The sequence below is a fragment of the Petromyzon marinus genome, chromosome 58, assembly GCF_048934315.1.
Source record: "Petromyzon marinus isolate PM22_M1 ecotype Great Lakes invasive population chromosome 58, UKy_Petmar_22M1.pri1.0, whole genome shotgun sequence".
Taxonomy (NCBI): domain Eukaryota; kingdom Metazoa; phylum Chordata; class Hyperoartia; order Petromyzontiformes; family Petromyzontidae; genus Petromyzon; species Petromyzon marinus.
Window position 1 is genome coordinate 7820311 of NC_133724.1, and position 61868 is coordinate 7882178.

At 46.2% G+C, this 61868-nt stretch overlaps 3 long non-coding RNA genes across 4 annotated transcripts in view; 1 reads left to right on the forward strand and 2 right to left on the reverse strand.

Annotated features, from left to right (window-relative positions):
• Nucleotides 1-3741, reverse strand: part of LOC142905744 (uncharacterized) — a 5349-nt gene extending 1608 nt beyond the window's left edge. Inside the window, exons 1-2 of the long non-coding RNA XR_012929772.1 lie at nucleotides 3463-3741; nucleotides 2819-2923 (exon numbers count right to left, since the gene is read on the reverse strand). This is a non-coding gene — a long non-coding RNA (uncharacterized LOC142905744). The remainder of the gene's footprint in view (nucleotides 1-2818; nucleotides 2924-3462) is intronic.
• Nucleotides 3742-3864: 123 nt separating this feature from the next.
• Nucleotides 3865-6008, forward strand: LOC142905745 (uncharacterized). The gene is made up of 3 exons (XR_012929773.1): nucleotides 3865-3930; nucleotides 5208-5271; nucleotides 5931-6008. It is a non-coding gene; the product is annotated as an uncharacterized LOC142905745 (long non-coding RNA).
• Nucleotides 6009-42660: 36652 nt separating this feature from the next.
• On the reverse strand, nucleotides 42661-54151 carry LOC142905746 (uncharacterized). Of its 2 annotated transcripts, none has more exons than XR_012929774.1 (5): nucleotides 53862-54151; nucleotides 53218-53335; nucleotides 49503-49610; nucleotides 47054-47185; nucleotides 42661-43244 (listed from the first exon to the last, which is right to left on the reverse strand). It is a non-coding gene; the product is annotated as an uncharacterized LOC142905746 (long non-coding RNA). The 2 variants fall into 2 exon arrangements; XR_012929775.1 differs by having other exon boundaries at nucleotides 49503-49629.
• Between the last annotated feature and the right edge of the window lie 7717 nt (nucleotides 54152-61868).

Sequence of the window (61868 nt, forward strand, 5' to 3'; positions counted from 1 at the left end):
TTTAGTTTTATGATTTGCGAAGTGGTGCTTTTGTTTTTGTATCGTCTGCGTAAAGGATCGCCTAATTTGATGTTGCAGCGTTGGGGGATGGCAATTGCGTAAAATGAAAATATTATTTGCTAAAGGATCCGGTAGAGGAAGTTCTAATACAATAGTGATGTGGAGAAGTTGACGCGTGCACATTCATTGCTAGCACATTCGGGATACTAACAATGCTGTAGGAGTGACCCCATCATGACCTCACCAACTCTTCCCCACGACATCAGTCTCTGTACGTAGCCTATTCCATTTCACAACAGTAGTCGAGAACTGAACTCTGATGTCTCAGCACTGCCAGACTCTGCCAAAATAGGTTAAGTTCAATTTGCAAGTACTGTATTGTTTTCCTGCATATTTTTTACGTTGAATCTATAGCAAAAATTGATGTGTATTTGAATGTGTGCATTCTCAGTGCCAGCAGCACGAAGAACCTGGGTTCTAGCCCTGGGTCTGGCAGTATCTATTCTAGATTTGAAGCTTTCGTGACTGCAAGGATCCATACTCTTTGGTTCTATTCGGTAAAGTCACGTAGGTAATATAAGGTCTGAGGGTGGAAGTCTGGATGGCGTCCGATTCAAATTTCTCCATGAAAACATTGGCTATCACTGATACCAAGGTTCTTTGCAAACCCACGGGTTTTTATCACAGATTTGTTCACGAGGCAATTCAGATCTACAAACACAGACACAATTTCACCCGAGAAGATGGTTTCAAATTAAGCAACCATTGGAAAGATGTTCTAAATCGAACCAAACATTAAACTAATTTTCAATGGTATAGTATATTTTTTCAAGTAGTGGTACCCCAAACTTTCGCAGCACATGCGGGTGCATATGCACCCACATGTTCACCCCCTCTACACTTTTCATCATTTCTAGATTTAAAGCTTTCGTGACTGCAAGGATCCATACTGTTTAGTTCTATTTGGTAAAGTCACGTAAAAAACAACAAAAAATAAAAAATTCATGACGTTTCGGCCACAACACAAGTGGCCTTCATCAGGTGAAGGGACCAGACTGTCTAGAGGACAGCTGGAGTGAACACACTCCAGCTTGGCTGTGTTCACTCCAGCGCTATCCTCTAGACAGTCTAGTCCCTTCACCTGATGAAGGCCACTTGTGTTGTGGCCGAAACGTCGTGAATTTTTTATTTTTGTTTTTTACGTGACTTTACCGAATAGAACCAAACAGTATACCTTTCATCATGCTAAGTCCGCCAATTAAAATTTTTCAAGTAGTGGTACCCCAAACTTTCGCAGCACATGCAGGTGCATGTGTACCCGCATGTTCACCCCCTCTACACCTTTCATCATGCTAAGTCCGCCAATTAAATGCTAATTTTTATGCTAATTCCTTTGTCAAGGCACCTTAATCCCTCTCACACAGCTTAAAAGCCGTGGTCTGAGCTTGGCTCTGTTTCACTCCAGCGCAGTCTTCGAGACAGTCTGGTCCCCTTCACCTGATGAAGGCCGCTTGTGCTGTGGCCGAAACGTCGTGATTTTGTTGTTTTATTTTTTACCTATGTGACTTTACCGAATAGAACCAAAGTGTCTGGGTGTCTCTCTCAGGTTCATAATGGCTGAGTCAGAGACACTGAGCCAACACTGCTGAGATCCTGGGTTCAAGCTCTGGGTCTGGGTGTCTCTCTCAGGTTCATAATGGCTGGGTCAGAGACACAGAAGCAACACTGCTGAGATTTTGGGTTCAAGCCCTGGGTCTGGCTGTGTCTCTCAGGTTCATAATGTATGGGTCAGAAACACTGAGCCAACACTGCTGAGATCCTGGGTTCAATCTCTGGGTCTGGGTGTCTCCCTCAGGTTCATAATGGCTGGTTCAGAGACACTGAGCCAACACTGCTGACATCCTGGGTTCAAGCCCTGGGTCTGGATGTCTATCTCATGTTCATAATGGCTGGGTCAGAGAAACTGAGGCAACACTTCTGAGATCCTAGATTCAAACCCTAGGTGTGGGTGTCTCTTTCAGGTTCATAATGGCTTGGTCAGAGACACTGAGCCAACACTTCTGAGATCCTAGATTCAAACCCTGGGTCTGGTTGTCTCTTTCAGGTTCATAATGGCTTGGTCAGAGACACTGAGCCAACACTGCTGAGATCATGGGTTCAAGTCCTGGGTCTGGGTGTCTCTCTCAGGTTCATAATGGCTAGGTCAGACACTAAGCCAACACTGCTGAGAGCCTGGGTTCAAGCCCTGGGTCTGGATGTCTCTCTCAGGTTCGTAATGGCTGGGTCAGAGACATTGAGCCAACACTGCTGAGATCCTGGCTTCAAGTCCTGGGTCTGGGTGTCTCTCTCAGGTTCATAATGGCAGGTTAGAGGCCATAATGGCCTTTGAGAGGTATGTCTGAGAACAAAGCTGTAGAGCTCAATGGGCTTTACACGAGTTATACACTTACGGCTTGTATAGCAATAGGTTCAAAGTATTCTTGTTATCCAACGCAAGGAACGGACAAGATCACAGCTGACGACCTTCAAAACAAAATCTATTACTGGTGTTACACGCTGAGAACAACCTTAATATGGCAGTGGGATGAAGGGGCCTCCAAGAATAAACACCTGGATCGAGACCAACAGCATCGCACCTCGTGGCTCAAACATTCCTCCTCGCAGACACTGGCGGTGCGATCATCAGCCGAGTCAGAACATCGCCAGGAGGCCGTTGCGTCCATCTCCCTCGCCAATGTAAAGTTAAAAACGCGAGCCACAGCAGTGCGACTGTGGCCAATGCAACCCAGACTATGTACAGTGAGTGCAGTGTACTCACTGTAAGTCTGCGCTCCGTCAACGGAGGAACAGCAAAACGACACGAACTCTGTCTGCTGAAAGTCTCCCGTCGCGAGGAGCAGACGTTGACGTCGGCATTTAGTTCCTGAACATATTGCCAGACACAAGAATGGAACGGACTGCGTGAGGCTATTGGTCTAAATGCGTCTCCGTGCAAGTGTAGGGCTGTCCACACAAGTCGATGGGTCTCTAGGCGAGTCTGGGGATATCTCTGTGAGTCTGAGCATCCAGTAAATAATCTGGGTCAGCATGTGGGTCTCTATGAGTCTATGGGTTTCTAAATAGGTACAGTAATTGGTATCAGCGCAGAGACCATCAAATTGCCACACGTGAGAACCCGGATTAATCACGGTTGCGCAGTTTGATTCCCGCATTGGAACCTGGGATCTAAGCGAAGTTAAACACAACACAGGCCTGCAAAGTGAGGGACATTAAGTCGATCAGTTGGGGACTGCGGGTCTCTATGCGAGTCGAGGAGTCTCTACGTAGGTCAAAGAACTTGTGGCCGAGTGAACGCAGTGGGTGAATGAGAAAGGCAATTGAAGGGCCGACTCAGGCACTGCATTGCAAGTCCACTCTGCCAACACGCGTTGTGCGGTGGGTAAAGTGTCGGGACTCTCTCACCTTTACCCAAGGATGTACTTGCCGACGTGGAAGAGTAGGCCAAAAGCAATAAATACACCTCCAGAAGCGCTTCTCCAGAGCTTGCTCTCGTCGTACCCGTCCTCCAGCAGCGGCGAGAGCGAGCACTTGCAGGGCTGCACCTTCACCCCTCTAGTGACGAAGTATTTTGTACACATCCCGTCAGCCACGCGGCCTGAGTCGACCCAGAGCTAGGGGCCCAGGACAGTCACCAATGACGGCCACGACACCCGGAAGAGGAACGTGGGCTGCCATGACGTCACTCACCCACGTGGCCGCGCGGCGCCGGAAGTTGTAAAAGGGGGCGGGGATCTCCGTCTGACGTCACCGTGACGTAATATCCAACGACTTCCGGTCTCGGACCACGTGCCCTCAATGTTTGAGAGACACGTGGAGGAGACGGACGCAGAAGACAGCAGCTGAAGCCACTCCGAGCGAATACTCGAACAGGTGAGAGTGGAAGAGGTGTGGGGAAAGAGCAGCAGAGTGGGAACGAATCAGAGTGAGACTTGGTTACACTCGGCAGCTTCATGTGTTAAGGATGTGATTTTGTGTTCATGATGCAAGTCCGTGTTGATGATGTGAGTCCGTTTTGTTGATATGATTTTTTGTTGATGATGTGGGTTTGATGATTTGGGTCCATGTTAATGTGTGTATATAAATAACGGAACAGTTAGACTTCTTCACAAATATGTATGTCGCCTGATGAAACTTGTGGTAATTATGGGCCTTCCATAAATGAGGTCACGCACCTTGGGGAGGGGGGGGGGTCAGACATTTGTGACGATGTGTAACGAGGCGGGAGGGGGTTTCAGAAATGTGACGCCACATTAAAATGCGAAACTTTTAATATAGGCAACACATTCTACTTAATTAAATAGACTTTTTAATACATGTTTTCTCCTACAACATCAGTGCACTACAATGACAGTTTAAAGCGATTTGAAGCATGTTTATATATTTTTTGGGGGGGGGGGGCAGAGCTTTGTGACGTCATATTTGAGGGGGGGTCTGACTTTTTGTGATGCCGTTTGACGAGGGGGGGGGGGGTCAAAAATCGTCCAAAATCGCATGACGTCATTTATGGACGGCCCCTTAGTGGCTAAACGTCGTGCTCAAATTGTAAATGTTGTGGCTTGGCTCTGCAACGCACCGGTGTTCTGTACTAGTGACGAATTGGCATGTTCTGTTTAAGTGACAACCCTTACTAGTTGTCTGTGTCGGGTGGTGGCGGGTTTTAACGACACATTTATATATTTAACCCAAAAAACCCTCTATTATGGATGATATTAGTCGTAAAAGCCTACGTGTTAAACTGTGTTTGTGTTGATGATGTTGGTCCGTGTTGATGATGTGAGTCCGTGTCGATGATGTGGGTTCGTGTTGATGATGGATGTCCGTTTTGACGATGTGGGTTTGTGTTGGAGCTGTGGTTAAATCATGGGATGGGGGAGCATAGAAGTGCAGTACAATGATGGATTTTGCTGCTCTGTCTCACCCCATACTCACCCCTCTCAACCTCTCGTGATAGCTATCCCTGTGGGTCACAAGGTGGCTCAGAACTTGGTCTACAAGTGGCCATTAGTCTGCCAGCAGAGGGCGATGTGCAATCCCAAATGAGTAATTATATAAATGTTCAGGATTTCACGATATAGAGATGTGAATCTTATTGAGAAATGATCGTAGACTGTGTACGACCCTAGACTCATCTCCCGCTTTCCTCACAGAAACCCAGAAGGTGTGAGACACAAACACTCTACGAAACTTGCTCTGCACGTCGCCAACATGGAGGTACGGCTCCTCAACTCGCGTGGTGATGTATGGGCGAATATGTGATTCACGTGCCTGTGTTCTCTACTCTCTCTCACAAATTCTGCCTGGCTGTGTGTCTACCTGCCTGTGTCTAGGTATCAAACAGTGTCTGACTGAGATCCTGTCTGTGTACCTGAATGTCTATTTTAACCAGAACATCTACAGCATTTTTATCTCTCCACTGCTGAATGAAAGCCTCCCCAAGCCGATGACACCTCTAAATATCCTGTGATATAATATTCCGTTCAGCTCCTGCTAGCTGAGATGATTTTTATCGCTCCTTCTCCAGTTGGACGATCTCTCGGAAGTGCTCCATTACTTGGCTGTCACTGTTATTTTCCTTGACCATTGGTCAACATCGCTTATTGCCACAATGTGTCCTTTTTATTAAGAGTTTGACTGTTGTCATTCACCTGCGTATATTCTCTATTCCATGTGTTCCTCTTCCAAAAACAATCTGCAAATTAATACATTGGGATTACACCCAGTAACATTACGCACTGCTAAAAAAACATGCCAGGACCCTCCTGAATTTGGAAGCGAAGATTTCAGAAATGCTGGCTCAGTGTTCAATAACTGCACTTGCTCCAACAGTTTGTTAAATGCTATATTGTGGACATTTGTTTTTGTGTGTGTAGTCAAGCCAATCGAGAAAGATACAGAGGAAAGACGTGAGATGGAGTGCACTCTCAGACTCACAAGACGGAGCCACCATCCAGTGCAAAACCCCGCATGGTAATAACAATTATGGGGAACATCATATCAGCCATGTTGCATTGGTGATGTCACATCGGCCATGCTACATCGTGGAGTGCGGATGTGACGGCGGCAATGTTTCATGGAAGATGTCCTGGTTGCCATATTCTAGAGGTGACTTTAAGTGAGCCATATGGCATGGGTGACATCGTGCTGGTTTTCTTGTACGGGTGATGTCAAGTTGTCCATTTTTTACATGGAGGACATTGCGTCAGCCATGTTGGTTGGGGGATGTGAAGGTAGCCATATTGCATGGGTGCTTAATTTTGCTTTCAGCTGATTGGCAGCTGATTGGCCTGTGTAGTGGAAGTGTTGCTGTAATACCTAGCAACCGTGCTTATAAAAGTGAGAGTTACCATTTAAATACAACTCACATATTTACGTAAGTCTGTTTTCTCCTTCGTTGTCAACCAGACTTATGACAAAATGATTCATTTATTTCCTATGTCCCAATGTGCTTTCACACGGCATCTAAAGTTTGGACAGCAAGGTGTTACAGTGGTAACACAGCAAGAAGGCGTGGGTTTGATTCCTGACTCGGATGTCACTGCATGTTGAGTTTATGTTCTCGACCTGTTCCGCACGAGATTCCTTCAGGGACTCCAGTTTCCTCACGTAAAAAAACAAACTGTTACTGTCATTGGCCAAACTTTAAAGACTTAACAATTACCAGCAGCTATTCAGTTCTGATTACACCATCAGCCCCTATTGTAATAACTCGGCAAGAACAAGGCTGTCCGTGGAAAACCTACTTCCGTTCCTCCCTTAAATAAAAGCCATCTCTTCTCCCTTGCCCATCCTACTGCTACTCTCTGACTCTGTCCCTCAGCTGCGATCAAGCCTACCTCAACCCATATCACTACCTCGACCCCTATCATCACTTCTATCACTACCTCTACTGCTGCTCCCTAACCCCCGACCCTCATTCAAGACCAGGCCTACCCTCACCCCTCCTTAACCTCTCATGCCTGTTCTGCTGTCACCATACCTACACCACCACTTTTAATAACCCTGCTTTTTGTCTCAACTATTATCATCTTATGCACAATGTTGTAATTGGTGTAATGCACATTGGAATAAGGCGCGATATGAATCTAAGATAAGAAACAAGCATAGTAATAATAATGTATTAATTATTGTTTTTGTTGCCATTTCTGCAGAAATTTTGCAGCTCTACGGCAGCTACCTGAAAGAAAGTGAGCGAACAGAGCTCTTAGCCATGCAGGAGATATGGTACTTTGGGCTCCAAAATCAAGCTCGGGGCTTCTACAATAATGGTTACGATGATGAAGACGACAATTATATTCCGGTAAGGCACTCCACAAAATACCCGCCTTGGAGGCGATGCCATGGCTCGGTGGTAGTGGGCTTGCTGCTCGTTGCAAAAGTCTGTGGAATAAATACGGCAGGCCACCCTGGTTATTACTTCGGGTGTCATCATCATCATAAACATCGTCATCACATTCAGCATAATCAACTGCACACGGTATCATTATCGCGTTATCAGGTACACCATCATCAACGACAATGTCCTCACACCACGGTGTTGTCACACACTCGTTGTAACTGGTATTGGCCAAATATATCAATGCTGAAAAATTACCTGCATATATGCAGTTGGTATTTGATGTCAATGTATTTACTCTAGAAATACACTTTGATTCTGATAGCAACATTGCCATTAAATTTTCAGGACGGTTCTGACAATTTATTGCAGTATTTAGCGAGGTTGCTGTGTGTAAAACCAATTGATCAATTTGCAGGTACGTTTTCAGCATGGTTGGTCATCACCGGTTACATTGTGAGTGTTTATTACCAATGGGCAGATTTCAAAGAACCAGCATGTAAGCCATGCAGAACAAGGGGAAAGCATACAAACTCTACACACTCACAATTTTCTAAAGAGGGGTAGAAAATAACTCCACGCAAAAAGAGACTGAGCTGCACATTTAACCCAGGCCCTTCGTGCTGTGTGCCAAAAGTGTGTTGAAAATGGTTATCTAGCATGGCAAATGAGCACATCAAGTCTTGTCTTCACCCTTCACTAGAATTGACAAAGCTCGGCTACTTCAGTAACTCGTGCTCCTTGTCACTGCATGGATTAAGTCTCTCTATGCGTTGTCTAACGAGCACTGATTGAATGAGCCTAAATTGAATCGGCACTTAACCACTGTGTGATTGTTGCGCAGGTTAAACACGAGCACCTCAACTTTCGGTATGAGGTGCTGAAGATCATTGGGATGGGCGGTCAAGGCATAGTGATCAAGTGTCTTGACCACAAGACAAACACCCTGGTGGCGGTGAAAATCCTGAGCATTCCACTGAGGTAAGACTCCACACTGGCCCATGCCATAATCAGGCTGATGTTATTAACGTGACTAAAAGGGAAGGCAGGGTGGCACAGTGGTAACATTTGTGCCACACAGCATGAATGGCCCGAGTGCCTTTCTGAGTTTATATCTCCATGTTTCGCATCGGTTTACTCCAGATTTTCTAGTTTCCTCTCGAAGATAAAAAAACCCATGCAATTTAAGCAGGCTTACCTAAACATCCCAATGCTGAAAATTACAACCGAATTTAAAGTAACATAGGCCCCTACCCTGAAACTACTGCAGGCTGTGTCTGTGAATCATAACAGCTCTCTTTGCGATAGCCTTGAATTTTGAGAGCCATATTCATAGTCGCGACCCAATCTTTTATCATGAATATTAATTGGCGGATTCATCTTAACATACAAAGGATCTCAGAGCTTGGGAAATTGTAAGCGCCAGCTTACTGTTTGGCTGCCTTCCCACTTGTATGTGGATGCTTACGCATCTGAATAGGTCTCTGTCTTTGAGAGTGTACATGGTATATAAGTCTACATTATTATCAATAATATTTAATTGTGGACTATGTATTTGCAGCGCCAATGATGACAATCTCCAGAGGAGGGAGATACACATTGGGATCCAAGTTCAGGCGGGGGACACCGACGACTGCAACATCATCAAGATGTTAGATTGGTTTCAGTTCAGAAAACACTACACCATCGTCTTGGAGCTATTGAGGTACGTACCACGTGTCAGCTAGCATCGTTGCGTTGACGTGCTCTTGCGACAATGTGCCGTTTTAAGACTAAACTGGGACACATGTCGAGCTGGAAGCCATTTTCGTTTCTCTGCTAGCCCTGCTCACTTTTACATAGCCATATCCTCTCAATCAGTTGGTAAAATAAAACGTGTATCGTTTCTAATAAATACCCAACGTGACTGTCCTTGGCTAATCACCCCAATGGCTGAATTTTACCGACACGTTACTAAATTGGGATAATGCATAGCAGCAACATCGCCCCCTCTACTGTCAAAACTTGGCAGGACCCTCCTGAAAAAGAGGCGTGAGGATGTCCTGTTTAAAGCATAATAATCTATTGTTATTATATGAATCAGAACATCACCGAATGACACCGACTTTGTATTGTTGCCTCTTTCACAGCGGAACCCTGGATGACCTGATTCGTCGCCAGAATGCCGAGCCCCTTCAGATGGAGGAGGTGAAAATATTTACAAAGGGGATCCTCAAGTGCCTGTCTCACCTCCACGCGAAGAAAATTATTCACGGTGACCTCAAGCCTGTGAGTGGACACAGTGTTTGGCGGAACCTCACTGTAAACCTGGAGAAAGCCCCAGCCACATTGATCAAAGAGTTTTAATGTATTAGCTATGTTCATCTGTCTGGGATGGGCGGTGGGGGAGTCATGGTAACTCTGATAAAGATGATCGAATGTGAAGCAGACGTTGGCCAAAGTTGTGTGTTGCTATTACTGACTTGGCTGAGAAAGAAACAATTGGCGGACACACACCAGGAGAAGAAATAACTCCAGTAATTCTCTGATTTATGTCTTCCCCTTTTACATTGATTGGATATTCGTCATTACACCTTTTTGGAACGCATCCCCGAAGGAACCTGGGGTATTACTCAATTTGCAAATATACAAATTAATTTTAGAATCAGAAGTTTATTTTCCAAATTAAGCCCATTGAGCTATTAAGCTCCTTTTTAGGGCGACTCATCAGCCTCCATCCTACTAAATACATTATTTCCAAGACAAACGACTGATGGAAAGTGTTACCCAATCCAAGCTTGTACATGATTTTCCCCAACTTGTTAACATGGACGAGCAGCTTTTAGCTACTTTAGGGTCTCTTTTTACAAGCAATAATCGACTTACATCGCATCTCATCTAACATTTGAAAGGGCACCCCCAGTGGCAGCTGTCGGTAAACATATCCTGTCGTTGCAACTAACCTTTATGACAGAGTCACCAAGTCTAACTCACCTTTCGTAGATATTTTGCAATTTTGGTATATGATCACTGGACTGCTGGATGAATGCTGTTACACCCTCTGTGAATGCCTTCTTTTGTTCTTCATCTAGGAAAACATATTGGTCAAGGACCGCGTGGCAGGGACCATGAAGGTCACAGACTTTGGACACAGCTTCGTTGAGGGCTGTCAAAGTGAGTGCCCTTACCTGAGATTGCTAGTAGCGGTTACCACACTGCGCTATTAACTTAGCGACCCAGGTTCCATTCCCGCTAACAACCACCTACACCAGTGACGATTATCTGAACTCCTCCTGGGCCTGAGTGGCGACTTGCCATCAACTGCCAAGTAGTCTCAAAGTGCACCTTGCCTGACACTGCCCTGTGTCGTATTTCACGAAACTGATCTCAACGCCGCTGGTAACAGTCATTTCCAAGTCCAACCGGCTCGACATCCTCCAATTCCACATGAGCACATCTCTACTGTGATATGGCCCAGCAGTGACATGGCCCAGCAGTGACACCACAGCCGCCACGACCACCAACTCAGCATCAAATGAATACCTGCAGCAAAGTGTAAACAGCACCTTCTGAGAAAGGCGGTAGTGCGTGGTGGTAGCCACCCATCCTGTGTACCGTGCCGGCCTTAATAAGTACTCGCTAACACCACTTGTCCCAACAGTCTGTTAAAGGCTATACGGGGACTGTTTGCCTTTGTAAACCCCCGTGTCTGTGTTTGCGCACACGTATGTACATGTGACCGTGTGTGGGTAATGACGTGTCAGTTGATGCTTTTAAAGGTTAAATGGGGATCATTGTCTTTGTGATTTTCAGCCTCCGTGTCCTTCGGTACCCTCATGTTCATGGCTCCGGAGGGGCACCTGGGTTACTCGTCCACCTGCTCAGCGGACATGTGGGCTCTGGGTTGCACCGTGGCGGAGATGGCAACCGGAACAGCCATCTTCAACCCCATGAACTTTGATGACCAGTTAGTGTGCTGCATGGAGGTACTGCCCACACAGCACTTCACTCGTGAATGATAATAGATTCTTGGTCATGTAATGATTTGGGAATATTTTTTACCTCCATTTTCTGACACAGCCAAACATAATAAATTGTCGCGCACGCACAAACTTAAACAGCTCCTTGCTGTTTAGGCTCACCACCAGTAATTTGAAGAACAATTCTTCCAATCAAGTTTAGAAATTAATTAGGTTTTACTTGAAGCTACATCCAGCACACTTGCAAGACCATAACTCGTGCATACAACGGCCGACTCCTTTCAAGTAGCGTCATGGGATCATTACATCCACTGCGAATAAAGCAGACGGCACGTCGTAGTTTACGGTTTGTACACATCGCAAGTAAAAACTGGGTGGCTGGATTTGAACCAGGAGGCAAACGTGCTACTTCTGGGCCAAGGCATTACCACTGCCCTGCACCTGTGGGAGAACCGTGGGGAGTGGTAGCGTAGTGGTTAGTGAACTGTGCTACCAACCTCGTGACCCGAGTTTGAGTCCCGCTTACCACCAAGAGTGTTGACGAATCCCTGAAATGGACATAGGCCAACAGCGTTAAATAATAATGTGGCGTTAATAAAATATTAAAGCTTTCGTGACTGCATAAAATTACTCATTGGTTTTTTCGGTAAAGTAACGTATGTAGAAATACGTGACTTTACCGAAAAAACCAATGAGTAATCATGTGGTGTGTCAAGTACCTATTGCTATGGGGCCCATCCTCTAGTGTGCTGCATTGGCCTTAATAGGTGCTTATTAAAGCACTTGCCACAACAGTCAGTTACATTTATATGCGGCATCTTTGCTTTTTGTGTGAACCGTGCGTAGGTCCTGGGGCTGCCTCCGGACGACTTGGTGAAAGCTGCTCCTAGAAGAAACACATACTTTAGTAAGTTGAAGGGACAGGCTGACTGGATTACGTTTGAGGGGGTGCCCCAGAACTGTTATATTTTAGGGGGGCTATGTTTGCACATGGTTCGTAATAGATTTTCTGGCAAAACCACGTAATGATATGACCATTTAGGTCCTTAAGATCCTCCGACACCCGACATAGGCAAACAAATGGAAGTTGAATGTGTAAAGTATTTCACGAGCCAACTGTTCTTCTTTTAGCTTAACCACCCATAAATATTTCAACTTCGATTTTTACAACCAACTTTCGCAATTAGATGCAACTTTTCACTTGAAACTGCGTCAAGCATCATCAGGGCAGGATGCAAGAAGTCGGACTGAAATCCAGGCAGTTAGCCTTGAAATGCTTGTACATCTGACATTCGGGTCCTGCAGCAGAAAATGTGGCTCAGTCATTAAGCGGCCTGACCCAAATATCGATAATGAATCGTGCATATGCTCCTTTGTCGTACCATCACCCATGCCAGATGATGCCAAACATTCGATTTAAAATGTATGGTTTATTACAATAATTAATAGTAATTCATAATAAATATTATGATTATTACATTTTGTGTGCCATTATTTTAGCATGAGATGAGCTAGAATTAAGGTGCTGCTGTATTTTAGACAGTTTGCTGTAGTTTCACAGTATTGGGCGATGTTCCATTACACTTCTCATGGAGTAATTTTCAGTTTCATTTTTCACATTGGGACGCAATGGCCGACTATTTTCTAATGACGTCGCGGGATCTGGAACGTCCACTGTGAAGCAAACAATGCGAATTTTGGTATGGTTAATACACCCTACAAACTTATATAACAAGCAGCAAAATTGCTACCGCTGGGCCATGGCATAGTGCTACAACATCGCACTGTTGCGTCATCGCTGCCGGTGTGCAAGGGCTACGTAGGTTGTGTGACTGTTTCTCCTGTCTGTGCATGCTACCTGTAGAATCCGACAAGCAGCCAAGGATGTTTGGTTGCCATCGAGTGCCAGGGAGACGCCCGCTCTGCATGCTGCTCGCAAACTACGGCCCGGAGTTTGTGGACTTCATCAGCAGCTGCCTCCAGTAAGGGCCCCTCTACCCCACGAGGATTCTCGCATCAGTCACTCTGCTCTAAATGATGAGCGACCGCTCTCCTCCAACAAATAGCTCCATCCCTCTCAAGCAAAATCAGAGCCCTATCATTGCATATACTTACATGATCCATATACTTACACAGAGACCTAGACTCTTATCATCTTCGAAGTCAAAAGTCCACAATTGCTCATGTCCGCAACCACGTCCCTTGGCGTTTTCCTCTTGGCTAGACCGCAAAAGCGCACGGGAATGGATGAAATGTGATATACGGTGGTTTGCGTTGCCGTAGAATTTAGGCGAGCGCCCTGTGCAATGCAATAATGATTTCAAGGTCGAACAAGGATAATAGATAGAATTGGGGAATGTAGACCACTGCTTTTATTATTTTACTGACGTTTGCTTACCTCGGAAAGCTTCAGTGAGCCTCAAGACTCTTTTTCAGGAGGGTCCTGCCAAGTTTGTGTAGTGGGGGGCGATGATTTCTACGTACAGTCATACCTCGGTATACGACCGCTGTGGCATATGTCGAATTTGGTATACGTCGTGTTTTGACGAGAAAAAAATGTCTTGGGATATGACGTCTTGCTTGGGATACGACGCGCTTGCTATAACTTGTATGGGTCGGGATAAGTCACCGCGTACCCGCGTATACCCGATTCACGACTTAAACAAAGCGCCACTCCTCAGTCCGCCTGTACAGTAGATCCATGTGCATTTTCACGTGTTTTTTAATAATTTTAACGTGAATTTTTTGTACATTCATTCAACTCCTCTCAGCAAGGTAAAGTGACGTTAAATTTTATTTTCATTTCAATTTATTTCAATTTATTTATGCATTTATTTTGATTTATGTATGCATTTTAATAATAAGTAGTGTCTAAATTATTTAATACAACCCAAATGAACGTATAATATGCCATATAAAATATAATTTATTATACTCTGGAGCGGATTATTTCATTTCCCTTTATTTCTTATGGGAAACATTCGTTTGGTAGACGTAATTTTCAGTATAAGTTCGACCTTCTGGAACGAATTAACGACGTATATCGAGGTACCACTGTACATTCAAGTCGAGTAACTTGAGGGGTGCCATGCTTCAATGTCACGGTGGTGTCAGATGTAACACTTCCGCTTTAGTTTGAAGGTGTCGGTGGGCCCACACGGTGAGATTGGCCGTGGACCCACACCCCCCTATGGACGGCCCTGCTTACAAGCAGTACATTCTTTAGTCTAATTTTGACCGTGATGTCAGCATACAATGGCCTTCTCTTGCAAATTACATGACAGGATCTTTAACATTCTCTATGAAGCAAACAGTGAGTATTTTTACGGTTCACACACCCGCTGCATTAACCAGGACGGCCACTGGATGTGCACTGTGACCATCTGCAACACACGGTAAACAACGCACTCATGCTGGGCCCCGTCACTGCTGGGCCATGTCACTGCTGGGCCATGTCAAAGTAGAGATGATCTTACGTGGCATTGGAGGATGTGGAGCTGGTTGGACTTGGCGATTAATGTTACCAGCGGCGTTGAGTTCAGTTTCGATAAATACGACACAGGGAAATGCCAGGCAAGGTGCACTTTGAGGCTAATTGGCAGTTTGACGGAAGTCGCCACTCAGCAACAACGGAGGGTGGAGGAGCAACGCTCACAACGAGCAGAGCACCGAGCGTCTAATACGCAGCAAAGTGGCAGAGTTGGGAGCACAGGTGGTGCATCTGCCATTGATCACAGCAGCAAATGGTCAATGATGATGATTTTGGTGATCATCACCAAAAGTGGATGACTGCTACTACTGCTGACATTAGTTCTTGGACCCGGTGGGAGGATACGAATGTAAACCCTCCAATCATCATCACTCACGGCGTGTGCCGCGTCTGTCTGTGTGTCTCAACAGATGGATCCCGGCTTTTCGGATGACACCGGAGCAGGCGCTGGCACATAAATGGCTGCAGGATATCGGCACGGGTGAACCCGGGCAACCCGGAGCAGCTGCAGTTAAAACCACGGCGGCCACCATCACCGTCACCGCCGCTGCCACCACTATCACCACTACAACCATCACAACCACTGTTGCCGGCATCACCACCACATACACCACCATCGCCACTGCATCCATCACGGCCACCACGGCCGCCTCCACCACCACCGCTGCAACCACCATCACGGTCGTCGCCACCGCTGACCTGGGACTGGTCTCGCTGTGCGACAGGGAAAGCGACAGAACCTCTGCAGCCGCTGTGCAACCGTAAGCCGCTCTGCGTGTGTGTCCTGTGTGTTTATATTATTACTTCTTAGCACTTTCGTTAATTACCAAGGAAAGCCCTACTGTGTCTTAAGATGCTGTGAATGTTGCAAAGCAAGGTGAAAATGCAACGGGGATATTTCACGCACGGATGACCGGGAGTTGTGACCTTGTAGAGTAATAACAAACGATAGACGGGTATGAAATGGTGTCGTGTCTGTCCCTTCACAGGTCAACTCCTGCGCAGCCCTCACTCACCCTGGCCTCTGCAGAGAAGACGGAGATTGCGGAGGAGAGCATGGAGGAGAAGACGGAGTTGGTGGAGGAGGAAGGGGAGGTTGAGGGGAAGGTGGAGGAAGAGGAGGAAGAGGGGAAGGAGGAGAAGCTCGAGAAGAAGCTGGGGAAGACGGAGGAGAAGACAGAGGCCAAGACGGAGCTGCTCGTGCGGGAGATGAGAGAGCAGAAGAAGAAGCGGTCGCGACTTGCTCGCGTGGGACGAGCAATCTGCTCTTTCTTCCGCCGCCGGCTGCTTTGTGGTGGAGTGTCCACCGCAGAGTAGCCATGACGACGCAAGGGGTGGTGATGATAGATGTGTATTAGTATCATCACCACCACGATCACCACATACACACACACACTCCACCCTCTTCCCATCCCAAGATATACATACACAAAACACACACATACACACCGCATGCCCACATACACACCACACGCCCACATACACAACACACACACATACTACACACACATGGGCTGCTAGGCCTTGCCATGGCTGGTCATCCGGGTTTCACAACCCAACCAACCCAGCCTCGCTTGCCAGAGGAACTCATGAATGTCAAGAACTTTCAAGGATCTGTGAGTTCCTGGAACTGTAATCCGGCCTGGTTAATCCCAGGATGGATCACAGGCAGGACACCCTGAACGTTGCAAAATGGCGCAGACGATCCTTGGGAGCAGCCAGCGCCGAACCAGCAGTGGCACAATGCTCATCAGCGGACGCAAGCGATGAACCAGGGGACAATTGCAGCCAAGACACTACACCCCACACACACGCACACACCATACATTATGATTGTTATTGTAATATACGTTGTAAAATGTACTTGTAAATATACATTGAACAATGTTGCCTCGTTTGCTGGTGTGGCCTGGGTTCAATGTGTCCCTGGCTTGTGTGAAGTGTCTTGGAGAAGACAGGTTGTGGAGGAGAGCATGGAGGAGAGGACGGAGTTGGTGGAGGAAGGGGAGGCTGAAGGGAAGGAGGGTGTCTGTTTTTGTCATTGTACAACTCTTGGAGATGCAATTGTATAAAGCTTAGAGAAAATGTACTATCTTATATTATATAAATTTATACAGCGCCTTATTCATAAAGAATTTATGGCTATTATAAAATTGTGCGTAACATGATAGTGGTTTAGATAAATAGTGGGGTTATTAAAATTTGTGGTGTAGTTATTGTGACAAGAACAGGCGGGAGCGGTTAAGGAGGGGTAGTGATAGGAGTTGGGGTAGTGATAGGGGTTGGGGTAGTGATAGAGGTTGGGGTAGTGACAGGGGTAAGGGTGGTGATACGGGTGTTTATAGAAGTTGGGGTTGGGGTATTGATAGGGGTTGGGGTACGCCTGGTCGTAGCTGGTGCGCCGAAGTAGCAACAGTATGATGGGCTCGGGAGAACTGTAAAAGTTTCACACGAAGGCACTCTCGTGTTAAATATGAACTAAGACTCCCACCCCCGCGTAGACTGCTTCAACTCGTACATCGACTCCCATCACTCAGCAAAGCCACACCATTATTCACGACCACCACGCGCAACCATCACGGAGCGCACGCGAACTGCGTGAGGATGACAACTGCACGGCATTCACCACCATGATCGGGATTTTTGGGTCATGCTGGCCAACACCCCCCCTCTTTCCCCCCCGTGTGCCATGCCAGCCTCCATATAGGTGCTGCTCGCTAATAGCACTTGTCCCAAGTCTGTAAGGGCTATACGGGGCATCTTTGTGTGTATGTGTGCATCAATATCCTCCAATCTCATCCCGATGGTTCCATCGGTCTCACGTAACCAGACGGGAGCGTCATTTTGGAATTCGATATGATTATGCTGGGTTACCCAGGAATCCCTCACGGAGCTGAGACTCCGGACCATCTCCGTGCCCTTCAGCTTTTATTCTCTGTGCTTCGTCAGTGTCCGCATTTCTGATTTGATTCACGTTATGCAGATCTCAAAATGTAAAAAAAAACCTGGTCATTTCTTATTTCATCTTGCAGGAATCAATTAGTTTCCCAACGATGGGAAGGCAGTACTACAGGTCATCAATATATCAAAAAATATCCGTCAAACCTTTGGCAATGAAAATATTGATTACACAGCTGCATGAAGCTTTACATGTGTAATTAAACCTCCAATCATTGTAATACGAAGACAATATCCCCTGTAGAGCCTTAACAGACAGTTGGGGCAGGTGCTGTTAGCAAGCGCCTATGATGGCCCGCACAGCACATGAGATGAGTGGCAAGCACCACGCCCGACCGCCTTTGTCTCTACAGTGGCGATGTTTACACACAGCACCAGGTACTCATTTGAGGCTGAGTTGACCTAGAGAGAGGGCTAGCATCAGTTCAGATAATCATCACTGCTGTTGGCTGTGAACGGGTATCTAACTCGGGTCGCCGGGTTCTTAGATCCGAGTTAACCACTGCACCACTGCTCCCCCATACCTTGTAATAACGCACATTATAACACACCTCAACTGAATTATAAGACGCAGCCAATGCAAGTTGTACAAATATTCTGACACAACTACAGCCCCCATTCACGACTATGTGGCAGTGAGATCACCGCAGCACCTGTGCCAGGCTACGTGCACGCTGTAGCCACGTGACGTGCCGAAGGCCCACTGACAGATCATGAAACAGACCAAGGTGTTGTGGGTTAACTGACTGAGATGGCAGGCAGATGAACCACCTGTGCTCCCCACTGTGCCAACTCGTTCAGTTTTAGCCGCCTGGAGAGCCTCTCGTTGTTGAGAGCGTCACTTTTGCGCCCTCCGCTATTCTTGGACGCTGCTTCCAACTGCCCAGTAGCGTCCATCAAGAGCTTCCTCCGCAGGAGCCTGATAAGACACACACTCGCTTACAGGAGCACAATAAACACCCAATAATGGAGTTGGCGAAACATCCTACTGTAGGACCGTAGAGCTTGGGAAATTTTTGGCAGTGGTTCTGCCTGCCCTTCCAGCGTGTCTGTGCTTTCCAGCAATTCTAAATCATTCTCTCTGCTCTCTGTGAAATATAAACAAAAGGCATTACATGCAAAAAACGTTTCAATTTAATTCATAGTTAAACTACCATTTTAAATCACAGGGGAAGAAACGTGAGTTCTAATTAGAACGATACGGTGGGCACTTTGGCAGAGTGCAAGGGCTGTTTTGGAATACTTGAAATTCACCCCAAGTGAAAATTATATTAATTTGGCAAATAATGAAAATTACACGGGAAGGTAAAGTGCCCTGGTGTATCTGGATGTCTGGCGAAATCCTCAAAACTAGAGCCCGACATATACATCGGTCGATATATATTTTTTTAAACGTCATTATCGGCATTTTATGCCACCAATGTGCCACGATGTTCGTTCGTTTCTCAGTCCGCTTGTTTTGGTGAGGGTCGCGACGGCAGCATGTTGAGTAGGGCGGTCCAGACTCCTTTTCCCTGGTGATAGACTCCAGCACTACATTACTCTACACTACTACACTATACACTAAACCAGTGGTTCTTAACCTTGTTGGAGGTACCGAACCCCACCAGTTTCATATGCGCATTCACCGAACCCCTCTTTAGTGAAAAATAAAATGTGATTTTTTTCAAATTCAAGACATAGATATGTTTTTTACTGGTACACAAAATGAGCCGTGCATGAACATTACCTTGTTCAAAGAATAAAACCAACACAATGCATAAACTCACAACAAATTACATACCTGGAAACCAATGTGACTTCTGCTGTTGCCTTTGAGAGATCAGTTCAGATATGCGTGGCTTCACCTTGGCAAGTGCCACTCTCATATCATTTTCACAGCAAAGTCTGTTCCTTTTCTTCGTTTTTATGTCCAGCATCCTCGAAAAGGATTGCTCACAAAGATATGTTGTAACAAATGGTATAAAAAAATCCAGGGCTTTCTTAGCAATAACTGGATACTTGTTCATTTGTCGACACCAAAACGTTGAGAGCGTTGTTGTTCTGAAGAGTTGCTGTTGAACCTGGCTCTGCTGAATTTCAATGATTTCGTCGAGGAATTCATCATTGACATCTGCTGTTTCAACAGCAAACGTGAACGGCTGTCTCACCCATGCTGGATATGACTCTCTTGTAGGGAAATATCCGTCGAGAGACTTTGCAAGCTCATCTAAGTGCGTGGCAATTGTTTGCTTCAGTTCCGTGGATACAGAAATATCTCCGATTCCAGACACATCTTCGATCTTACTTGCACAGTCGTCCAGAAGCGGGAAGTTTGCGAAGTTATTGTTCTCTGTTCGTCGTTTCCATAACGGTAGCTTTTTTTGAAAAGCCTTCAGGTGTTCTTCCGCTTCCATGATATTGACTCCACCACCCTGCATCTGCTGATTGAGATGATTGAGAGCTGCGAATATATCAGCCATGTACGCTAAAATGAGAATGAACTCAGGATTTTTGAAGCAATCTGCATGGCAGTGTTGGTGCTCTTGCAAAAACAGGGCTAATTCCACACGCATGGCAAAAACACGATTCAGCACCTGTCCCCGGGATAACCACCGAATATTAGAATGGAGCAGAAGTACCTCAAATTCAGAGCCCATTTCTTTACACAGCTCACTGAAGATGCGGTGCCTCAGAGCACTTTTTCGCACATAGTTCACACATTCCACCACAGTTTTTAATACTTCTGCCATTTTTGGAGGTAAGGTTTTTGTTGCCAACGCATGCCTGTGCAGAATACAATGCGTCACAATGATGTGTGGTGCATCGGCCTTTACTAGCGCACCAAAACCAGACTTTCTTCCCAGCATGACTGGAGCTCCGTCCGTACAAACTGCAGAAACCATATCCCATGAAAGATTGTTGTCTCTGAAGAAGTCATCCACAAGCTTCTTCACATCGGCTGCCTTCGTTGTTGTTGTAAGAGGCTTACAAAATAAAAACTCTTCTTTTATCATGTCGTCTTTCACATAGCGTACAAAAACAGCAAGCTGGCTTAGATCAGAAACGTCTGTGGTTTCGTCGAGTTGAAGGCTGAATTTTGCCGGGCTTGAAATCAGATCCGCGACTACTTGAGCCAAGATGTCTTTACTCATGTCTTCTATTCTGTCACTGACGGTGTCATTTGAAAGGGGAATTTGGGATAATTTACCTTCGGCCGCTGTTCCGAGTATCAGATTCGCCATCTTTAATGCAGCTGGTTTCACAAGTGTTTCACCAATGGTGTGTGGCTTGCCCTGCTTTGCGATCAGGTAAGCAACTTCGTATGATGCTGTCAGGATCGGTTTGTTAACAGGTACAAATCCAAGAGCAGGCAGAGTGGCCCTTTCATCGAATCTGGCTCTCTTCACCCTGAATTCAGCAAGTGTTGTGTTCTTGTATTCCCCGTCTCCATGCAGCTTCAAGAAGTGTTCCTTTAGTTTTGCCGGTGCAAGACTAGAGTTGCTCAACTTGGCGTTGCAAATCATGCAGATAGGACGCTCACTCCCATCACGTTCCGTGATACATGAGAATCCATGTTGTACATATTCGTCCGACCACTTTCTTCTTTTGCCCGACATAGTTAGTATGGATAAAATATTAAAGAAATCACACGACGTACGACAACAACAGTCACACGTTGACTACTGAGTACGCACTAAATTCCCCGCAGCGCTGATTGGCCAAGCAGTGTAGCATGATCATCTGCAGCCAGTGATGGCCAAGCGGGCCGTGTGTGTCATCACAAATTTACACAATAATTCAAGTGTGTCCGGACCTCTGTGGCGGGGGCTCTGCCGAACCCCTGAGATCGACTCACCGAACCCCTGGGGTTCGATCGAACCCAGGTTAAGAACCACTGCACTAAACTATACACGACACTTTTATACACAGACTCTAGCTCTTCCTGGGGAATTTCCAGGCGTTCCCAGGCCAGCCGAGCCACATTGTCCCACCAGCTTGTCCTGGGCAGCCCTGGGGTCTTTGCCTTGTGGGACGTGCTGCCCGGGAGAGATCCGAGGAGAGTCTACTGGGACCACGATGTTTGATACGTTAAAAAATGAATGAAATAAATATATTCTTTTTCCTGTAAATGACCGTACGTGATGATCATTTTCTCTTGGCCATTTTTTCTCTAGTTATTTATCTATTCATCTTTTCGTTTTATGATTTGCTAAGTGTTGGTTTTGTTTTTGTATCGTCCGCATAAAGGATCGCTTAATTTGATGTTGCAGCGTTGTGGGATGACAATTGCGGAAAATGAAAATATTATTTGCTAAAGGATCCGGTAGAGGAAGTTCTAATACAATCGTGAGGTGGAGTTGACGCGTGCACATTCGTTGCTAGCACGTTCGGGATACTAACAATGCTGTAGGAGTGACCCCATCATGACCTCACCAACTCTTCCCCACGACATCAGTCTCTGCACGTAGCCTATTCCATTTCGCAACAATACTCGAGAACTGAACTCTGATGTCTGAAGCACTGCCAGACTGTGCCAAAATAGATTAAGTTCAATTTGCAAGTACTGTATTGTTATTCTTGGTTCTTTCGGTAAAGTTACATAGAAGGGAAACAATGAAATAATAAAAATATAAACCAATTATATTTTATATAAAACAATTAAAACAATTATATATTATATAAAACAATTATATTTTTATTATTTTATTGTTTCCCTTCTACGTGACTTTACTGAAAGAACCCAGAATATGAATCCCTGCAGTCACGAAAGCTTTAAATCAAAACTTACTGTATTGCTTTTCAACTTTTTTTTAACGTTGAATCCATTAAAAACCAATTGATGTGTGTATTCTAATATGTGTGCATGCTCGTTCATGTAATAATTTAAGTGAAATGTTCTCAAATATGGAACGTTTAATAAAAATAGAGCTTTTCATGTTGATTAAAACATTTAGCATTTTTTAAAACACAAAACATCAGTTGATATATTGGCAATCGGTGGACTTGGACTCTCCGATCGGTATCGGCATCGAACCCAAAACAGCTGGCATAATTCGGGCTCTTGTAATCCGGTTATTTTTTTATGAATTACGTGAAAATGTTTAATCTGGGGAGAAAAAAACATTGTATAAAGCTGAATGAGCGATTAACATACCACGATGGTGAAGATGTTTAGTTGCAACCATGAGGCTGAGGGGTCTTAATGGCTAGCTCCGTGATACTTAGACAGCAGCACTGAGAACCTGGGTTCAAGCCCTGGGTCTGGCTGTATCTCTCAGGTTCATAACGGCTGGGTCAGATACACTGAGCCAACACTGCTGAGAACCTGGGTTCAAGCCCTGGGTCTGGGTGTTTCTCTCAGGTTCATAACGGCTGGGTCAGAGACACTGAGCCAACACTGCTGAGATGCTAGGTTCAAACCCTGGGGCTGGGTGTCTTTCTCAGGTTCATAATGGCTGGGTCAGAGAGACTTAACCTACACTGCTGAGAGCCTGGGTTCAAACCCTGGGGATGGGTGTCTCATGTTCATAATGGCTGGGTCCGAGACATTGAGCCAACACTGCAGAGATCCTGGGTTCAAACCCTAGGTCTAGGTGTATCAGGGTCGTAATGGCTGTATCAGAGAGACTGAACCAAAACTGAGACCTGGGTTCAAGCCCTAGGTCTGGCTGTCTCTCTCACGTTCATAATGGCTGGGTTAGAAACACTCAGCCAACACTGCTGAGACCCTGGGTAAGGGTGGTGATATAGGAGTTGGGTTTGGGGTAGTGATAGGAGTTGGGGTATGCCTGGTCGTAGCTGCTGCGCTGGAGTAGCAGCAGAATAATGGGCTCGGGAGAACTAAAACAGTTTAACACGAAGGCACTCTCGTGTTAAATATGAACTAAGACTCCCACCCCCACGCAGACTGCTCCCACTCACACGTAGACTCCCATTACTCTGCAAAGAAACACCATTGTTCACGACCACCACGCGCAAACATCATGATTCACATGCGAACTGCGTGAAAATAACTGCACGACATTCACCACCATGATGGGGCTTTTTAGGTCGTACTGGACAACACACCCCCCTTCCCTCCCGTGTGCAATGCCAGCCTTCATATATGTGCTGCATCAAAATCACCCAATCTCATCCCGATCGTCCCATCGGTCTCACGTATCCAGACGGCAGCGTCATTTTGGAATGCGTTATGATTACGCTGGGTTACCCAGGAATACCTCACGGAGCCGAGATTCCGGACTATCTCTGTGCCCTTCAGCTTTTATTCTCTGTGCTTCGTCAGTGTCCACATTTCTGATTTGATTCACGTTATGCAGATCTCATGATTTAAATAAATTCAGTAATTTTTTTTCATCTTGCATTAATCAATTCGTTTCCCAACGATGGGAAGGCAGTACTACAGTTCATCAATATATTAAAAAAATGATCCGTCAAAGCTTTGGCAATTAAAATATTTATTACACAGCTGCATTAAGCTTTTCATATGTAGAGGTGTTAACTACTCCCTGCTCGGTAACGTGCATTGCCACTAGGTATCAAAGGGGCAGTGCAGCGTTACCTCTGTGTACATAACGGTTGGGGTCAGACGAGGTGAAGTGGATGTAGCCACAGTTTGGTAAGAACTAATCAGACAGTTCAACGTGGGAATGTGGGATTGGTTACACCTGGCCACAAACGGGTATAAGGGTGACTGCGCAAAGCGCGGGGAGTTCTCTCCCAACACGAAGACCGAAACTCGGGCTGAAGATAGCCAGGTCACTGGACCCAGCCTTCCAGCCCTTCTGAGGGCTAAGGCTCGGCGCATCCAGTGGTCAAGACCCGCCGGGCCAGCGGTGGGTCAGATAGCCTCCCCTAGATCCCAGCCGGAGGACTCTAGGATAGCGGTAGACGTGTGAGTAAGTCCCGCCAAGATAGGAGGCTGTACCTCCTTAGGTTAGGAAGAGACCTGTGTGTAGGTCACGCTAAGTCCGGATGCTGTACCTTCTTAGGGTATCGGGTGAGGGGACCGTATACCCCTGTGTGTGTTAAGGACTGTGTAAAGAAAAGTATTACAATAGAGTGTGCCTCATAAGACGTTTATTCGTCATTATAAACACTACAACTGGAGTCAGAAGTGGTTGAAAAATGGAAACGAGAAGTTCAGCTCAAGTGCGAAGTCAGAATGAAGAAAACTCTGACTCACCTGAGGGAACCGCCAACTCCGCTGAAAATGCCGGCGCGTTGCCAGGCACCCAACCACCGGCTCAGCAGCCAGTTGCTCCTCCTGCCATGGGGAACGGACTCCGGGCAGCACACAGCCGTCTCGCCCAACTTCTACATGCTGCGGTACACATTCTCGACGAGATCAACTTGGAGGTCGTGGGCGGATCGAATCAGCCGCCGGCGGATGTTCCCGCCATCGGCCAAGATGGACATTTTGATTTTCCCGCCGATGAACCATGTGGTCCTGCCGAAAGTCGAAGCCAAGGGGATTCTGGGAATGCTGGGGGCCAATCACACCCCGCAGCGTCATCAGCGCAACGCTGTTAACTCACGCTACTCAGCCGACGCCGCATCATCACAGTACCGAGAGAGTACTGTGATGATGTGGCTCGAGACTGTGCAAGCTGAAGAAGAAACGACGTCCGTCCTCCAACAGCGCCTGCCCATCTTTCATGAATTCGCGTCTACAGGGGGCGACTGGGCGGTGTTCCAGCGTCACTTCCTAAGCCACCAAGAAATGGTGGGCTGGTCGGACGCACAGGCGCTTCGAGCGCTACCGGCCACCCTGGATGATGACGCTCTCGCCTCACTCCTCACCATCCCTAGGCAATGAAGGGCGACTCTACAATCGACCCTCTGACGGATGTCCGACGTCTACGGACCTCCGTCCGATGTCCGCAGCCGGTTTTATAATAGGCGACGACACCCTAAAGAGTTTCCACTAGCGTTCCGGACCACTCTACTCGCGATGGCAAGAGCGGGTTACCCATGCATGGACGATGAAGCCATTGATGCTATCGTCCTCCAGAAGATGCTGGAACTGGCGCGCGTGCTGAGCATCATCATTCAAGCGATGGACGAGGAGAGTATGTGCTCGCTATGAGCCGCTCGGAGCATCCACGCGCATCTACTGCTCCACAAGGAATCGACCATCGCCGCCTCGGCTTCGACATCGGAGCCTGCCAGCAGGGACGCCGAATTCTCTCCCGACCGGGCCTTCATGGCGACCAGGTCAACGGGCCGGCGATCGTCCGACCACGCTGGTCGCCGCGACGACCAGCAGCGGGGACGGCCTCCTCCACGCAGCGACGTGACATGCTTCAACTGTGGCCGACGAGGCTACATCTCCTCCGAGTGTCGTGCGCCTCGACGACGCTCCTCCGGATCCCGAGGCCAGGACTACAGGACGCCCACGGCATCGCGGCACAATCAGGAAAGTCGCGACGCCTCTCACCCTCGGCCCTCATTCACACCATACACACCGCAACGCACCATAAGAAATGTTCGCGATTCGGCGTGTGATGCGCAGTGTTCCAGCGATTCTTCGCAGCCACTCGGACCTGAGCAGTAGTCTGAGTTGGCCCATAGGGTAGTCGCGGCGACGGCAGGTTCCTCCGTGGTTGTCGGATCGATCGAGAGTGTGGAATTCCGTGTGTTGGTTGATACTGGTGCGTCGGCTACGATCATTTAGGATTTTATTTATAATATACTGCCCGTACGATGCAGCCCCTTGGAACGTGCTTCTATCCCGTGTTTCGCCGCTAATGGAAGTTCGCTGGGCATTATTGGGCAAATTCGTGCGCAAATTTCGATTGGTGACATTAAATTTGGCGCGCCTATTTTGGTCTCTTCCTCCCTCGCCGTGCCGTGTTTGTTAGGCACTGACTTTCTCGCGACAATGCCTATTAAGATCCTTGTAGATCAAGACTGCATCCAACTCCCGTCGGGTCGACGGATGACGTTCTTGCCCACGCCCTCATGTCTGCGCACGGCAAATGCCTCTGTGCAGGCATTCGTCGCCAGCACAGTCCGTATTCCGCCAGGGACACAAATGCTCGTGCCCTTGCGACTAAAGAAACCGTTAGCCCCGGACACCTCGGCACATGGCATTTTGCTGGAACCTTCGAACACAGCTGTTAAAGGGTTGGATTTAGTGGCTGCACAGACCCAAGTAGCAGCTGACAGGGAACCGTTCTTACAGGTTTTGAATGTCGGATTGTCCACAACCATCATTCCGCAAGAAACTGTCCTCACTCACGCGACCCCAGCACCCCTGGGGACCGGAGTTATGGGACACGTGCTTGACAGGCCACAGGTTCGACCCCCTTCCGAATCAGATGAGGAATGGTTGGACGCGCTCTGCGCAGACACAGGTGTTCTGTCTGGTTTGCAGTGAATTAAATTGTGCGCTTTTTTGCGAGAATTTTCTGATATATTCAGTAAATCTAAATTTGATATTGGCTGCACCAAGCTGCTGCGTCACCACATTGATACTGGTGACATTGCCCCTATCCGACAAAACCCGTTTCGACTTAGCCCGGCGGAGAAGCGGCATGTTAAATCGGCTGTGGATGACATGCTGGAGGCCGAAATCATTTCTCCTTCCACTAGTCCCTGGGGTGCTCTAATAGTGCTGGTCACAAAGCACGATGGCAGTCTTCATTTTTGCGTTGATTTTCGGCGCCTAAATAAAATCTCGGTAGCTGACGCCTACCCTCTCCCTCGTATCGACGAGTCATTGGATGCCCTGGCGGGGCCGCACTATTTCTCCACTTTGGACCTTCTGTCGCGGGTTTTGGCAACTCGCCCTCGACGAAGCATCAATACCTAAGACTGCTTTTCGGACACTACAGGGCCTTTTTGAGTTTAATAGATTGCCCATGGGTCTCCACTCGGCCCCAGCGACGTTCCAGAGGCTCATGGAGCTGGTCCTCGCTGGGCTCCAGTGGGACTCATGTCTCATTTATCTTGACTTCATCGTCTTTAGCCGCACGTTCGGTGAACACATTGAGCGATTGCGTGCTGTCTTCTTGAAAATGCGGGCCGCTAACTTAAAAGTCAAGCCGCAGAAGTGTCACCTTCTGCGTGAGTCTGTGCGCTATTTGAGCCACATTGTCAGCCGCTTGCGAATTTCTACCGACCCTGAAAAAGACGAAATGCGTTCGCCAATGGCCGACCCCTACATCTGTGGGCGATGTTCGCAGTATTATTGGTTTTGCGTCATATTACCGCCATTTTGTTGCTGGCTTTGCGACGATTGCCAAACCGCTTCATGCCCTTACGTCCAAAGGGGTGATGTTTCATTGGGGGGACGCGGAACAGGCCGCATTCGACTCCTTGCGGAACGCACTCGGAACGGCTCAGTCCCTTGCATACCCCGATTTTTCCGTACCATTCGTGTTGGACACTGACGCTAGCAATACGTGGATTGGGGGTGTTCTGTCCCAAAAGGTTGATGGCATTGAAAGCGTCGTTGCCTATGATAGCAGAGTTTTGTCTCCTGCTGAACAACGATACTGTGTTACCCGACGTGAGCTGCTGGCCATTGTCTTTTTCATTCAGCAATACAGGCCGTACCTGTATGGTCAGCATTTTACCGTGCGATCTGATCATTCGGCATTACAGTACGCTCTGCAGGTTGGCCAACCGTCCGGCCAGCTTTTTCGGTGGCTCGAAGTCCTTCAGGACTAAGATTTCAATGTTACTTATCGTAAGGGTGCACAACACACGAATGCCGATGCGTTGTCTCGCCTCCCGCCGGCTCAAAAATGTGCATGCTTTTTGGGCTCTGGTCGTTGTAAGCCACCACTGCCTGCGCAGGTCACGCCTCTCGAAACGGTGTCCGCCGCAGTTCCCGTCGCCTCAGCGCCGATGTCGGATCATGCAGATCCAACGGTCAGTGACGACTTGCACCAGAGCGAAGACATGTCGTTGTTGGGGATGCGTCGTCACACAAATAATGGGGCTCCGCGTCAAGGGAAATTAAATTCATTTGTTATGAAGCGCGGCTTGCTGATGCATTGGGATGCTGACTCATGTCAACATAAGATCGTCATGCCCTCCGCCTTGCGATGTAAAGCCGCATAGGCAGCGCACGAGCGCTTGTTACACTTGCGTGTTCAAAAAACCATTGGGTTGTTGCGATTGCAATTTTTCTGGCCGGGCATGCTGCACGATGTAACCGACATTCTACTGGGGTGCACCCATTGCGCGCAACATAAACCGCCGGCTAAAACGGCATGCCCACCCCTGCAACCTATTTCAGTGTCTCATATAAACGAGTTGGTGGCTCTCGATATTTTGGGCCCTAGTCCTACGACGCCACGGGGTAATAAGTACCTTCTGGTTGGGGTAGAGTATTTTACGCGGTGGCCTATGGCCTGGGCCCTCCCCAACCAGTCGGCAGCGGCCGTCATGGATGCCTTTGTTCAGGGCTACGTCCTGGACAAGGGCGCACCAGAACGGTTGCTGACCGATCAGGGAAGACATTTTTCAGGAGTCCTGTTGAATTATGTGTGCCGCCTGTTGGGCACAAAGAAAGTGCACACTTCGCCCTACCATTCCCAAACCGACGGCATGGTGGAGCGCCTGCATAGAACTCTCACCGCTATGTTATGCCATCAGGTCGATGAATCCCACCCCGATCGGGACTTGCAGGTTCCGGGGGTCCTCGCCGCATACCGCATGGCACCTCACGCGGCGACGAGATTTTCCCCATTCTTTTTAATGTACGGCAGGGATGCCTTTCCTCCCGCCGACGTTCGGCTGGAGATAGAACAGCCACCGCAGAAATCCAAGCTCGTTGACCACTTGCGATTTAATCTCCGTAAGTTGGCCGAGGCACGGGAAGCTGCCATTGAAAATTTGGCTTCCCGCCAGCGAGCGAATTTAAGACTGCATGATCCTCGGACGTCCACACATCGGTGGGTACCGGGAGACAGGGCATGGCTTCACTGCCCCCAGGTGCCGGTGTCCACATCGACAAAACTCCTCAGGCCATGGCGGGGTCCGGTAGAGGTGGTTGAGGTCCTGCGTCCAATGTATTAAAATTCGCTGGGGACGGCGACGCTGGTTCGTTCACCCTTCTCAGTTAAAACCCTTCGTTCCACCGCGCGCCCCTGCGACACACACACAACACGGGGGCCGAGTGTGCGACTCGTCCAATGAGTCAGATGTTGCCCCGTTGGTGCCTAACCCACAGCGCAGGTGTGTTATTCCTCCTGCAGATGACAAGAAAGTGACAGCTCCGTGCAGGCCACGTTCGGCCTTGATGGACCATGGATCATCAGGTGTCCCCATGGAGGTGCCTCAAGACCCAACCCCTGACCCACCGGACGCTCTTGTTCATCCTCCTGCTCCTCCTGTGCCGCCGACGAAGCCTACCATCCCCTACGATGGCCCCGCGAAACACACGTGCGCTAAATCTCGTCGGTTTTTATTATGCTTCTCTTTCTTGCTGACACGTTCCCGGTTCCTAATCGGTTTTGCTACGCTCGCCGCCTGCTCTATCGCGTTGTGTGTACAGTGAGGGAAACAAGTATTTGATCACCTGCTGATTATGTACGTTTGATAACGAGCTGAGATTAGAAGCACACTCTTAACGGGAGTGCTCCTAATTTCAGCTTGTTACCTGTATAAAAGGCACCTGTCCACAGAAGCAATCAATCAGATTCCAAACTCTCCACCATGGCCAAGACCAAAGAGCTCTCCAAGGATGTCAGGGACAAGATTGTAGACCTACACAAGGCTGGAATGGGCTACAAGATCATTGCCAAGCAGCTTGGTGAGAAAGTGACAACATTATGAGACCTTCTTTGCCAGTAACAAGATATAGGAATAGGTTTTACCCTTTTAACTGGCACAAAAAAACTGACACCTTTATTCAAGGCATTATGTTTGCAATAACCACAACACAAGCAGTCAAAATGCAAACAAAAAAGACAACTCTGATAATAATATGCACTGTCCTTGAATTTGATTGGTCCACACCCGAGACAGCTTTTCTTAGAGCCTAGTCTCCATTGGTGTTGGACCAGAAGACGCCAAAAGGCATACAACTCAAAAACAGCGCACTATCAGAGTATTGAGGGCTCGGGGTTAGCATTTACATTATGAGACCTCCTTTGCCAGTAACAAGATATAGGAATAGGTTTTACCCTTTTAACTGGCACAAAAACTGACACCTTTATTCAAGGCCAGTTAAAAGGGTAAAACCTATTCCTATAAGGTGACAACAGTTGGTGCGATTATTCGCAAATGGAAGAAACACAAAATAACTGTTAATCTCCCTCGGCCTGGGGCTCCATGCAAGATCTCACCTCGTGGAGTTGCAATGATCATGAGAACGGTGAGGAATCAGCCCAGAGCTACACGGGAGGATCTGGGACCATAGTCACCAAGAAAACAATTGGTAACACACTATGCCGTGAAGGACTGAAATCCTGCAGTGCCCGCAAGGTCCCCCTGCTCAAGAAAGCACATATACATGCCCGTCTGAAGCTTGACAATGAACATCTGAATGATTCGGAGGACAACTAGGTGAAAGTGTTGTGGTCAGATGAGACCAAAATGGAGCTCTTTGGCATCAACTCAACTCGCCGTGTTTAGAGGAGGAGGAATGCTGCCTATGACCCCAAGAACACCATGCCCACCGTCACACATGGAGGTGGAATCATTATGCTTTGGGGGTGTTTTTCTGCTAAGGGGACAGGACAACTTCACCGCATCAAAGGGACGATGGACGGGGCCATGCACCGTCAAATCTTGGGTGAGAACCTTCCCTCAGCCAGGGCATTGAAAATGGGTCGTGGATGGGTATTCCAGCATGACAATGACCCCAAACACACGGCCAAGGCAACAAAGGAGTGGCTCAAGAAGAAGCACATTAAGGTCCTGCAGTGGCCTAGCCAGTCTCCATACCTTAATCCCATAGAAAATCTGTGGAGGGAGCTGAAGGTTCGAGTTGCCAAACATCAGCCTCGAAACCTTAATGACTTGGAGAAGATCTGCAAAGAGGAGTGGGACAAAATCCCTCCTGAGATGTGTGCAAACCTGGTGGCCAACTACAAGAAACGTCTGACCTCTGTGATTGCCAAAAAGGGTTTTGCCACCAAGCACTAAGTCATGTTTGGCAGAGGGGTCAAACACTTATTTCCCTCATTAAAATACAAATCAATTTATAACATTTTTGACATGCGTTTTTCTGGATTTTTTTGTTGTTATTCTGTCTCTCACTGTTCAAATAAACCTACCATTAAAATCATAGACTGATCATTTCTTTGTCGGTGGGCAAACGTACAAAATCAGCAGGGGATCAAATACTTTTTTCCCTCACTGTATGTTCGGTGTCATGACCTATTGCCTTGTACATACGTTGTGTTGTTAGGGGGGTATTTATGGGGGTTTTTTCCTGTTCTTGTTCTTGTTGTTCGCGAGGCACACTCACATTTCTTCCATCGTTGATAATTTCGGAGTTTCACATTGTTGCAGCCGGGACGGCTGGAGCTTCCGAAGGAGGGGGTGATGTAGAGGTGTTAACTACTCACTGTTCGGTAACATGCATTGCCACTAGGTATCAAAGGGGCAGTGAAGCGTTACCTCTGTGTACATAACGGTTGGGGTCAAACGAGGTGAAGTGGATCGTAGCCACAGTTTGGTAAGAACCAACCAGACAGTTCCACGTGGGAATGTGAGATTGGTTACACCTGGCCACAAACGGGTATAAGGGTGACCGCGCAGAGTGCGGGGAGTTCTCTTGCTACACGAAGACCGAAGCCCAGGCTCAAGATAGCCAGGTCCCTGGACCCAGCCTTCCAGCCCTTCTGAGGGCTAAGGCTTGGCGCATCCAGTGGTCAAGACCCGCCGGGCCAGCAGTGGGTCAGATAGCCTCCCCTAGGTCCCAGTCGGAGGACTCTAGGATAGCGGTAGACGTGAGTAAGTCTGGCCAAGATAGGAGGCTGTACCTCCTTAGGTTAGGAAGAGACCTGGGTGTAGGTCACGCTAAGTCCGGAGGCTGTACCTTCTTAGGGTATCGGGTGAGGAGACCGTATACCCCTCTGTGTGTTAAGGACTGTGTAAAGAGAAGTATTACAATGAACAGTGTGCCTCAGAAGTTAATTCGTCATTATAAACATTACACATATGTAATTAAACTTCCAATCATATTCATAATAAAGGTTTTTGGGTTAGATCGCGTTATTTATAAATGTGTCATAACCCTCCACCACCCGACACGGCCAATCAGCAAAAAAAGTGTCACGTTGACAAAAGACAATTAGTTCAGTACTTTAGCCCACAGGTGTGTTGAAGAGTGAATCCACAACATTTACAGTTTGAATACGACGTTTCGCTGGTAATTACATCCAGCATCATCGGGCAATTCACCAGAATGGTAAAGCCCTCACTTGCTCCCGGTCTTAAATAGAGCAGCAGGGTGACGTCATCATTTAACTCATTCAGGTGCAGTAATTATATAATCGATTGGTAATCAGTCAATGGTTATGATTAGTAATGAGTTGTAATGTGTGTTATTGTGAATATATGCTACGTTAGTAATCCGTTAATTAGTATGTGTTTCCCCTATAAGGAATTGTAATATGTATTATTTAATAATACGCTTCCAAGCCGCACTAAGCCTATAGCTATCAGAGCGATTAAAGTTATTTTTACTTCTCTCAATTTCAATGGATTCTCTAATTAGTCTTTGCCAGCAATAATTAGTTTTACACAACACGTCAACGTTATCAAAATCAATTGAGTGTCCTTGTTGACAAGCATGTTCTGCCACTGCTGACAGTTGTGCTTGAAATAATTTAATATTTCTTTGGTGTTCTTTTAGTTTTATGCTGTTACGTCCCGTTTGTCCAAAATAGCATCTGCCACATAAACAATTAATCCGATATACACCTTCTGTTGATAATTTAGGTAATTCGTCTTTAGTGCAAGATACTAGTTTTTTTTATTTTGTGTACTGTACCAAATATTACTGTAATGTTTTGCTTTTGCAAAACACGGGCTAATTTGTCAGTTACTCCTGAGATATATGGAATTTTAATTGTTTTAACAATCTGATCGCTTTCATCAGTGTTGCTTTGCGATCGTGATTTGGCATTCAGTGCTCAGTTAATTTGAGTATTGTAGCCATTCTGTCGTAATGCTTCTTCAACGTGTTTGATCTCTCTCACTAGACTTTGACCATCTGACACTGTTTTAGCCCGATGTATGAGCATCTCGTTAAGATACATTTATAAATAACGCGACCTAACACAAAAACCTTTATTATGAATAATATTGGTCGCGAAAGCCTGCATGTTAAACTGACTAACCTCTATGGGGAGGATACTTTTCTTAAAACCAGAAGTTGGAGAAGCTCCGCATTAAGCGGATGAAATTGATATATTCACTGGCGTTCCTCATAAGGTGCAGGGATTCAAAGGTAATACCAAGCGCAGTGAAAATAACACATCACATAGAGTCTTCTAAAGCTAACCAAATACTACACAAAGCTAGCGAATTATTATTAATAGAGAGAATACAGCACAACAGGATTGAATTATCTTACATTTCCGAATCGCTAAATCAGTTACACCTAGATATAAGCAATAGTGTATCCATGCATTATTGGAATATAATTGGTACCATAACACAACAATCGGCTGATAATGTGTTTAATCTAACAAAAACTAACCAAATGAATAGATTTTCTAGACTTCATAATAAACAAATCCATACTAATAACGAACAATTTAAAAACAAAACCGTAATGAACTTGACTAACACTGTTTTGATTTAAAGCTTTCGTGACTGCAGTAATTCATATTCTTAGCTCTTTCGGTAAAGTCACGTTGAAGGGAAACAATAAAATAATAAAATATATATAAAACAATACAAATTCTCACGACGTTTCGACCATAACACAAACGGTCATCATCAGGTGTGAAAAACCAACGGCAAGAAACATTTGAAAGAAGTATCGGTTTGCATTTATTTATTTACGGTGTATTTACTTATTTATAAAAAACGTGAGCACCACGCGCAGCGATTTGGCAGTTTATTTAGAAGGACGAGTCCATCTATGTTCTGAAAAGAGGAGGGGGGAGACGAAAAATTAATGTATGTTGTCTGAAAGCCACCGTAAGCGTGAACAATCAATTAAGACCTGAAATGGTTTATCAAATCCTTCAAATGATTGCTAAGCTAGAATCCATCTTCTCGGTTGAAATTGTCTCTGTGCTTTTATATGTGGATAGCCTGATGAACGAATCTCTCATGGTAGCCAGATGGCGTACAAAGAACCTCTGTCTTGGAGAAGTCAATGTCATGTGAGCCTACTGAATTATAACAATGATCTGCCACGGCCGAGGTGTTGGTCCTACCGTGTTTAAGGTCTGCTTTGTGTTCACGAATGCGGTCCGAGACATGGCGTTTGGTTTCTCCAATGTAACTACTACCACAGAGGCAACTTAGTTTGTAGTCACCAGGGTACTGTATGTCCGGAATCACATCTTTTACAGACGGAACCAGATCACGGATTTTATGTAATGTGTTGAAACGGACCTGGATCTTGTGTTTATCCAAGATTTTGGAGATCTTTTTTGTGATCCCCGCAATGTAGGGTAAAGTGATGGTTTTGAAAGGCTCCTCAAGAGGGTCCTTCTTCATGGTTTGAGTGATAGCTTTGCGGATTGTATAGTCGGAGTAACCATTAGCCTTAAGAGCTTGGTGTACGTGCTTGAGTTCACTGCCTATGTGTCGTGAGAATTTTGTTGTTTTATATTTTTATTATTTTATTGTTTCCCTTCTACGCGACTTTACGAAAGAACCAAGAATACGTTCTACTTAATTAAATAGACTTTTTAATAAATGTTTTCTCCTACATCATTGCAGCGGCACATTAAATATGCACTAAAATAACAACAGTTTAAAGCGATTTGAAGCATGTTTATACGTATTTTTTTAGGGGGGGGGAGGCAGAGCTTTGTGACGTCATATTTGAGGGGGGGGGTCTGACGTTTTGTGATGCCGTGTGACAAGGGGGGGGGGGTCAAAAATCGTCCAAAATCGCGTGACGTCATTTATGGACGACCCCTTAGTGGCTAAACGTCGTGCTCAGATTGTAAATGTTGTGGCTTGGCTCTGCAACGCACCGGTGTTCTGTACTAGTGACGAATTGGCATGTTCTGTATAAGTGGCAACCCTTACTAGTTGGCTTTGTCGGGTGGTGGCGGGTTTTAACGACATTTATAAATCTACGCGATCTAACCCAAAAAAAACATCAATTATGGATTATATTAGTCGTGAAAGCCTACGTGTTAAACTGTTTGTGTTGATGATGTTGGTCCATGTCGATGATGTTGGTTCGTGTTGATGATGGATGTCCGTTTTGACGGTGTGGGTTTGTCTTGTAGCTGTGGTTAAGTCAGGGGATGTGGGAGCATCGAAGTGCAATACAATGATGGATTTTGCTGCTCTGTATCACCCCTTGCTCACCCCTCTCAACCTCTCGTGATAGCTATCCCTGTTGGTCACAAAGTGGCTCAGAACTTGGCCTGCAAGTGGCCATTAGTCTGCTAGTAGAGGGCGATGTGCAATCCCAAATGAGTAATTATATAAATGTTCAGGATTTCACGATATAGAGATGTGAATTGTATTGTGAGAAATGATCCTAGACTGTGTACGACCCTAGACTCGTCTCCCACTTTCCTCACAGAGAGCCAGAAGGTGTAAGACACAAAACACTCTGCGAAACTTGCCCTGCATGTCGCCAACGTGGAGGTACGGCTCCTCAACTTGCGTGGTGATGTATGGGCGAATATGTGATTCACATGCCTGTGTTCTCTACTCTCTATCCGTGTACCTACTCCTCAGCAATTCTACCTGGCTGTGTGTCTACCTGCCTGTGTCTAGGCATCAAAGAGTGTCTGACTGAGATCTTGTCTGTGTACCTGAATGTCTATTTTAACGAGAACATCTACAGCATTTTTATCTCTCCACTGCTGAATGAAGGCCTCCCCAAGCCGATGACACCTCTAAATATCCTGTGATGTAATATTCCGTTCAGCTCCTGCTAGCCAAGATGATTTTATCGTTCCATCTCCTAGTTGGACGATCTCTCGGAAGTTTTCTATTACTTGGCTGTCACTTATTTTTCTTGACCAATGGTCAACATCCCTTATAGCCACAATGTGTCCTTTTTATTAAGAGTTTGACTTTTGTCATTCACCTGCGTATATTCTCTATTCCATGTGTTCCTCTTCCAATAAAAAATCTTTAAATACATTGGGATTACACACAGTAACATTATGCACTATTAATAAAACATGCCAGGACCCTCCTGAATTTGGAAGCGAAGATTTCAGAAATGCTGGCTCAGTGCTCAATAACTGCACTTGCTCCAACAGTTTGTTAAACGCTATATTGTGGACATTTGTTTTTGTGTGTGTAGTCGAGCCAATCGAGAGACAGAGGGAAGACGTGAGATGGAGTGCGCTCTCAGACTCACAAGACGGAGCCACCATCCAATGCAAAACCCCGCAAGGTAATAACAATTATGGGGGACATCATTTCAGCCATGTTGCATTGGTGATGTCACATTGGCCATGTTACATGGTGGAGTGCGGATGTGACGGCGGCAATGTTTCATGGAAGATGTCATGGTTGCCATGTTCTAGAGGTTACTTTAAGTGAGCCATATGGCATGGGTGACTTCGTGCTGGTTTTCTTGTACGGGTGATGTCAAGTTGTCCATTTTTTACATGGAAGACATCACATCAGCCACGTTGGTTGGGGGATGTGAAGGCAGCCATATTGCATGGGTTCTTAATTTTGCTTGCAGCTGCTTGGCTTGTGCAGTGGAATGTTGCTGTAATACCGAGGAACCGCACTTTTAAAAGTGAGCGTTACCATTTAACTACAACTCCCATATTTACTTAAGTCTGTTTTCTCCTTCATTGTCGACCAGACTTACGACAAAATGATGAATTTATTTCCTATGTCCCAATGTGCTTTCACACGGCATCTAAAGTTTGGGCAGTAAGGTGTTACAGTATTACCACAGCAAGAAGGCTTTGGTTTGATTCCTGACTCGGATGGCACTACTTGATGAGTTTATGTTCTCGACCTGTTCTGCACGAGTTTCCTCCAGGGACTCCAGTTTCCTCACGTAAAAAAACAAACTGTTACTGTCATTGGCCAAGCTTTCAAGACTTCACAATTACCTGCAGTTATTCAGTTCTAATTACACCATCAGCCCCTATAGTAGTGGTAAACCTACTTCCGTTCCTCCCTTAAATAAAAGCCATCTGTTCTCCCTTGCCCATCCTACTGCTACTCTCTGACTCTGTCCCTCAGCTGCGATCAAGCCTACCCCAACCCATATCACTACCTCGACCCCTATCATCACCCCTATCACTACCTCTACTGCTGCTCCCTAACCCCCGACCCTCATTCAAGACCAGGCCTACCCTCACCCCTCCTTAACCTCTCATGCTTGTTCTCCTGTCACCATAGTTACACCACCACCTTTAATAACCCTGTTCTTTGTCTCAACTATTATCATCTTATGCACAATGTTATAATTGGTGTAATGCACATTGGAATAAGGCGCCATATGAATCTAAGATAAGAAACAAGCATAGTAATAATAATGTATTAATAATTGTTTTTATTGTAATTTCTGCAGAAATCCTGCAGCTCTACGGCAGCTACCTGACAGAAAGTGAGCGAACAGAGCTCTAAGCCATGCAGGAGATATGGTACCTTGGGCTCCAAAATCAAGCTCAGGGCTTCTACAATAATGGTTACGATGAAGACGACCATTATATTCCGGTAAGACACTCCACAAAATACCCGCCTTGGAGGCGATGCCATGACTCGGTGGTAGTGGGCTTGCTGCTCGTTGCAAAAGTCTGCGGAATGAATACGGCAGGCCACCCTGGTTATTACTTCGGGTGTCATCATCATAATCGTCATCACATTCAGCATAATCAACTGCAGTGTTGACAACACGGTATCATCATCGCGTTACCACGTACACCATCATCAACGACAATGTCCTCACACTACGGTGTTGTCACACACTCGTTGTAACTGGTATTGGCCAAATATATCAATGTTGAAAAATTACCTGCATATATGCAGTTGGTATTTGATGTCAATGTATTTACTCTGGAAATACACTTTGATTCTGAAAGCAACATTGCCATTAAATTTTCAGGACGGTTCTGACAATTTATAGCAGTATTTAGCGAGGTTGCTGTGTTTAAAACCAATTGATCAATTTGCAGGTACGTTTTCAGCATGGTTGGTCATCACCGGTTACATTGTGAGTGTTTATTACCAATGGGCAGATTCCAAAGAACCGGGATGCAAGCCATGCAGAACAAGGGGAAAGCATACAAACTCTACACACTCACAATTTTCTAAAGAGGGGTAGAACATAACTCCACGCAAAAAGAGACTGAGCTGCACATTTAACCCAGGCCCTTCTTGCTGTGACACACGTGTGTGCAAAATGGTTATCTAGCACGGCAAATGAGCACATCAAGTCTTGCCTTCACCCTTCACTAGAATTGACAAAGCTCGGCTACTTCAGTAACTCGTGCTCCTTGTCACTGCATGGATTAAGTCTCTCTTTGCATTGTCTAACGAGCACTGAATTAGCAGTGATTGAATGAATCGATTGAATCGGCACTTAACCACTCTGTGATTGTTGCGCAGGTAAAACACCAGCACCTCAACTTTCGGTATGAGGTGCTGAAGATCATTGGGATGAGCGGTCAAGGCATAGCGATCAAGTGTCTTGACCACAAGACAAACACCCTGGTGGCGGTGAAAATCCTGAGCATTACGCTGAGGTAAGACTCCACACTGGCCCATGTCACAATCAGGCTGATGTTATTATCTTAACAGTGGTAACATTTGTGCCTCACATCATGAATGGCGCTAGTGCCTTTCACCATGTTTCGCATCGGTTTACTCCAGATTTTCCAGTTTCCTCTCGAAGATAAAAACAACCTATACAATTTCAGCAGGCTTACCTAAACATCCCAATGCTGAAAATTACTACCGAATTTAAAGTAACATAGGCCCCTACCAAGAAACTACTGCAGACTGTGTCTGTGAATCATAGCGCCTCTCTTTACGATAGCCTTGTGCTTTGAGAGCCATATTCATAGTCGTGACCCAATCTGTGACTATGAATATTAATTGGCGGATTCATCTTAACATACAAAGGATCTCGGAGGTTGGGAAATTGTAAGCGCCAACTCACTGCTTGGCTGTCTTCCCACTTGTATGTGGATGCTCACGCATCTGAATAAGTCTCTGTCTTAAAGAGTGAGCATGGTACATAAGTCTACATTATTATCGATATTTAATTGTGGACTATGTCTTTGCAGCGCCAATGATGACAATGTCCAGAGGAGGGCGATACAAATTGGGATCCAAGTTCAGGCGTGGGACACCGACAACTGCAACATCATCAAGATGTTGGATTGGTTTCAGTTCAGAAAACACTACACCATCGTCTTGGAGCTGTTGAGGTATGTACCACGTGTCAGGTAGCATCGTTGTCTTGACGTGCTCTTGCGACTGTGTCGTTTTAAGACTAAACTGGGATACATGTCGAGCTGGAAGTCATTTTCGTTTCTCTGCTAGACCTGCTCACTTTTACATAGCCATATCCCCTCAATCAGTTGGTAAAATAAAACGTGTATCGTTTCTAATAAATACCCAATGTGACTGTGCTTGGCCAATCACCCCAATGGCTGAATTTTACCGACACATTACTAAATTGGGATAATGCATAGCAGCAACATCGCCCCCTCTGTCAAAACTTGGCAGGACCCTCCTGAAAAAGAGGCGTGAGAATGTCCTGTGTAAAGCATGATAATCCATTGTTATTATATGAATCAGAACATCACCGAATGGCACCGACTTTGTATTGTTGCCTCTTTCACAGCGGAACCCTGGATGACCTGATTCGTCACCAGAATGCCGAGCCCCTTCGGATGGAGGTGAAAATATTTACAAAGGGGATCCTCAAGTGCCTGTCTCACCGCCAGGCGAAGGAAATTATTCACGGTGATCTCAAGCCTGTGAGTGGACACAGTATTTGGCAGAACCTCACTGTAAACCTGAAGAAAGCCCCAGCCACATTGATCAAAGGGTTTTACTGTATCATCTATGTTCATCTGTCTGGGATGGGTGGTGGGGGAGTCATGGTAACTCTGATAAAGATGATCAAATGTGAAGCAGACTTTGGGCAAAGTTGTGTTGCTATTACTGACTTGGCTGAGAAAGAAACAATTGGCGGACACAAATCAGGAGAAGAAATAACTCCAGTAATTCTCTGATTTATGTCTTCCCCTTTTACATTGCTTGGATATTCGTCATTGCACCTGTTTGGAACGCATCCCCGACGGAACCTGGGGTATTATTCAACTTGCAAATATACAAATTAATTTTAGAATCAGAAGTAAATTTTCCAAATAAAGCCCATTGAGCTATTAAGCTCCTTTTCAGGGCGACTCATCAGCCTCCATACTACTAAATACATTATTTCCAAGACAAACGCGTGATGGAAAATGTTACCCAATCTAAGCGTGTACATGATTTTCCCCAACTTGTTAGCATGGACGAGCAGCTTTTAGCTACTTTAGGGTCTCTTTTTACAAGCAATAATCGACTTACATCGCATCTCATCTAACATTTGAAAGGGCACCCCCAGTGGCAGCTGTCGGTAAACATATCCTGTCGTTGCAACTAACCTTTATGACAGAGAGTCACCAAGTCTAACTCACCGTTTCGCAAATATTTTACAATTTTGGTATATGATCACTGGACTGCTGGATGAATGCTGTTACACCCTCTGTGAATCCCTTCTTCTGTTCTTCATCTAGGAAAACATATTGGTCAAGGACCGCGTAGCAGGGACCATGAAGGTCATAAACTTTGGACACAGCTTCATTGAGGGCTGCCAAAGTGAGTGCCCTCACCTGAGTGAGATTGCTAGTAGTGGTTACCGCACTGCGCTATGAACCTAGCGACCCGGGTTCCATTCCCGCTAACAACCACCTACACCAGTGACGATTATCTGAACTCCTCCTGGGCCTGAGTGGTGACTTGCCATCAACTGCCAAGTAGCCTCAAAGTGCACCTTGCCTGACACTGCCCCGTGTTGTATTTCATGAAACTGATCTCAACACCGCTGGTAACAGTCATTGGCAAGTCCAACCGGATTCGACATCCTCCAATCCCACATGAACACATCTCTACTGTGACATGGCCCAGCAGTGACATGGCCCAGCAGTGACACCACAGCCTCCACGACCACCAACTCAGCATCAAATGAATACCTGTAACACCACTTGTTCCAACAGTCTATTAAACGCTATACGGGGACTGTTTGCCTTTGTATACCCCTGTCTGTGTGTGCGCACATGTATGTACATGTGACCGTGTGTGGGTAATGACGTGTCAGTTGATGCTTTTAAAGGTTAAATGGGGATCGTTGTCTTTGTGATTTTCAGCCTCCTTGTGCTTCGGTACCCTCATGTTCATGGCTCCGGAGGGGCACCTGGGTTACTCGTCCACCTGCTCAGCGGACATGTGGGCTCTGGGTTGCACGGTGGCGGAGATGGCAACCGGAACAGCGATCTTTGACCCCATGAACTTTCACGACCAGTTGGTGTGCTGCATGGAGGTACTGCCCACACAGCACCTCACTCGTGAATGATAATAGATTATTGGTCACGTAATGATTTGGGCATTTTTTTACCTCCATTTTCTGACACATCCAAGCATAATAAATTGTCGTGCAAGCACAAACTTAAACAGCTCTTTGCTGTTTAGGCTCACCACCAGTAATTTGAAGAACAATTCTTCCAATCAAGTTTAGAAATTAAATAGGTTTTACTTGAAGCTACATCCAGCACACTTGCAGGACCATAACACGTGCACACAATGGCCTACTTTCAAATAACGTCATGGGATCATTACATCCAGTGCGAATAGAGAAGACGGCACGTAGTAGTTTACGGTTTGTACACATCGAAAGTAAACACTGGGTGGCTGGATTTGAACCAAGAACCTCCAGCAGAGGAGGCAAACGTGCTACTTCTGGGCCAAGGCATTACCACTGCCTTGCACCTGTAGGGGAACCGTGGGGAGTGGTAGCGTAGTGATTAGTGAACTGTGCTACGAACCTCGTGACCCGAGTTTGATTCATGCTTACCACCAAGAATGTTGACAAATACCTGAAATGGACATAGGCCAACAGCGTTATATAATCATGTGGCGTGTCAAGTACCTATTGCTATGGGACCCATCCTCTAGTGTGCCGCATTGGCCTTAATAGGTTCTTACTAAAAGCACTTGCCACAACAGTCAGTTACATTTATACGAGACATCTTTGTTTCTTGTGTGAACCGTGCGTAGGTCCTGGGGCTGCCTCTGGACGACTTGGTGAAAGCCGCTCCTAGAAGAAACAAACACTTTGGTAAGTTGAAGGGACAGGCTGACTGGATTGCGTTTGAGGGGGTGCCCCAGAACTGTTATATTTTTGGGGGGCTAACTTTGCACATGGTTTGTAATAGATTTTCCGGCAAAACCACGTAATGATATGACCATTTGTGTCGTTAAGATCCTTCGACACCCGACATAGGCAAAACAAATGAAAGTTGAATGTGTAAAGTGTTTCACAAACCAACTGTTCTTCTTTTAGCTTAACCACCCATAAATATTTCAACTTCGATTTTTACAACCAACTTTTGCAATTAGATGCAACTTTTCACTTGAAACTGCGTCAAGCATCATCAGGGCAGGATGCAAGAAGTCGGACTGAAATCCAGGCAGTTAGCCTTGAAATGCTTGTACATCTGACATTCGGGTCCTACAGCAGAAAATGTGGCTCAGTCATTAAGCGGCCAGACCCAAATATCGATAATGAATCGTGCATATGCTCCTTTGTCGTACCAACACCCATGCCAGATGATGCCAAACATTCCATTATAAATGTATGGTTCATTACAATAAATAATAATAATTAATAATACATATTATAATTATTACATTTACTGTGCCATTATTTTAGCATGAGATGACCTGGAATGAAGGTGCTGCTATATTTCAGACGGTCTGCAGTAGTTTCACAGTAGTGGGCGATGTTCCATTATACTTCTCATGGAGTAATTTTCAGTTTCATTTTTCACATTGGGACGCAATGGCCAACTATTTTCTAATGACGTCACGGGATCTGGAACGTCCACTGTGAAGCAAACAATGCGAATTTTGTTATGGTAAATACACCCTACAAACTTCTATAACAAGCAGCAAAATTGCTACCGCTGGGCCATGGCATAGTGCTACAGCATCGCACTGTTGCGGCATCGCTGCAGGTGTGCAAGGGCTACGTAGGTTGTGTGACTGTTTCTCCTGTCTGTGCATGCTACCTGTAGAATCCGACAAGCAGCCAAGGATGTTTGGTTGCCATCGAGTGCCAGGGAGTCGCCCGCTCTGCTTGCTGCTCGCAAACTACGGCCCGGAGTTTGTGGACTTCATCAGCAGCTGCCTCCAGTAAGGGCCCCTCTACCCCACGAGGATTCTCGCATCGGTCACTCTGCTCTAAATGATGAGCGACCGCTTTCCTCCAGCAAATAGCTCCATCCCTCTCAAGCAGAATCAGAAGCCCTATTATTGCATAGACTTATATGATCCATATACTTACACGTCCCTTGGCGTTTCCCTCTTGGCTAGACCGCAGTAGCGCACGGGAATGGATAAAATGTGATGTACGGTGGTTTGCGTTGCCGTAGAATTTAGGCGAGCGCCCTGTGCAATGCAATAATGATTTCAAGGTGGGACAAGGATAATAGATAGAATTGGGGAATGTAGACAGCTGCTTTTATTTTATTGACGTTTGCTTACCTCGGAAGGCCTCACTGAGCCTCAAGACTCTTTTTCAGGAGGGTCCTGCCAAGTTTGCGTAGTGGGGGGCGATGATTTCTACGTACAGTCATACCTCGGTATACGACCGCTTTGGAATACATCGAATTTGGTATACGTCGTGATTTGACCAGAAAAAAATGTCTTGGGATACGACGTCTTGCTTGGGATACGACGCGCTTGCTAGAACTTGTATGGGTCGGGATGAGTCACCGCGTACCCGCGTATTCCCCATTCACGACTGAAACAAAGCGCCACTCCTCAGTCTGCCTGTACAGTGGATCTCTGTGAATTTTCACGTCTGTTTTGTAATTTTAACGTGAATTTTTTGTACATTCATTCAACTCCTCTCAGCAAGGTAAAGTGATGTTAAATTTTATTTTTATTTCAATTTATTTTAATTTATTTAGGCATTTATTTTAATGTATGTACATGCATTTTAGAAATAAGGAGTGTCTAAATTAGTTTATACAACCCTATTAATATTCTTGGTTATTTCGGTAAAGTCACGTAGAAGGGAAACAATAAAATAATAAAAATACAAAACAATAAAATTCTCACGACGTTTCGACTGTAACACACGCAATAATCACACCTGATAATGATTGCTTGTGTTGCAGTCGAATCACACCTGATGATGATTGCTTGTGTTGCAGTCAAGACGTCGTGAGAATTTTATTGTTTTATATTTTTATTATTTTGTTTCCCTTCTACGTGACTTTACCGAAAGAACCAAGAATAGGAATCCCTGCAGTCACGAAAGCTTTAAATCAAAACCCCATTAATGTTTAATATGCCATGTTAAATATCATTTCTTATACTATGGAATGGATTATTTCCTTTCCCTTTATTCCTTATGGGAAACATTCGTTTGGTATACATCATTTTCGGTATAAGTCCGACCTTCTGGAACGAATTAACGACGTATATCGAGGTACCACTGTACATTCAAATCGAGTAACTTGAGGGGTGCCATGCTTCAATGCCACGGTGGTGTCAGATGTAACACTTCCACTTTAGTTTGAAGGAGTCGGTGGGCCCACACGGTGAGATTGGCTGTGGGCCCCACACCCCCTATGGAAGGCCCTGCTGAGAAGCAGTACAATCTTTAGTATAATTTTGACCGTGATGTCAGCACACAATGGCCTACTCTTGCAAATTACATGACAGGATCTTTAACATTCAATATGAAGCAAACAGCGAATATTTTTAGGGTTCACACACCCGCTGCATTAACCAGGACAGCCACTGGATTTGCACTGTGACCCTCTGCAACACACAGCAAACAACGTGCTAATGCTGAGCCCCGTCACTGCTGGGCCATGTCACTGCTGGGCCATGTCAGAGTAGAGATGAGCTCATGTGGCATTGGAGGATGTGGAGCTGGTTGGACTTGGCGATGAATGTTACCAGCGGCGTCGAGTTCAGTTTCGATAAATACGACACAGGGAAATGCCAGGCAAGGTGCACTTTGAGGCTAATTGGCAGGTGGACGGAAGTCGCCACTCAGCAACAACAGAAGGTGGAGGAGCAACGCTCACAACGAGCAGAAAACCGAGCGTCTAATACGCAGCAAAGTGGCAGAGTTGGGAGCACAGGTGGTGCATCTGCCATTGATCACAGCAGCAAATGGTCAATGATGATGATTTTGGTGATCATCACCAAAAGTGGATGACTGCTACTACTGCTGACATTGTGTTCTTGGACCCGGTGGGAGGAGACAAATGAAAACCCTCCAATCATCATCACTCACGGCGTGTGCCGCGTCTGTCTGTGTGTCTCAACAGATGGATCCCGGATTTTCGGATGACACCGGATACAGGCGCTGGCACATAAATGGCTGCAAAATATCGGCACAGGTGAACCTGGGCAACCCGGAGCAGCTGCAGTTAAAAACACGGCAGCCACCATCACCGCCACCGCCCCCACTATCACCACTACAACCATCACAACCACTGTTGCCGGCATCACCACCACATACACCACCACCGCCACTGCCACCATCACGGTCGTCGCCACCGCTGACCTGGGACTGGTCTCGCTGTGCGACAGGGAGAGCGACAGAACCTCTGCAGCTGTTGTGCCACGGTAAGCCCCTTGCGTGTGTGTCCTGTGTGTTTACATTATTACTTCTTATCACTTTCGTTAATTACCAAGGAAAGCCCTACTGTGTCTTAAGATGTTGTGAATGTTGCGAAGCAAGGTGAAAATGCAACGGGGATATTTCACGCACGGATGATCGGGAGTTGTGACCTTGTAGAGTAATAACGAACGATAGACGGGATATGAAATGGTGTCGTGTCTGTCCCTTCATAGGTCAACTCCTGCGCAGCCCTCACTCACCCTGGCCTCTGCAGCGAAGACGGAGATTGCGGAGGAGAGCATGGAGGAGAAGACGGAGTTGCTGGTGCAGGAGGCGAGAGAGCAGAAGAAGCGGTCGCGACTTGCTCGTGTGGGACGAGCAATCTGCTCTTTCTTCCGCCGCAGAGTAGCCATGACGACGCAAGGGGTGGTGATGATAGATGTGTATTAGTATCATCACCACCACTATCACCATATACACACACACTTCACCCTCTTCCCATCCCAAGATATACATACACACAACACACACATACACTCCGCCTGCCCACATACACACCACACGCCCACATACACAACACACACACATACTACACACACACGGGCTGCTAGGCCTTGCCATGGCTGGTCGTCCGGGTTTCACAACCCAGCCAACCCAGCCTCGCTTGCAAGAGGAACTCACCAATGTCCAGAACTTTCAAGGATCTGTGAGTTCCTGGAACTGTAATCCGGCCTGGTTAATCCCAGGATGGATCATAGGCAGGACACCCTGAACGTTGCATAATGGCGCAGACGATCCTTGGGAGCAGCCAGCGCCGAACCAGCAGTGGCACAATGCTCATCAGCGGACGCAAGCGATGGACCAGGGGACAATTGCAGCCAAGACACTAGACCCCACACACACCATACATTATGATTGTCATTGTAATATACGTTGTAAAATTAACTTGTAAATATACATTAAACAATATTGCCTCGTTTGCTGGTGCGGCCTGGGTTCAATGTGTCTTGGCTTGTGTGAAGTGTCTTGGAGAAGACAGAGGTTGTGGAGGAGAGCATGGAGGAGAGAACGGAGTTGGTGGAGGAAGGGGAGCCTGAAGGGAAGGAGGGTTTTTGTTTTTGTCATTGTACAGCTCTTGGAGATGCAATTGTATAAAGCTTAGAGAAAATGTACTATCTTATATTATATAAATTAATACAGCACCTTATTCATAAACAATTGGTGGCTATTATAAAATTGTGCGTACCATGATAGTGGTTTAGATAAATAGCGGGGTTATTAAAATTTGTGGTGTAGTTATTGTGACAAGAACAGGCGGGAGCAGTTAAGGAGGGGTAGTGATAGGAGTTGGGGTAGTGATAGGAGTTGGGGTAGTGATAGGGGTAGTGATAGAAGTTGGGATAGTGATAGGGGTAAGGGTGGTGATACGGGTGGTTATAGGAGTTGGGGTTGGGGTAGTGATAGGGGTTGGGGTACGCCTGGTCGTAGCTGGTGCGCCGGAGTAGCAACAGTATGATGGGCTCGGGAGAACTGTAAAAGTTTAACACGAAGGCATTCTCGTGTTAAATATGAACTAAGACTCTCACCCCCGCGTAGACTGCTTCAACTCATACATCGACTCCCATCACTCAGCAAAGCCACACCATTGTTCACGACCACCACGCGCAACCATCACCACGCGCACGCGAACTGCCAGAGGATGACAACTGCACGGCATTCACCACCCCGTGTGCCATGCCAGCCTCCATATAGGTGCTGCTCACTAATAGCACTTGTCCCAAGTCTGTAAGGGCTATACGGGGCATCTTTGTGTGTATGTGTGCATCAATATTCCCCAATCTCATCCCGCTCGTTCCATCGGTCTCACGTAACCAGACGGGAGCGTCATTTTGGAACGCGATATGATTACGCTGGGTTACCCAGGAATCCCTCACGGAGCTGAGACTCAGGACCATATCCGTGCCCTTGCAGGAATCAATTCGTTTCCCAACGATGGGAAGGCAGTACTACAGTTCATCAATATATCAAAAAATATCCGTCAAACCTTTGGCAATTAAAATATTTATTACACAGCTGCAATAAGCTTTACATGTGTAATTAAACCTCGAATCATTGTAATACGAATACAAATATCCCCTGTAGAGCCTTAACAGACAGTTGGGGCAGGTGCTGTTCGCAAGCGCCTATGATGGCCCGCACAGCACACGAGATAGGTGGCAAGCACCACGCCCAACCATATTTGTCTCCCCAATGGCGATGTTTACACACTGCACCAGGTACTCATTTGAGGCTGAGTTGACCTAGAGAGAGGCCCAGCATCAGTTCAGATAATCATCACTGCTGTTGGCTGTGAGCGGGTATCTAACTTGGGTCGCCGGGTTTATAGATCTGAGTTAATTAATGCACCACCGCTCCCCGATACCTTGTAATAACGCACATTATAACACGCCTCAACTGAATTATAAGACGCATCCAATGCAAGTTATACAAATATTCTTACACAACTACAGCCACCATTCACGACTATGTGGCAGTGAGATCACCGCAGTGCTTGTGCCAGGCTACGTGCACGTTGTAGCCACGTGACGTGCCGAAGGCCCACTGACAGGTCATGAAACATACCAAGATGTTGTGAGTTAACTGACTGAGATGGCAGGCAGATGAACCACCTGTGCTCCCCACTGTGCCAACTCGTTCAGTTTTAGCCACCTGGAGAGCATCTCGTTGTTGTGAGCATCACTCCTGCGCCCTCCGCTATCCTTGGACGCTGCATCCAACTGCCCAGTAGTGTCCATCACGAGCCTCTTCCACATGAGCCTGACAACACACACACTCGCTTACAGGAGCACAATAAACACCCATTAATGGAGTTGGCGAAACATCCTACTGTCGGGCCGTAGCGCTTGGGAAATTGTTGGCAGTGCTTCTGCCTGCCCTTCCAGCGTGTCTGTGCTTTCCAGCAATTCTGAATCATTCTCTCTACTCTCTGTGAAATTTAAACAAAAGGCATTACACACAATAAACGTTTCAATTTCATGAATAGTCAAACTACCATTTTAAAGCACAGGGGAAGAAACTTGAGTTATAATTAGAACGATACGGTGGGCACTTTGGCAGAGTGCAAGGGCTGTTTTGGAATACTTGAAATTCATCCCAAGTGAAAATTATATTAATTTGGCAAATAATGAAAATTACACGGGAAGGTAAAGTGCCCTGGTGCATCTGGAAATCTGGCGAAATCCTCAAAACTAGAGCCCGACATATACATCGGTCGATATTTGGCTTTCTTTTTTAAGCGTCATTATCGGCATTTTATGGCACCAATGTGCCCCGATGTTCGTTCGTTTCTCAATCCGCTTGTTTTAGTGAGGGTCGCGGCGGCAGCATATTGAGTAGGGCGGTCCAGACTCCTTTTCCCTGGTGATAAGACTCCAGCACTACATTACTCTACACTACTACACTATGCACTAAAGAACTATACAATACACTTTTATACACAGACTCTAGCTCTTCCTGGAGAATTTCCAGGCATTCCCAGGCCAGCCGAGTGACATTGTCCCACCAGCTTGTCCTGGGCAGCCCTGGGGTCTTTGCCGAGTGGGACGTGCTACCCGGCAGAGATCCAAGGAGAGTCTACCGGGACTCCGATGTTTGATACGTTAAAAAATTAATGAAAAAAATGAATTATTTTTCCTGTAAATGAGTGTATGTGATAATAATTTTCTCTTGGCCATTTTTTCTCTAGTTATTTATCTATTCATCTTTTAGTTTTATAATTTGCGAAGTGGTGATTTTGTCTTTGTATCGTCTGCGTAAAGGATCGCCTAATTTGATGTTGCAGCGTTGTGGGATGGCAATTGCGTAAAATGAAAATATTATTTGCTAAAGGATCCGGTAGAGGAAGTTCTAATACAATAGTGATGTGGAGAAGTTGACGCGTGCACATTCGTTGCTAGCACGTTTGGGATACTAACAATGCTGTAGGAGTGACCCCATCATGACCTCACCAACTCTTCCCCACGACATCAGTCTCTGTATGTAGCCTATTCCATTTCGCAACAGTAGTCGAGAACTGAACTCTGATGTCTCAGCACTGCCAGACTCTGCCAACATAGGTTAAGTTCAATTTGTAAGTACTGTATTGTTTTCCTGTATATTTTTTACGTTGAATCTATAGCAAAAATTGATGTGTATTTGAATGTGTGCATGCTCAGTGCCAGCAGCACTGAGAACCTGGGTTCTAGCCCTGGGTCTGGCTGTATCTATTCTAGATTTGAAGATTTCGTGACTGCAATGATCCATACTCTTTGGTTCTATTCGGTAAAGTCACGTAGGTAAAATAAGGTCTGAGGGTGGAAGTCTGGATGGCGTCCGATTCAAATTTCTCCATGAAAACATTGGCTATCACTGATACCAAGGTTTTTTGCAAACTCACGGGTTTTTATTAGAGATTTGTTCAAGAGGCAATTCAGATCTACAAACACAGACACAATTTCAAACGAGAAGATGGTTTCAAATTAAGCAACCATTGGAAAGATGTTCTAAATCGAACCAGACATTAAACTAATTTTCAATGGCACAGTATATTTTTTCAAGTAGTGGTACCCCAAACTTTCGCAGCACATGCGGGTGCATATGCACCCACATGTTCACCCCCTCCACACCTTTCATCATTTCTAGATTTAAAGCTTTCGTGACTGCAAGGATCCATACTGTTTAGTTCTATTCGGTAAAGTCACATAAAAAACAACAAAAAATCAAAAATTCATGACGTTTCGGCTACAACACAAGTGGCCTTCATCAGGTGAAGGGACCAGACTGTCTAGAGGACAGCGCTGGAGTGAACACACTCCAGCTTGGCTGTGTTCACTCCAGCGCTGTCCTCTAGACAGTCTGGTCCCTTCACCTGATGAAGGCCACTTGTGTTGTGGCCGAAACGTCGTGAATTTTTTATTTTTTGTTTTTTACGTGACTTTACCGAATAGAACCAAACAGTATACCTTTCATCATGCTAAGTCCGCCAATTAAAATTTTTCAAGTAGTGGTACCCCAAACTTTCGCAGCACATGCAGGTGCATGTGCACCCGCATGTTCACCCTCTCTACACCTTTCATCATGCTAAGTCTGCCAATTATTCAAGTAGTGGTACCCCAAACTTTCGCAGCACATGCGGATGCATGTGCACCCGCATGTTCACCCTCTCTACACCTTTCATCATGCTAGGTCCGCCAATTAAATGCTAATTTTTATGCTAATTCCTTTGTCAAGGCACCTTAATCCCTCTAACACAGCTTAAAAGCCGTGGTCTGAGCTTGGCTCTGTTTTACTCCAGCGCAGTCTTCAAGACAGTCTGGTCCCCTTCACCTGATGAAGGCCACTTGTGTTGTGGCCGAAACGTTGTGATTTTTGTTGTTTTATTTTTTACCTACGTGACTTTACCGAATAGAACCAAAGAGTCTGGCTGTATCTCTCAGGTTCATAATGGCTGAGTCGGAGACACTGAGCCAACACTGCTGAGATCCTGGGTTCAAGCTCTGGGTCTGGGTGTCTCTCTCAGGTTCAAAATGGCTGGGTCAGAGACACTGAAGCAACACGGCTGAGATCCTGGGTTCAAGCCCTGGGTCTGGCTGTGTCTCTCAGGTTCATAATGTCTGGGTCAGATACACTGAGCCAACACTGGTGACATCCTGGGTTCAAGCCCTGGGTCTGGATGTCCATCTCATGTTCATAATGGCTGGATCAGAGAAACTGAGGAAACACTTCTGAGATCCTAGATTCAAACCCTAGGTGTGAGTGTCTCTTTCAGGTTCATAATGGCTTGGTCAGAGAGACTAAGCCAACACTGCTGAGATCATGGGTTCAAGTCCTGGGTCTGGGTGTCTCTCTCAGGTTCATAATGGCTAGGTCAGACACTAAGCCAACACTGCTGAGATCCTGGCTTCAAGCCCTGGGTCTGGAAGTCTCAGGTTCATAATGGCCAGGTTAGAGGCCATAATGGCCTTTGAGAGGTATGTCTGAGAACAAAGCTGTAGAGCTCAATGGGCTTTACACGGCTTGTACAGCAATAGGTTGTTGTATAGCAATCGGTTGTTATCCAACGCAAGGAACAGACAAGATCACAGCTGACGACCTTCATAACAAAACTTACTACTGGTGTTAAACGCTGAGAACACCTTAATATGGCAGTGGGATGAAGGGGCCTCCAAGAATAAACACCTCGATCGAGACCAACAGCATCGAACCTCCTGGCTCAAACATTCCTCCTCGCAGACACTGGCGGTGCGATCATCAGCCGAGTCAGAACATCACCAGGAGGCCGTTGCGTCCATCTCCCTCGCCAATGTAAAGTTAAAAACGCGAGCCACAGCAGTGCGACTGTGGCCAATGCAACCCAGACTATGTACAGTGAGTGCAGTGTACTCACTGTAAGTCTGCGCTCCGTCAACGGAGGAACAGCAAAACAACACGAACTCTGTCTGCTGAAAGTCTCCCGTCACGAGGAGCAGACGTTGACGTCGGCATTTAGTTCCTGAACATATTGCCTGACACAAGAATGGAACGGACTGCGTGAGGCTATTGGTCTAAATGCGTCTCCGTGCAAGTGTAGGGCTGTCCACACAAGTCGATGGGTCTCGAGGCGAGTCTGGGGACATCTCTGTGAGTCTGAGCATCTAGTAAATAATCTGGGTCAGCATGTGGGTCACTATGAGTCTATGGGTTTTTAAATAGGTACAGTAATTGGTATCAGCGCAGAGACCATCAAATTGCCACAAGTGAGAACCCGGATTAATCACGGTTGCGCAGTTTGATTCCCGTATTGGAACCTGGGATCTAAGCGAAGTTAAACACAGCACAGGCCTGCAAAGTGAGGGACATTAAATCGATCAGTTGGGGACTGCGGGTCTCTATGCGAGTCGAGGAGTCTCTACGTAGGTCAAAGAACTTGTGGCCGAGTGAACGCAGTGGGTGAATGAGAAAGGCAATTGAAGGGCCGACTCAGGCACTGCATTGCAAGTCCACTCTGCCAACACGCGTTGTGCGGTGGGTAAAGTGTCGGGACTCTCTCACCTTTACCCAAGGATGTACTTGCCGACGTGGAAGAGTAGGCCAAAAGCAATAAATACACCTCCAGAAGCGCTTCTCCAGAGCTTGCTCTCGTCGTACCCGTCCTCCAGCAGCGGCGAGAGCGAGCACTTGCAGGGCTGCACCTTCACCCCTCTAGTGACGAAGTATTTTGTACACATCCCGTCAGCCACGCGGCCTGAGTCGACCCAGAGCTAGGGGCCCAGGACCGTCACCAATGACGGCCACGACACCCGGAAGAGGAACGTGGGCTGCCATGACGTCACTCACCCACGTGCCCGCATGGCGCCGGAAGTTATCAAAAGGGGGCGGGGATCTCCATCTGACGTCACCGTGACGTCATATCCCACGACATCCGGTCTCGGACCACGTGCCCTCAATGTTCGAGAGACACGTGGAGGAGACGGACGCAGAACACAGCAGCTGAAGCCACTCCGAGCGAATTCTCGAACAGGTGAGAGTGGAAGAGGTGTGGGGAAAGAGCAGCAGAGTGGGAAAGAATCAGAGTGAGACTTGGTTTCACTCGGCAGCTTCATGTGTTAAGGATGTGATTTTGTGTTCATGATGCAAGTCCGTGTTGATGATGTGAGTCCGTTTTGTTGATATGAGTTTGTATTGATGATGTGGGTCTGATGATTTGGGTCCATGTTAATGTGTGTATATAAATAACGGAACAGTTAGACTTCTTCACAAATATGTATGTCGCCTGATGAAACTTGTGGTAATTATGGGCCTTCCATAAATGACGTCACGCACCTTGGGGAGGGGGGGGGGGTCAGACATTTGTGACGATGTGTAACGAGGCGGGAGGGGGTTTGAGAAATGTGACGCCACATTAAAATGCGCAACTTTTAATATAGGCAACACATTCTACTTAATTAAATAGACTTTTTAATACATGTTTTCTCCTACAACATCAGTGCACTACAATGACAGTTTAAAGCGATTTGAAGCATGTTTATCTATTTTTTTTGGGGGGGGACAGAGCTTTGTGACGTCATATTTGAGGGGGGGTCTGACTTTTTGTGATGCCATTTGACGAGGGGGGGAGGGTCAAAAATCGTCCAAAATCGCGTGACGTCATTTATGGACGACCCCTTAGTGGCTAAACGTCGTGCTCAGATTGTAAATGTTGTGGCTTGGCTCTGCAACGCACCGGTGTTCTGTACTAGTGACGAATTGGCATGTTCTGTTTAAGTGACAACCCTTACTAGTTGTCTGTGTCGGGTGGTGGCGGGTTTTAACGACACATTTATATATTTAACCCAAAAAACCCTCTATTATGGATGATATTAGTCGTGAAAGCCTACGTCTTAAACTGTGTTTGTGTTGATGATGTTGGTCCGTGTTGATGATGTGAGTCCGTGTCGATGATGTGGGTTCGTGTTGATGATGGATGTCCGTTTTGACGATGTGGGTTTGTGTTGGAGCTGTGGTTAAATCATGGGATGGGGGAGCATAGAAGTGCAGTACAATGATGGATTTTGCTGCTCTGTCTCACCCCATACTCACCCCTCTCAACCTCTCGTGATAGCTATCCCTGTGGGTCACAAGGTGGCTCAGAACTTGGTCTGCAAGTGGCCATTAGTCTGCCAGTAGAGGGCGATGTGCAATCCCAAATGAGTAATTATATAAATGTTCAGGATTTCACGATATAGAGATGTGAATCTTATTGAGAAATGATCGTAGACTGTGTACGACCCTAGACTCGTCTCCCGCTTTCCTCACAGAAACCCAGAAGGTGTGAGACACAAACACTCTACGAAACTTGCTCTGCACGTCGCCAACATGGAGGTACGGCTCCTCAACTCGCGTGGTGATGTATGGGCGAATATGTGATTCACGTGCCTGTGTTCTCTACTCTCTCTCCTCACAAATTCTGCCTGGCTGTGTGTCTACCTGCCTTTGTCTAGGTATCAAACAGTGTCTGACTGAGATCCTGTCTGTGTACCTGAATGTCTATTTTAACCAGAACATCTACAGCATTTTTATCTCTCCACTGCTGAATGAAGGCCTCCCCAAGCCGATGACACCTCTAAATATCCTGTGATATAATATTCCGTTCAGCTCCTGCTAGCTGAGATGATTTTATCGCTCCTTCTCCAGTTGGACGATCTCTCGGAAGTGCTCCATTACTTGGCTGTCACTGTTATTTTCCTTGACCATTGGTCAACATCGCTTATTGCCACAATGTGTCCTTTTTATTAAGAGTTTGACTGTTGTCATTCACCTGCGTATATTCTCTATTGCATGTGTTCCTCTTCCAAAAACAATCTGCAAATTAATACATTGGGATTACACCCAGTAACATTATGCACTGCTAAAAAAACATGCCAGGACCCTCCTGAATTTGGAAGCGAAGATTTCAGAAATGCTGGCTCAGTGCTCAATAACTGCACTTGCTCCAACAGTTTGTTAAACGCTATATTGTGGACATTTGTTTTTGTGTGTGTAGTCAAGCCAATCGAGAAAGATACAGAGGAAAGACGTGAGATGGAGTGCACTCTCAGACTCACAAGACGGAGCCACCATCCAGTGCAAAACCCCGCATGGTAATAACAATTATGGGGAACATCATATCAGCCATGTTGCATTGGTGATGTCACATCGGCCATGTTACATCGTGGAGTGCGGATGTGACGGCGGCAATGTTTCATGGAAGATGTCCTGGTTGCCATATTCTAGAGGTGACTTTAAGTGAGCCATATGGCATGGGTGACATCGTGCTGGTTTTCTTGTACGGGTGATGTCAAGTTGTCCATTTTTTACATGGAGGACATTGCGTCAGCCATGTTGGCTGGGGGATGTGAAGGTAGCCATATTGCATGGGTGCTTAATTTTGCTTTCAGCTGATTGGCAGCTGATTGGCCTGTGTAGTGGAAGTGTTGCTGTAATACCTAGCAACCGTGCTTATAAAAGTGAGAGTTACCATTTAAATACAACTCACATATTTACGTAAGTCTGTTTTCTCCTTCGTTGTCAACCAGACTTATGACAAAATGATTCATTTATTTCCTATGTCCCAATGTGCTTTCACACGGCATCTAAAGTTTGGACAGCAAGGTGTTACAGTGGTAACACAGCAAGAAGGCGTGGGTTTGATTCCTGACTCGGATGTCACTGCATGTTGAGTTTATGTTCTCGACCTGTTCCGCACGAGATTCCTTCAGGGACTCCAGTTTCCTCACGTAAAAAAACAAACTGTTACTGTCATTGGCCAAACTTTAAAGACTTAACAATTACCAGCAGCTATTCAGTTCTGATTACACCATCAGCCCCTATTGTAATAACTCGGCAGGAACAAGGCTGTCCGTGGAAAACCTACTTCCGTTCCTCCCTTAAATAAAAGCCATCTCTTCTCCCTTGCCCATCCTACTGCTACTCTCTGACTCTGTCCCTCAGCTGCGATCAAGCCTACCTCAACCCATATCACTACCTCGACCCCTATCATCACTTCTATCACTACCTCTACTGCTGCTCCCTAACCCCCGACCCTCATTCAAGACCAGGCCTACCCTCACCCCTCCTTAACCTCTCATGCCTGTTCTGCTGTCACCATACCTACACCACCACTTTTAATAACCCTGCTTTTTGTCTCAACTATTATCATCTTATGCACAATGTTGTAATTGGTGTAATGCACATTGGAATAAGGCGCGATATGAATCTAAGATAAGAAACAAGCATAGTAATAATAATGTATTAATTATTGTTTTTGTTGCCATTTCTGCAGAAATTTTGCAGCTCTACGGCAGCTACCTGAAAGAAAGTGAGCGAACAGAGCTCTTAGCCATGCAGGAGATATGGTACTTTGGGCTCCAAAATCAAGCTCGGGGCTTCTACAATAATGGTTACGATGATGAAGACGACAATTATATTCCGGTAAGGCACTCCACAAAATACCCGCCTTGGAGGCGATGCCATGACTCGGTGGTAGTGGGCTTGCTGCTCGTTGCAAAAGTCTGTGGAATAAATACGGCAGGCCACCCTGGTTATTACTTCGGGTGTCATCATCATCATAAACATCGTCATCACATTCAGCATAATCAACTGCACACGGTATCATTATCGCGTTATCAGGTACACCATCATCAACGACAATGTCCTCACACCACGGTGTTGTCACACACTCGTTGTAACTGGTATTGGCCAAATATATCAATGCTGAAAAATTACCTGCATATATGCAGTTGGTATTTGATGTCAATGTATTTACTCTAGAAATACACTTTGATTCTGATAGCAACATTGCCATTAAATTTTCAGGACGGTTCTGACAATTTATTGCAGTATTTAGCGAGGTTGCTGTGTGTAAAACCAATTGATCAATTTGCAGGTACGTTTTCAGCATGGTTGGTCATCACCGGTTACATTGTGCGTGTTTATTACCAATGGGCAGATTTCAAAGAACCAGCATGTAAGCCATGCAGAACAAGGGGAAAGCATACAAACTCTACACACTCACAATTTTCTAAAGAGGGGTAGAAAATAACTCCACGCAAAAAGAGACTGAGCTGCACATTTAACCCAGGCCCTTCGTGCTGTGTGCCAAAAGTGTGTTGAAAATGGTTATCTAGCATGGCAAATGAGCACATCAAGTCTTGTCTTCACCCTTCACTAGAATTGACAAAGCTCGGCTACTTCAGTAACTCGTGCTCCTTGTCACTGCATGGATTAAGTCTCTCTATGCGTTGTCTAACGAGCACTGATTGAATGAGCCTAAATTGAATCGGCACTTAACCACTGTGTGATTGTTGCGCAGGTTAAACACGAGCACCTCAACTTTCGGTATGAGGTGCTGAAGATCATTGGGATGGGCGGTCAAGGCATAGTGATCAAGTGTCTTGACCACAAGACAAACACCCTGGTGGCGGTGAAAATCCTGAGCATTCCACTGAGGTAAGACTCCACACTGGCCCATGCCATAATCAGGCTGATGTTATTAACGTGACTAAAAGGGAAGGCAGGGTGGCACAGTGGTAACATTTGTGCCACACAGCATGAATGGCCCGAGTGCCTTTCTGAGTTTATATCTCCATGTTTCGCATCGGTTTACTCCAGATTTTCCAGTTTCCTCTCGAAGATAAAAAAACCCATGCAATTTAAGCAGGCTTACCTAAACATCCCAATGCTGAAAATTACAACCGAATTTAAAGTAACATAGGCCCCTACCCTGAAACTACTGCAGGCTGTGTCTGTGAATCATAGCAGCTCTCTTTGCGATAGCCTTGAATTTTGAGAGCCATATTCATAGTCGCGACCCAATCTTTTATCATGAATATTAATTGGCGGATTAATCTTAACATACAAAGGATCTCAGAGCTTGGGAAATTGTAAGCGCCAGCTTACTGTTTAGCTGCCTTCCCACTTGTATGTGGATGCTTACGCATCTGAATAGGTCTCTGTCTTTGAGAGTGTACATGGTATATAAGTCTACATTATTATCAATAATATTTAATTGTGGACTATGTATTTGCAGCGCCAATGATGACAATCTCCAGAGGAGGGAGATACACATTGGGATCCAAGTTCAGGCGGGGGACACCGACGACTGCAACATCATCAAGATGTTAGATTGGTTTCAGTTCAGAAAACACTACACCATCGTCTTGGAGCTATTGAGGTACGTACCACGTGTCAGCTAGCATCGTTGCGTTGACGTGCTCTTGCGACAATGTGCCGTTTTAAGACTAAACTGGGACACATGTCGAGCTGGAAGCCATTTTCGTTTCTCTGCTAGCCCTGCTCACTTTTACATAGCCATATCCTCTCAATCAGTTGGTAAAATAAAACGTGTATCGTTTCTAATAAATACCCAACGTGACTGTCCTTGGCTAATCACCCCAATGGCTGAATTTTACCGACACGTTACTAAATTGGGATAATGCATAGCAGCAACATCGCCCCCTCTACTGTCAAAACTTGGCAGGACCCTCCTGAAAAAGAGGCGTGAGGATGTCCTGTTTAAAGCATAATAATCTATTGTTATTATATGAATCAGAACATCACCGAATGACACCGACTTTGTATTGTTGCCTCTTTCACAGCGGAACCCTGGATGACCTGATTCGTCGCCAGAATGCCGAGCCCCTTCAGATGGAGGAGGTGAAAATATTTACAAAGGGGATCCTCAAGTGCCTGTCTCACCTCCACGCGAAGAAAATTATTCACGGTGACCTCAAGCCTGTGAGTGGACACAGTGTTTGGCGGAACCTCACTGTAAACCTGGAGAAAGCCCCAGCCACATTGATCAAAGAGTTTTAATGTATTAGCTATGTTCATCTGTCTGGGATGGGCGGTGGGGGAGTCATGGTAACTCTGATAAAGATGATCGAATGTGAAGCAGACGTTGGCCAAAGTTGTGTGTTGCTATTACTGACTTGGCTGAGAAAGAAACAATTGGCGGACACACACCAGGAGAAGAAATAACTCCAGTAATTCTCTGATTTATGTCTTCCCCTTTTACATTGATTGGATATTCGTCATTACACCTTTTTGGAACGCATCCCCGAAGGAACCTGGGGTATTACTCAATTTGCAAATATACAAATTAATTTTAGAATCAGAAGTTTATTTTCCAAATTAAGCCCATTGAGCTATTAAGCTCCTTTTTAGGGCGACTCATCAGCCTCCATCCTACTAAATACATTATTTCCAAGACAAACGACTGATGGAAAGTGTTACCCAATCCAAGCTTGTACATGATTTTCCCCAACTTGTTAACATGGACGAGCAGCTTTTAGCTACTTTAGGGTCTCTTTTTACAAGCAATAATCGACTTACATCGCATCTCATCTAACATTTGAAAGGGCACCCCCAGTGGCAGCTGTCGGTAAACATATCCTGTCGTTGCAACTAACCTTTATGACAGAGTCACCAAGTCTAACTCACCTTTCGTAGATATTTTGCAATTTTGGTATATGATCACTGGACTGCTGGATGAATGCTGTTACACCCTCTGTGAATGCCTTCTTTTGTTCTTCATCTAGGAAAACATATTGGTCAAGGACCGCGTGGCAGGGACCATGAAGGTCACAGACTTTGGACACAGCTTCGTTGAGGGCTGTCAAAGTGAGTGCCCTTACCTGAGATTGCTAGTAGCGGTTACCACACTGCGCTATGAACTTAGCGACCCAGGTTCCATTCCCGCTAACAACCACCTACACCAGTGACGATTATCTGAACTCCTCCTGGGCCTGAGTGGCGACTTGCCATCAACTGCCAAGTAGTCTCAAAGTGCACCTTGCCTGACACTGCCCTGTGTCGTATTTCACGAAACTGATCTCAACGCCGCTGGTAACAGTCATTTCCAAGTCCAACCGGCTCGACATCCTCCAATTCCACATGAGCACATCTCTACTGTGATATGGCCCAGCAGTGACATGGCCCAGCAGTGACACCACAGCCGCCACGACCACCAACTCAGCATCAAATGAATACCTGCAGCAAAGTGTAAACAGCACCTTCTGAGAAAGGCGGTAGTGCGTGGTGGTAGCCACCCATCCTGTGTACCGTGCCGGCCTTCATAAGTACTCGCTAACACCACTTGTCCCAACAGTCTGTTAAAGGCTATACGGGGACTGTTTGCCTTTGTAAACCCCCGTGTCTGTGTTTGCGCACACGTATGTACATGTGACGGTGTATGGGTAATGACGTGTCAGTTGATGCTTTTAAAGGTTAAATGGGGATCGTTGTCTTTGTGATTTTCAGCCTCCATGTCCTTCGGTACCCTCATGTTCATGGCTCCGGAGGGGCACCTGGGTTACTCGTCCACCTGCTCAGCGGACATGTGGGCTCTGGGTTGCACCGTGGCGGAGATGGCAACCGGAACAGCCATCTTCGCCCCCATGAACTTTGATGACCAGTTAGTGTGCTGCATGGAGGTACTGCCCACACAGCACTTCACTCGTGAATGATAATAGATTCTTGGTCATGTAATGATTTGGGAATATTTTTTACCTCCATTTTCTGACACAGCCAAACATAATAAAT